Below are 72,089 nucleotides of genomic sequence, written 5' to 3' on the forward strand. Positions count from 1 at the left end.
GTTTTTAGTTATAGTTTAATTCTCAAAAAAATAGAGATCCCTAGAGAAATTGAAATAATGTGAATTAGGTCGGAAAAAAATCCTCTCATTTGAGAGTTTCCGAGGCAATGACACCTCAATGACACCACATTAGTATCTACATTGCACCCATGCGAAGCCGGGGCGGGTCGCTAGTTATATATATTTTGATGACCTCCGTGGCGCAATGGTAACCACTGTGGTCTTATGGTCTAGTGGAAGGTTTTGACAGTAGCTATATAATAGTAACCACTCTACCGGCAAATCTAGCGATTTCGTTCTAATAGGCATAATGTCGCTTAGATACTGATTATAGATATGGGTTTAATAAACCGCCATTCTCCCCTCTCCGCTCTGGCTCTGGCTAACCTATAACCAGCTTCCATTTTAGACTTCGTAATTACTATATTTTTTTATAATTTTTTAGTGGTTTACCTACACTTCAAGGAAATTACTAAATATTTTTTTATTTCGTAATCACTTACCACCAGATACTTACCAAAGATTAACTTCTCATTAAGAAAATTTTAACAGAAAAAATGAGCCTGAATATCGTTGGTATGATATTATTGATATGCTATAGAACCAACTTTACTGAAAGGCATGCCCCAAATAATTAGATGAATGACGAAAGTTTTAAGTCTAGGTACAAAAGTACGCTATAGCGTACCAGCAGAGCCTTGAAAAATAACCTCTTTTGTTGTTTTGCATTTTCCTACCCTAATTAAAAAGTTAACATACGACCACTGACCTTAATGCTTATAAAAAGTGCTTTCATATTATGAGATTCTTAGAGCTTATGCTTATTATAATATAAGTATACCTATAAATTAGGTAAGATCATTGACTTATATATTACTTCGTTTGGACAGGGTTATTGAACAAACAAAATGGCACCGACTCATTGGTGCTTATGCACCAATGCAATCTCAGTGACGTCTGGATTTCAAACGGGTCGTTCATTAGTATCTAAGAGGTGGCGCTGATTTATTTGGTCTATAAACCGTGAAAAATTTTGTTCGCTTGACCATATCTTGTCATTTATATAGATGGGTAAGATAATTTCCTTTGGAGTTTTAAAATGTTTCTCATCTGAAAATAGTCAACTACGCTAAAGATATTATACCTAGTGAACAAATGTGTGGGCAAAAACAATCCTTGCAATCTCTAATCCCTCGCTCTTAGAACGGCAATCCGTCACGACCACCGGAGAGGGATCAAGCAGTGCAGACGGCTTTACGTGCTTTCCGAGGCACGGGGGTGTATAATACCATACCGTCGAATTCCCAACTCCGAGCTGAGGATTTCTTGACAGAAAATATCAGTTTTTTCTTCAGTCCAGCCCATGACTTGAACCTGGGACTTCATAATCTGTAGCTGATTAAGCTAGCTTGACCAACGAGGTAGTGATACCCATTTACATGCTAAACTAGAGAATTACTTAAGAATTTCCTGAAAAATGTTATTATCTCACGCCTTTCATCGTCCTGCCTTTGTAACGTTAGTCTAGAAAAAAAAGTGTACAAGAAGTACCTACCTTACCACTACTTTACCTACTAATCAAGAACGACTGTGCTTTACATTGCTCCGTTTGCCGTTTAAAAATAATATGACCCAGAGTATAGCGTATCTAACCGTAATCTAAACCAGTAAAAGTATGAAAGAGTAACAGAAAATAGCATTTCCTTGGCAAGGCATGAAAAGGCGGTTGGTACTTATATATGAATGGGTCTTTTCTAGGAAGCATTAGTGAAAGAAAATTGCAGAGAAACGCATGCAAGCGCTTTTCTACATGTACCTACCCATTTTCGTGTGAACATGTTTGCGAATAACTTTTTTAACCACCGAATTCAAAATAGGTATAAAAGACGTAAAGAAATGTGAGTCTGATACCACCCAGATGTCTACTAAAACATCAGTGCATACATAGATCTATAGATCTGTGCATACAGTGCATATTATTAATAATTCTACCTACTTTACGTTTGATGATAGGACTATGTACATTTGAATTATTTCTGTATGAGTGTGGAACTAAAAATCGGCGTCTCGGTGTTAAAAAAATAAAAAAACAGTTAGGTACAATTTGTAGAACACTTTATATAGAATTCTGTGTTTTCAACATTAAATGAGCTAGTATATCTACCTACTCATAATAATCTAAGGGAAAATACTTATACTTACGTCCCTACTTAGAATTTCATCGTGATACCAAATTCTTTAGCCAGTAGAAAACCGATATTATACGAATAACGCGAATAACGTATACCTACCTATTTGGCAAATGTTTGCGTAAGGAAAATGTGTAATGAGGTGAAGAAGGGTAGGTAAGTAATGTACCCAGTAAACATATTAAAAGTAGGCGCATACATACCTATGATATACAAGCGTCAGCCTACAATCGGGTTTCCAAATATATGTAGGGACGTATTTTCTGAGACATCCAAAAGAACACAAGCTTTTAAAGATGAACAATGAACTACGATAAAGATGGAAATATGACAAGAGTTATGTTACATCTTGTTACACCAGTATGTAACAGTATATATTTGATTATATATAAATTAATAATTAAGTTTAAAAAAAAAATCTTCGTTAATTAGTTGGGGGCACTTTTTCGACGCTCCTGAGGCTCACAGAATACTAATAATAGTACAGCTCAGAGTAAGGCATATCTACATGTGCTCAGGCGTCATAAAAGCGCTCAATGGCGTTTACTCAAATAGTAGAAACATTAAAATGTGTCCCGTGACTTTATGTCGCCAAGCCCCGGATATCGAAAAAGGAAATCCCGGAAATGACTTTTTTCGTAAATGGCAAGCCTAGTTACGAATTCGGTTTTCATTTGGAACTTGGGGTTGTGATGTGAGCCCATAAATTTTTTTTCGTTACTTGATTGTGTGAGCCTTTAGGATAATATTTTTTACAGTAGATACCGTGGTTCTTTGAAATTTTTTATAAAAAATCTCGAAAAGTATACAACAACAGTTTTTCAAGAAAACCAATTATTATAATTTTTTTATTTTAAAACAAAGCAGAAAAATAATATGTAGGTACTTAGTTTTTTTTTTGTTAATTGGTTTTATTTATCTACCTATAGGACTCTACGTTACAAGTATAAAAAAGGCGTCGTGGTGTGTTTGGCTAGAACAATCGCAGCTATCTATTTACGATAAGCTTATTCGTGCGACTTCATGTGAATTTACTTTTTTCAAAGATCTTGTTGGAATTTCTCAAAATATTTTCTTAGTGCATTCCTAAGATACTCAAAGAATATTTCCTCCAAATAAACTGATTCACCGACTTAGGCTATGTGTTATCTGTCGACTGTCATCAGTCACAGTAATGTTAGAAAATGTTTTAGAATAGAATAGAATATTAATAGAATTCTTTACTATTCTAAAACGTTTTATATGTATTGATTTACATAATTATTCCATTTCTATAGTATCAAACTTTGCGATAAAGATTTCTTGTTTCAAAAAGGCTTCAAAACAACAGCCAAAAGTTTTTAAATCATAATAGAAAACACCATGAAAATATCATACAATACACATATTATACTTTATGAATAAGCATTCAAGACACGTTCGCGTTTGTTGTATTGTATTTTTTCATAAATACCTAATCCATGATTTATGCTGCACTCAACAAATCAGCTTGATAAATAGCCAGCAGAAAAAGGTCGTTTATGAAAAATTGATACAGAGAGCTAAGGAATGCCTGAGTAAGCGTGTCTTCTGAAGGTGGCTAATAAAAGTTTCACCGGTGCAAAGAGAATTAGAACGCATAATCGTTTAGTATTTTCATTTCATAAATAGAATTTAGAACAAGAACATTTTATAATAGAGTTACTTGGAATCAAAAAAGTGTATAAACTCAATTAAAAACTGTCACACGGTGTGATTTGAACGCGCTTTCCAAAAAAATCGTACTAAATGCGTCTCTAAATACTAAATAATAAAAAAGATGGAACATCTTTCTTTCTAATTTTAATTTTAGTGATAAGATTAATTCTTAAAACTAAGTTAATCAGATTATCTAATTAACAATTTTTTTTTCCTTGCACAACCAGAGCTTTCTGTTAATAAAATATGACATATTGGCCAGATCTATTTAGTTTTGATACCGATCTATGATTTTTAGATTTGTCAGTAAATTATACTTATGTACTTACTTGTCTTATAGCCTATAAGGATAAGTGCGTTACCATTTATCTCAGCCAGCCGCAAGGTAGATCCGGTAATATTTTGACCCGTCATATAATATTGTAGTCATACGTTATGGTAGCTTTAATTTTACTCAGTACCTCTAAACCTGAGAGTGTGGGACCTAGTTGCGTCGGCGTGGAAACGGAAAATATCGGTTGATATCGGATCATTCATTGTAAAGTTTGACAAGATTGTATAAAGAAGAAGAAAGAAATGTATGTAAGGAAATAGATGATAAAATAAAAATCCATACCTACAGATTCCGATCTTATCCATATAAAAGGATAGATCGTTTTTCATATTTCATAACGACAAATAACCAATTATTCTTTAACATTTGACCCATCAATAACCTAACTGACTGCCTAATCCTAGCTGAATAGATATCGTGTTTCGGGTCATCACAGCAATATTGTGCAATTTAATTCTAGTATAAATTATTCCCACTTTCCATATAGATTAACGTAAGTAATTTGCACCCAGTAAATCCATTTGATTCATCATCCATTGAATAAAGACCAAATACACTTTAGCTCAATGAATTCGACGGTTTCCTGGACAATGTGTAAACACTGCTTGCGAATTGTTACCTTTGATGTTAGTAGACCCACGAGAATCGGTAGACGGCTGTACAGTATACTCAGAAAAATATATTATTTTGTATACTAGAAAATAGAACTACAGCCTGATCGAAATAATATTTAGGGTAGCCATTGTGTACCTGCCTATTACGCTTTTTAGAATTTAGATTATGGAGACATCATCTATGATCATCTTCATCATCATCTATGATCAACGCATCGCTCATGAGCCGTTTACGTTAATTTACCAGATTCTTAATTCACCAGTTTCGCAACACAGCAGAAGTACAATTAAATACCGACAAGTAAAACAAACTTACGCATTTATAATATGAACACTTTCGCATTTATAATATCGGTAGTAACTATAGACTCTTTAGACCTAGGGCATTACGAATCCGATTGAGGCACCAAAAATTATTATTATTTTTTATTTTTTAATTCAGATACAAGTTAGCCCTTGACTGCAATCTCACCTGATGGTAAGTGACGATGCAGTCTAAGGTGGGAGCGGGCTAACCTGGAAGGAGTATGGCAGTTTTTATTAAACCCATACACCTTTGGTTTCTACACGGCATCGTACCGGAACGCTAAATCGCTTGGCGGCACGGCTTTGCCGGTAGGGTGGTAACTAGCCACGGCCGAGGCCTCCCACCAGACGAATCGACGAGACGAATTAGAATATCTGGCTAACGTTAACGTTATTGAAATTACCAATTTACCTTTTATCTTTTCTGGTTGATTTACTTATCGCTGAATACCTGTATCCATTGTATCCCGGTTCATTGACTCCCCTTATTGAGTTAACCAAATGACTTGGAAAACATGATAATGGTGCACCAAAGAGGATTTCTATTACCCGATATGGAATATAAATTATGAGTCCGATTCTTTACTAATAAGCAATATAAAAAGATCATAATTAATATTGTTTTGAAACAATATTACTTATTTTAACAGTTGAACATAAAAACCCCACAAGGTCGACGCTTCAAGAACTTAGATTTACGTAAAAGTGTAAAGCTTGTGCTATGTAAGTGTCCAATCACTCTACCTATTTTTATTATACCTACACCTCGTTTTAAAGTATTCGATACGCTATTATGTAGACCAAATTATCAAACTTTGAAACACAGAAACAAGTTTGCCAACAATTTAACTAAGTAGGTACTTACTATTAGTGTCAAATTAAACTACACCCGAGGGATCACAGTTATTACATACCTACGATTCTCATTGTTGGAAGTTTGACTTTATGTAATTTATGAACATTAATGCAGACCTCTAAGTCTAAAGTTACCAGCACAAGTAGGCACTCGTAATTATACGGCTGTCATAGTTTCTAGTTTCTACGTTGTCCCTTTACTCGTAACACGCTTGTATGCAACGAATAAGCTCATCAAACAAGTGCTTTTACTTTGATCAAGTAAAATTACTCTAACTTGAGTAAATAGGTATACTATTGGAAGCAGTTATTGTTTGTAATTGCGTTTGGCATATGGATTTTAAAATTGCAATGGATGAGTAAAATTGTAAAACAAAAAAAAAAATAGTGGAAAATACTAACAATAGACCTCGAAGCCTGGTTAACAAAGTTGAACCTAAATGAATTTCTGCTATAGGTTTGTAAAAATTCCGAATAGTAGAAAATCCCTGCAAGCGAAGCGCTCTCAAAAGCAGTGTGGAGTTCCAGCTGAGTTTGCTACTTCATTAAAACTGTTCCTCTTATCGGTAACCGCCAATCAAATTTAAACGGAACTCACTTTAAACTTTACCTACTATATTCCTTTAACCGAAGAATGGTGTGGGTCGGAACAATCGAATTTGTGAACAATTCTGTGAAACGCAATTTCATTTTACGATCAAAAATTCAGAATTAAAACTACCTATCGTAAGTGGTACTCCTTATAGTGATACTAGCTTATGCTCGCGACTTTGTCCGCGTTGACTACACAAATCTCAATGCTGTGTTTCACCCCCTTAGGGGTTGTATTTTCAAAAATCCTTTCTTAGCGGATGCCTACGTCATAATAGTTCTCCACATGCCAAATATCAGCCCGATCCGTCCAGTAGTTTGAGCTGTGCGTTGATAGATCAGTCAGTCAGTCAGTCGCCTTTTCTTTTTATATAAGTATTTAGATTATAAATTATAAAATAAATGTGAAAGTGTGTTTGTTTGTTGGTTTGTCCTTCAATCACGTCGCAACCGAGCAACAAATTTTTGTATGGGCATAGTTAAAGACACTGACATAGCCTACTTTTCTCCCGGAAAATAAAAGAGTTCTCATGGGAATTTTAAAACTCTACGCGGACGAAGTTGCGGGTATCAGCTAGTAAGTAATAATTGCAAAAAGGATTCAGAGCATCTTTGTAGGTATAAATCCAAGAAAAAAATCGTATCCACTTGAGACATGTTGACGTACAGGGTTGTACGTGTCATAGGCTTTTTAGAATAGTATACAATATATTTTTATTCAAATACACTTTTACAAGTGGTTTTGAATCGTCAAAATAATTTAACCTTTAGTTAGGACACTAGAATTCACTAGGACAACAAGTCGCGTTATCAACAAAACGTATTCAATTCTATGGAGGGTAGGAATCTCACCTAGCGTTCGCTTGGTTGCGCAACCGATTTGCTGTTAGCGGCTGGTATCCCCCGCTAGTAGCGCAACTACTAATATGTATAAAGCTATTTGGAGTCTCACTCGAACACCAGTTGCGCTACCATGCCGAGATGCTGTAAGTCGTACGTATAGCAAACGACGTCTATTTTGAAACTAACGATCCTGGTGTCTGCTCTGGTGTTTCTCGTCTTGTAGCTGAAGTAACGACAGTGGTGCGACCAATGGCACCACCATAGTGTCCTTGTGTGATATTGGCTTTAGATATCTATCCCTTTTTGTATTCGGACTGAGGTCCAAAGGAGCGCGAAAAATCTGAGATGAGGTACCTATAGTACGCGACAGGTTGAAATGGCATTCGGGGTAAGAGGCGGCGGGACGTCCCGCACTCCCGCACAGCCAGTGCGCTAACCCAGTGCAGGTTAGCGCGGCTGACGTGCGGGTGTGCAGGGCGTCCCCTCGCCTCTTACCCCTATTGCCATCTCAATCTGTCGCGTACTTGTATTATGACTCTCGACGAAAGTGGTCATATGACGCGGCGTGCCTCAGGTTGAGGCAGTTGAGCTGCTACGGGGTATTTTTATGACAACAGAGAGAAATTCAGCATCCCTTACTTGTCGTTGCAATTATCAAATTACTTGGGAGAGCTTCAGTACATACATTACAGTCATGTCATACTGAAACATAAGCGGTGTTTAATTTTAATAATAAGCACTCTAGAAATTGATCATTACGTTGATTGTTTGGATAAATTTTGTATAAGGACGGTAATATATTGCATTTAATAATAATAATGTAGCTTCAATATCCCGTATATTTAGCTGGTATTAATAAAATCGTCAAAAAAATATTAAACGCCGAAATCTGTCCTAATTTAAAGAAATAAAACAATATTATTAAAAAATAAGTGCCGTATTAAGAATCTCCTTTTTTTTTTAAGTCTGTTAAAAACAGTGTTTGTTTTGAAAATACTTTGACAAAATGTGTACCTTTGAGTCTTACGAAATATGTTGTTACTGAAGAAGTTGAATAGGAAAAAAGGAAAGATCTCTTTCAAAGAATAGTAATGACTTTCTTTGAAACCCTTACTTACTTCGAATAATGTAAAATAACAACTTTTTATTTTTTTAAAGGGTTGACTTTCACTCCTACGTACCTACCTACCACATACCTACCTACATAAATGAAAAAGAAGAATAAAACAAGTTTAATTTTTTTACTTCATATATTTAAATAAAACCTAACAAAAACCTACAAAATATATCTACATAAACAATTTTTATGTACCTACGGCCTAGAAAAATAAAGTTAAATAGGTACCTACTTGTTTACATATGTAAAGTTGATAATGTTCCCTATTGTAACTTATAAATGAAAAACATCATTACTTACTAACAAGCTTGGGCGTCTTCTGAATATAATATCCGTTTCGTAAAACAATTTACGTAAATTATAATCTCATCTCTGCTTACAGAGTGAAATTCGAGTGGCTCTCCTACAGGGAGAGTAGAAACTTAAGGATTTGGTATACGTTATTTTCCATAATCAACAACCCTTACGTTTTACACAAAATATAAATTTCGGCCGATACTTATACGCTATTTGGTTTAGTTAATTTTCTGCGATAACGGTCGGCATTATTGTCGATCATAATATGAAATTCTTGTTCATGGTTGCTGGTCTCAAGCACATTACCTACCTTTTTATAGGAGGAGGAAAATCTTCATAGATTATTTCGTCTAGCATTTCCTACACCACTGGAGGTGTTGCGCAGTGACCTACGGACTAAAAACCTCCTCCACTCTTCGATATCTCCGCTCACGGTTTCCCGGTATTGCACGAAGCATAAGCATTGCATCAGCAAAGCACATACCTAGCTAGTTACATCACTACCCTCAATGAAGAACATGACGCCAAGAGAGAGAGAACACATCTATCAGCTTCAGTGGAGCGGAACCCTTATACTCATATTAAATTAATTATTTTATTCGATGCTGTTTTTGGGCATCCTCCTGTCAGGTTTTCAGCATGTTTTCAACTTCCAAAAACGACGTTTAACGAAATGAAATAAAGGCAATTAAACCCCAATGAGTGCCCATGAAAAACAAATGTCTGCTCATTCGCTTTAAATTAAAATTGAACATTTCAGTTCAAATTTTGTAGTAATTTTCAGCCGTAAAGAAACGCTAAAGGGACCGTCAATAATATGACGAATCTCATTAAAATATTTATAATAACTACTATCCGTAGATTGCAACGTTAATTTTTGAAAGTAAAACCAGTTGCCACGTGTTTGCTAATGTAATGAGCGAAAAACTTATCCACACATAATTATTGCGTAGTGCTTACTCGTACACACACATAATTTTAATATAGCGTATATATAGGTACCTACCATTAAACTCACTGATTCAGAGCACCTTTTTCTTGTATAATGAGGACACGAAGTCTTAATACATTTATTTTGGTACCCACATTTCGTAGGGCTGTTCTAAAAAATAGCAAAGCAAAATTCTTGAATGCGATTTCACCTAGGTACTTAATGATTCGCTAACTCAGTATCTAACACCGAATGATAGCCACCGAGCACATTTGACGATTATTCCATTGAAGGTTTTCTACAAAAAAATATTTTAATATCAGTCAATGTAGCAGCAATGTAGAACCAACTAGTCAAATGAGCATTCAGTGTTAGACACTGAGTTTGCGAATAACGTCGCTGGCGGTATTAAATGATTATAAAGAACGATAAAAAAAACTCTTATTTTCCCTCCAACTAAACGCAAAACTTCTGCTAGAAGGTACGACAGTATGAAAAAGTAGATACAGCAAAATCCTTTGAAATTCACTTCGCCCTATTGTTGCGCATTATTATGTTGAGTACTATCATTATACCTAAAGTTGTAGATACACTACATGAAACTAACTTTCAGTTATAATTTGAGTCAACATTAGTAGAATTATTTTCATACCGGCAAAAATAACACAAACTGAATAATTTTCAAACAACAAACAGCAAATGAAAATCAGTTTTCATTTCGTTAATGGAATTAACATGTCTCTCATATCACTGATGTGAACAGTGTGCTGATTACGAAATGGGTGCCATTTTCCAAGCCATTTTGCGTTTGTATTAATTAATTATTATGAGCATCAGAGGGACGGACGAGTATGCCGTCAACTGTTGTGTTTGTTACTGAATACGTCAAATTAACGTGTCTGTTCTGTTATCATTATTGGTCATATTGTTGTATGTCGTGCGCCAAATGATGACTTGGACATCTCTGTATATTGCTTTTGTCGTAATATATATAAATTAATATTTACTCACGTAGGTACATAATGCGTATATACGAAGGCTCTTTTAAAAACTTTGAAAGGTCTACTTAGTCTGTTTTGTTTGTCTGTAGTCTACCCTTTCTTTAATTAACAGTTAAGAAAGCGAATTCTGACTGGGAAATTGACTTCTGACTCAGAAGTTGCTCTTTTCCAAAAGTAACATTTTTGTTGAAAGTTGTTTATTAATTATTATAGACCAACTGAACAAGATCCAAACTTCATATAGTCGCTGACCGTTCCTCTCTGTGTTGGGGACAATACGCAAAGAAACTTTCAGCTTTTAAAAAATAACGAAGGTCTGTCACTCGCTAGCTCTTACTCCATGTAACAGATGCCCTCCGAGATGCAAGATATACATACATATTATATGAGCTTCATTAATTAATATGTCAAGATCTGTTCGGTGGTTATGGTTAGGCTGTGAGTTATCAAACGGGCATACCTACTTTCGCATCTATAATATTAATAATGGATAACGTAATTTTATTTGAATTGGTGCTGGCGTAGCTGGGGGCAAAGTATATTTAAATGAACCCATATGGGAAGTGAATTTACAGCCGACTCCATTTGTATATTTGAACTGCATCGCATGCCGCCTTAATTACTGTTGCGGCTGCATTTACAGCAATTTCAGCGTTAATAGCATTTGCTTGCAGTCTCATTAACTACTCTTTTAAAGAGCAGAAATACGACACTGCAAGTTTATTCGCTTTATTTGAAATTGATCATTAGTCATTAATCTTCTATTATATAAAAGGAAAAGCTGACTGACTGACTGACTGATCTATCAATGCACAGCTCAAACCACTGGACGGATCGCTATTATGACGTAGACAAGATTGCAGTCAACGGCTAACTTGTATATTCAATTAAAAATCTAGAACCTATTAAGTAGGTACCTACTTGAAATTTGACAAAGAAAAATACGCGCTGTCGATTCACTGATCCCAAAAAAACGTATTGGTCGATCAGAAAACAATTTCCTCACGGTTTTACCGTTGGTAACGGAGAAAAACGACGTGTTTCTGGATCAAATCACGCATTGATTTCCTTTGGCCGCTAGATTGTTCAGACCGCGGTCGAAGGAACGAAATGAGATTTATTTAAGTAATATATTTTTGTTGGACGATTAAGCTTTTTAACTTTTTAAACTAAATAATACTTAAACTTTTTAAACTTTTAAACTTTTTAAAGTAAATAATAATAAGTACTTTACAATTCTGGCTATAAAAGTTCCAATCATGTTTTTAAATATAAAGTTTTTCTACGGCTTCCTCGGACTTACCCTATACGTAGGTAGGTACGTGTGATATGCAATCCTTTGGTCTTTACCTAGTTTTCTCTGATAATAATACCTAATTTGTGAATTTCTTAAAAGCACACGACGACATTATAAATAACCAAAATAATGGGATTAAATGAATAAAGTAATGGAAACTATCAGTCGTTAAGTACATGCTACTAGCTAAGCTAATTTATAGCTCCATGCATATAGGTACCTACTTCCTTTCATTGAAGACGAAATGAGGTGGATCGTATTTTGAGCCTTAGTTGGCAGTCTTTACTTTAGACGCGTGTGATGTGCATATGTAACATGTCTACCTCTTTTTATACTATAATTAATTATAATTATTATCATAGCTTAGTGTAGAGTTAATATTTTTATTATATTAATGCAGACAGAAACCGAACCCAAAACCATCAGGAAGAATGTTTCTATTGAAACGAAGCATTGCGTCAGGCTGTCAACTTGGTCATGTCGTCAAATCGTATAAAGCTTTTAAAGGTTAAGGAGTAATCCCCTAAAACTTCTCGCGCTTAAAAGCTTTTCACGACGTGTGAGGGAAAGCATAGCACCCACAGAAATCCAAATAAAGTACCTAATAGAAATCCGGGTGTTCATCCAAAAATAATTCAAAAGAACATACCTAACTCTAGCACCAAAGCAACTTAAATTGGGTATTTGACTACATCAAAAATAAATTATTATTAAATAGATCGTCCAAAATACGTAAATTCCTCGATGATGATGAAATAGTAGTAAAATTTTTGAAATGATATTTTGTTATCATAAAAACAAAACAGAACATTTCTAATTTTGATTTTAAAACTACTTTGCATAAAACCATTTCGCAAGATCACGATTTGCATCGATTGAATCTACTGTTCCGCAAAGTTGCATCCTCCCTCTCTATTAATTCCTCGTCGATCAAAACATCGAAGTCGCCTAAAGCCTCTTCGGTCGGAACTTTATTCCACCTCGCATCCGGTATACCGTCTGGAGGCACAACGACTGACACTATATTGTCGATCAATTTGTATTTTAGTATTCTATCGTTGTGTGTAGTCGACTGGAGCGACGGGGATGCGTTAACTTCAACCAACCATGGCTTTAAAACATCGTCGATGATAATATCATAACCATAGCATTCAAAACTATGTCGATCATTAGCCATTACCGGCGCAACAGCCTTCAAAGAGTGAACAATCAACCACTGCATATCACCAAACAGCTTCTCTGTCACCGAACGTCCTCTTGTCCCTTGCAAATACAATCTGAAGTTTTGTATACTCATTTTACCCCCATGCAAGCTATTGTAATCACCTCCGTGTTTCTGAACGCTAACATTAGTCAGATGGACATACATATTGTCTAATTCCGTAACGCTACTATCATATTTCACCGTACAAAATCTGCAAAAACCGTGCTGGAATAAATAAGCTTTAAGCGGTCTAAACGAAGTGACCAAAACGTACAATCTAAGATCGAACTTCTTGCCGCCAATCAGAAGCGGGTTGTCAATGTAGCGCGATATTACATAACTTTCCTTGCTGGTTAGTTGCGGGTGGAACGGGGTTTTAGCTTCGCGCGACCACTTTTTCAGTTTCGAAAGTTTGTTTATTAAGAAAATTCCAGCTCCCTGGGATTTTCCACACGGTTTCATAATCCAAGTGCTCTGCGGCGATTTTCTATATTCCTCCACAAACATGTTGTAATCGGCAGGCAGGACGTAAGTTACGGGTATGAAATCCAAATGTACGTAGCGTGTGACGGTTTGACCATTCGGTAGCGTGACGTCTGTTTTTTCGGCTAAAACATTACCATCGCGTTCCAGTTCCTTGCGATACCTTTTGATATTTTTCACCAATAAATCTTTGCGTGAAAGTTCGTAGTGGTTTGGGAAGTGGTTTATTATTTGGTTGTCGTTCATTCTGTATCCACTTTCAATACTGAAAATCGTGCGGCAGTTTTGTGTAAAGGACCAATAGAAATTCCATTCATCTTCGGGGCTCACTTGGATCCAGCCTCGTCGCTCAAAGTTGCTTATAATCACTGATTTTTCTAAGTCGGTACAATAAGTTACTTTGCCTCGCTCCATGGTTATTTTAATTTCCGTACTGTTACTGAATATAACCAAGCAAATGAAATTTACTAAATACGAATAGGTATTATAATTATTAAAAATAAAAAGCCAAAATAGATAAATTACTCAGAAATTGACGTTTAAATATCTTCAAAGAGAATGGGTTTTTTCATGAAAACTTTCCAAAATAGTTATCAATTAGCTTTTATGGTATGAAACTGGCACTGAACTCTACTAATACAAGTATGCTGGACTTGCTATTGCCAACTTGTTTTTGAAGCAACTTGATTGCATTTTGGTGCTGATAGTAGCAGTGAGCGTCATGTGAGCGTACTCGGAACTAAATGTTAGTGGTGAGACATCATTCTGTCAGCATAGCATTCCCGGTGTATACCTACCTACAATTTTAATTTCCGGTACGTTCGGAGTACTTTGAATCGACACAAAAATAACTGCCACTTTGTATAGCGCACCTTTTCCAGCATACCTACTTCTTAATTTTATGTCCATTGCAAAAGTACGGTTGACCTATACCTAAAATTCAAATCGTACTTTTGACATGGACAAAAAAGTTAAAATAGCGCATGAGGAGTTTTTATGCGTTATACAATAGGTATTACTTATTTATATAAAACAAACGTACATTTTAAATACTACATTACAAACTGCATTTCGATGCAGGTTTATCCGTGCACCGCGACCGGCAGACTGCACGGAAGGGATTATATTATTAGGCCAGAGTGAACTAGAATGAGGGAACTCTCGGTTTGATCATGAATCGGCGATATGTCAAATAGGTATAATTTGGTGAGGTGGTGTTGGTGGAGATGGTGGTGGTGGTGGCTATGGCCTATGGTGAAATAATAGAAAAAATGGGCTACCCTATGGCTACCTGCGTCAAATGTACTAACATTAATTGACGCTTTCCAGTGACATCGAAGCCTCAACTTATTAACGTTTTATTAGTAAGTTTCGTGAATTACTTTGAATTAAGCTCTTTACGCATTGCATCGAATCGGAATTTTTTTGCGTTTCGACTTCGAGATTCGGAATTCGAATTGGATTCCGATCGGAAGCAGTGCGTACAGAATTCAGAGCATTAGAGATTGCTGTGGTATTTAGTAATAGAAAAGTTGAAACTCTTACCCACATTTTCTTTTTAGATCTAAATCATACCTACCTTCATTATAATTTTATACTGATAAGCAAAGATCAAAAAGTTTGAACCCGTAACCCGAGCAAATGCCACGTAGAACTGTAAAACATCGTAACGCGGCATAAGTACGGATGTAACATTTTACGACTCTTTCCCAAAGTTGCGTTGAATATTAACAATTTTATGTCAGAAGCTAAGTATTTAGAGTTCAGGTGTAGGTAAAAGCTTTATATACAAACTTGGTTTTATTTATAACTAGCTGACTCGCCCCAGCTACACACGGGCGAACTTACCTTTTTTTAAACCAAGGCCCTCAGCCTTGCGAGGTAGTAGGTACGTATACGTAATAAAAAAAGCGGCCAAGTGTGAGTCAGACTCGCGCACCAATGGTTTTTTCGACATTTTGCCTTCGATATTTTGCATAAATCAAAAACTATTATGCATAAAAATAAATAAAAATCTGTTTTAGAATATACAGGTAAAGCCCTTTCATGTGATACTCCACTTGGCATAGTTACGAGTATCTTACCTTGAAAATTGAAAATACTAATAATTTGTTCATTAACACATTTTAATTTTATTGCATGATATAACCACAAATCCACGGTTTTCGGATTTATTCCTTAACTTGTAAGACCTACCTACCTGCCAAATTTCATAATTCTAGGTCAACGGGAAGTACCCTATAGGTTTTCTTGACAGACACGATAGACAGACGGACAGACGGGCAGACAGGCAACGAAGTGATCCTATAAAGGTTCCTTTTTTTCCTTTTTAGATACCTACGGAACCCTAAAAACACGCGACAGGTCAAGATGGCAATCAGGGTGGGTACGTCCCGCACACCCGCAAAGCCCCCGCGCTAATCCGGTGTGGGATAGCGCGGGTGACATGCAGGCGTGAGGGGTGTCCTCCCGCCTCATACCCCGATTACCATCTCGACCTGTCCATTTTTCGCCGAAACCAGCAAAATATGAAATAATTTCCCTCATCCCGGATTAACATTGTTGGCTTGGCCTCGTAATGGTGGTAACTGGTAGCAGCTGTAAATAATAGTGTTCATTTTCAGTAATATCACATTGTTTGGTAGTTAATTTCTAGATAACTTGGTTATAAAGCCTAGTTGTTAATTTAAACACCGTAAAATATGCTGTACTGTGCTCGCGACATCGTATGCGTGAACTTAGTTTTGTTTTATTCCCGTGGGTTTTTATTTTATTTTTCGAGATTAAATGTAGGGATTAATTAATGGACTAGCCTTTGCCTGACAATTCAGTTTAGAGAATGTGTACATCCGAATTAGCACTATTGACTCGATCAAGTGTGGCAAAGCAGTTGAATTATAATAAGAAGCAGGCACAAGCTACGCGTAATTATGATACAACGACTAGATACAAGCAATAAATTATGAAAAAAGTTGGAAGAGGTAGTTGGATTTTCCTTGAAAATTACCATTTTTCTTTCCGGGTTTTGCACAGGGCATAAATAAACACGGATTTCGCCTGATATTAATTACAAAAATAATTCATTTTTTGTTTCTCCTTTTATTTTTAGGACAAAAAGAGACAGTCATGATCTGGATGTTTTCCGCGAACATCTCGAAAGAACCATGATGGCATGTACTTAGGTAACTATGTCGATAGTTCTCTAAAAATACTGCGCGCTTTTGATTGCTTTAAGTACCTACTTAGTAAGTAATATACCTACGTACCTAATTAAGTATTTTTGAAAAATAATAACTAACTAGATTAGGTATTGGAATTCGTAGACTATTTTTTACGGGTCCGGAGGCCTACAACCAGTGAGGCGGAACATTACAGTAGGTACCTACCTACTCCAAGCATTTTCGATTTACGTATAAAAGAAAATACATATCTAGGAGAAAGCGGAAGGAATAGAGAAGCCGAACGAAATTGTGTCCGAGATTATCGGATATTCCGTTTGTGAGCAAAATGTACTAATGGTTTATAAGCTGTTGTGCTGCGACTGAACTATGCTAGATGTCCATTCTGTCCATAGCTACCTGCTAATATTATTAATGCAAAAGTGTGTCTGTCTGGTGTATGTCTGTCTGTCGGACTTGGGCGCGTTTGGAATTCTCTGGAGGTTTAGTTTATATACGTAATTAATTATCACCACTATATCATCTTACAAATTAACAATTTCGACCATCAGTACCCAAGCATAACATGTTACCTATTCTGAATAAATAGTTTGACTTGGACTTTGACTTTGACTCACCCATTCGTTTAACCGATTTTGACGATTGGTACACGGACGGATGGACATATAAATTCAAAAAGTCCCCACGGGAAATTTAAAATACTTAAAGCTGAAGATGTCGCCGACTATCTATTCGTAAAATAAAGTATAGAGGTACAGATACTATAGATACCTACGGTATTTTTTAAACCAAAGAAATTAAATAGGTAGGTACCTTAGTAGGTAGAAGGAAACAAAACATGACAGAATTAAGTAGTCTATGTACCCTGATCATTGCCACTTCAGCAGTATTTACTTTGTACTTCCTGTTCGTAACTCATTAAGCTACATCGGTTCGTGTACGAATCTCTTCATTTGTAATTTGATTAGATATGGAGGTAAAGTTACTTCGGGCATAGCTCTCTCCGTCGCGTCCCCTCTGAGTGACTTAGAGCTTTTTTAGCAGGCCCATAATTAAACGTTATAACTTTGAACTACAGTGCGTTATAATATAGAATTCTTATATTATAAACTAAAATCCCGTTCAAATCCCGCCCGTTGCACTATTGTCGTACCTACTCCTAGCACAAGCCTAACGCTTAATTGGAGACGAAAGGGGAATATTAGTCATTTAATATGGCTAATATTCTTTAAAAAAAGATAAATAACAAATAAGTAGGTAGACAATAATAATGTTTTGTAAAATCTTGCGAATTGCCATTTGCCATGTACCTACCTGATATTTGAGACCTCCCTGGCGCACTGGTAAGCGCTGTGGTATTATTAGTGGGATATCCCGGTTTCGATTTCTGGCTGGGTTTGGAATTTTATACTTAATTTCTAAATTTCTGATCTGGTCTGGTGGGAGGCTTCGGCCGTGGCTAGTTACCACCCTACCGGCAAAGCCGTGCCGCCAAGCGATTTTGCGTTCCGGTACGATGCCGTGTAGAAACCAAAGGGGTATGGGTTTAATAAAAACTGACATACCCCTTCCAGGTTAGCCCGCTACCATCTTAGATGCATCATCACTTAGGTACCACCAGATGAGATTGCAGTCAAGGGATAACGTGTATCTAAATAATAATAGAACCTATTTCCTCGAGTCTACTGGCTACCGGGTACCCAAAAACTGTTAGCTACTCTAGGAATCTTGGACAAAGAATCAGCCGGGTCATCTAAAAGGGCATAATCATAGAGACAGAAATATAGAAATATCTTATTTCTTAGGTATAATGCTGCCAGAATCTTGGGAAGGTACAATGCCTCGCTGTGGTGGTCTCGACTCTCGATGAGGTTTTAGATTTAATTTAATGTGTTTTAGTTATTATTATTTTTAGTTTTAGCTTTTAATTGAGATTTAAATTTCTTTTTAAAGTATACTTTATTTAAATATCTAATATTATATGAAATAACTCTACCTCATAATTTCACGACTAATCAGGAAATCGTTAAGGTAGACAATCGTTGTTACTTGTTACCGTCCCATCCCTACATTTTATCCAATTACATAAATTTAATTACCCCTACGCACGTATCGACTAAGCTGAATCGAATTTCCTATTGGAATTTAACGCACCGTTGGTTTTATACGTATCAGCACGAATGAATAAATTAGCTGGATTACATTTACTTTTACGGGTTTTAGAATGATTTAGGGCAAAGTTAATCGAATTTCCGTGCACATTTATTAGAAACGGATTATACTTTTCTTTACTGTGGCCAAAAAAGTCTTATCTACCTAGAAATTATTTAATAAGAAATCGATAGTCATTATACCAAAATAACTACCCATGTATAAATTCGAAATTGTGTTTGTTTGTTGGTTTGTTTTTCAATCACGTCGCTATGAAGCAACGCAACGAATAGGAGTGATTTTTTGAATGGTTATAGCTACTTAGTTAAAGACCCTGTAGGGCGATTGCCTAAAACCTGCATCAATCATTATAACAATCTCAATTATTCTGATTGGCTGAATTTGTGCGATTCTTGTTGCAACAATGCATTGTAGCCAATAGAGAGTGAGCATCAACCAATCAGAGGTGATTGCGATCGTGACATTGTAGCTGTCATTCTCCCGCAATCGCGCAGCTGGAGAGTGACGGTGGCTACTTTTTAGCCCGGTATAGGTATATATATCCCACGGAATGTTTAAAAACCTTACTCTTAAGTCTTACTTAAACTTACTCCACTAACAAAGTGAGGGCACCAGTACTTTATTATTGTTCTATTTGGTACGTACTTACTGTTATTTTCGACATAAGCAAGTTTAAGATTTTACTGATGTCAAGCTCAATGTCCAGGGAAAAGAAAAAAATTATGTAAGGGATTTCTGTTTTGTATTCCATTCTGGCAATATGCAAAACCAGTAACGAGGTAGACATGCAATTTCCCAGTAAACGGCAACGATGAAGCCGTATACGCAAACAGCAACTGGCGCAGCGATTCAATCCCGTGCAATAATGGTCGCAACGAATGGCAATACCACATTTGAACTGTGTTGGTAGCGAGCGTTTTATATGTAGCCTGATTGTTGTATATTTATTGACCGAGCGAAGCGAGGTCTCTGTAGGTACTTGAGTGAAATTGTACTTGTCTGTCTGCCCGTCTGTCAGAGCCTTACAACTTCTGCAATTACTGAACGTAATAGGAATAGGATGAACTGATGACGTTCAACCGAATATTGCATAAAAAAATGTAAAAAACTTTATTTCAGGAGGGCTCTCATACGAAATGGGGGGCTTTAAAACTCTTTCAGGGTAGGTATACGTCCGCGCTACACGCGATAGGTCGAGACGACAATCGGGGTATGAGGCGGAGGGACGCCCCGCATACCCGGGTGTGCGAGTGTGCGGGGCGTTCCCTCCCCGATTGCCATCTCAACCTGTCACGTATTATACCTACCTACTTCCAAAAAAATGAAAGGTGAGACTCGAAAAATATTTTTTTTGGCGTATCCCCTCAACTCAAGTAGGTACAACATCGTCGAAAATAGGTAATTTAAAAATAATCCGTAATGAGATTTCTAGAATAGTTTTGCAAAAAATGTGCCTTGAAGTTGTAGTTTAGGCCTTTACAAAGACTAAATTAAATCAGAGAAATTGTAGGAAGCGAAGACTAACAAAGGATCGCAGCGCCGACGGAAGTAAAGTATTCAATTAATCGGATTTTTCCCCGTACGAAGCTCGGTCTATCTAGGTTGTGGCAATATGCACAGCTAGTAATGACGTTGACATGCAATTTCCCAGTAAACGTTAACGACGACGCTGGATTAACAAACACCATCTGGCGACGCGTTTCAATTCCGTCCAATTGCTTTTATGGGGTATAACCGCTGTAAATTGCTACACAAAATCATATCTATACATACATACCAATATTTTAAAAGCGAAAGTGTGTCTTCTGTCTATCTATTTGTTACCTTTCTGTTTTCTTTCATACACGTGAATTTAACTTTTTATAAGTTCCGTGGGAACTCTTTGTTTTCCGGGATAAAATAATGTATGTCACGCTTAAGGTCTTTTTAACTACTTTCTTACCTAAATCATGCAAAACATCTCGTCGATCCATTGCTCCGTTTCAAGGGCAACCCAATTAACACACTTTTTCATTTAATTATAATGTTAATAGAGATAATTATTAATATTAGTAGAGATTAGCTTTATTACTTCACTGAAACAAAGAGTATGTGTGTTAACACATTCCTAATTAACATGGTATTATACCTACTGATCGTTAATAATTTTATATTTTATATTATGTTAGATTGAATTTTATATGTTTACAATCAATATTTATATTTATCATATTTAGAAGAAACTAATAAATAGAAAAGTAAAAAGTGGCAATAATTAAATAATAAATTTCACAGCAAATGGAAACCCCTAGGCTGCATTATCATTTGGATTTAATTTTGTCATTATTATAGCAGTTGAATGCCGTATGGGAATAATTCCTGAAGCTTAATAGAATACATTTATCCTACACGTATATAAGCTTTTGTTCTAAATCAAATCTAGAGAGCTAGCCTACGATAAACATAACGACGATGACGCATAACGGATAACATTCACCGCACTGCGACGTGGCCCAAGAGCTCGTAGGAAATTTTGAAGACTAAGACTGAGGCCACACGATGCGTTTCCGGTGCGTTGTGGTACCGCACCGCGGTAGATTTGAGTATTGGGTGCCACACGGGAACTGCGTTACCGCTCCGGCGAAATGTATGGCGTTGCAAAGCACCACCCCTCCCCACCTCGTCTCTCTAGTCCCAGTTCCGTTGTGCGTGCGGTGCAGCGTGGCGCCGCACGACGAGGCGGTCGTAACGTAAGCGTTTGCCTGTTATGAATAAAAAATAAAAAATCTGTGACATGGTACAGCAATTTCTATGTAGGATGACACAGCGGCACCACTCATGCGCCACACCACCAACGCAACGCATCGTGTGACTTCATTCTAATAAATGTTGGTACTACCACCCTGTTGGATAGAAATGCCGCAAAGAAATTACGCGTTCAGGTATGATACCGCGTAGAAACCGATTAGTGCTATCGGCAACCGACAGACGACCATTAAAGATCCGATTGTACTCATTTATTGATTCCTGGTCTACATTTCGAGTATTATCAGCATGACGTAACCTACTTACTGTTTTTCCACGCGAGTAACCTCGTAACTTCTTCATCCATCCATCCATCCATCAGCCTGTTTGCGTCCACTGCTGGACATAGGCCTTTCCAAGAGCGCGCCACCAAACACGGTCCTCCGCCTTCCTCATCCAACCGCTCCCCACCACCTTCTTCAGGTCATCGGTCCAGCGGGCGGGGGGTCGTCCTACACTGCGCTTACCGGTACGCGGTCTCCACTCCAGAACACGTCTGCCCCATCGGCCATCGGTTCTGCGACAGACATGGCCTGCCCATTGCCACTTCAGCGCGCTAATCCTTTGAGCTATGTCGGTCGCTTTTGTTCTTCTGCGAATTTCCTCGTTCCGGATTTTATCCCTGAGAGTGATACCCAACATAGCTCGCTCCATAGCACGCTGAGCGACTTTTAGTTTGTGGACGAGGCCAACTGTCAGTGTGATAAATTCTAACTGTGATAAATTCTAATTGGTTATACCCACTTTTGTGTACTTATTTATTGTAGCTGTAAGTTTTTATGAACCATCTTACAAAATTGTACATAGCATTTACAAGCTCCTCCTCTAAATTTCCTGCGAGCACTGAGGCTATTCGTTGGGTCACGTTGCCATCACTTCACGAAATAGTAGGCTACACTTTAGGTTCGGCTTTCTTTGTAGAAGGCAAAATTCTATAATACACTCGAATCCTAAATATTAGACATGTTTTATTCAAAAAGCTTTTTACAAGTTCCTTTGAATCCTCAAAGGCATGTTTCCTTTTGAGTGTCTAAGCTACTTTAGTGTTACATTAAGTTGATAATAGGTACGTACTTATGTATTATTTATTAAACATGAATTTTAGTATTGCTTCTCTATTTTTTTACATCATACCTACTATTCCTTTCAGATACCTTTTATAGTAGGTATCTGATGACTGATCTAATATAATATTCTATTTTAGTGTTTAAAGTATCGTGAGTGATTTCCATTATAAGTATAGAATATTCCGGCTCATCGATGATAAAATTACCAATTATTGTAATAAGTGTACTAAAATACGATACTCATTATAGAGATAAATACATTAAATTTGTTAAAGTCGTAATTACCCGAAAATATCGTTAATTATATGAAAGCACGACAAGTAAAGCCTACAGCCTGATAAGCTACACGTAAAACATTTAAATTCAAAATTATAAATTCCGCATTGTGTGCTGTTGATAAAGAATATAATCCTCGTTAGAGGCCAGAATTCAACGTAGGTACCTTTGAAGTTTGAATAAGCCCATTTAGGGAGCATACAGACGTCAATCTTATCCAGATTTTATTCATGTCTGGTTTATTATTATTGAGCATAAAAATAATTCTTAACACAACTCATGCCTCGTAAATTATGAATGAATTTTATCTAACACCAAAATATAATACATGCATAATAAATTTAGTACAGACTAAGTACTATATTTTTACTAAAATCAAAGATCAATAAAATAGGTAAAATCAAGTTTAGCAATGTTTTAGGAGTTATGTGCGTTTGGTGCGAATGGTGAATGAAAACAACATGAGGAAACCTGCATATCTGAGTTATATCCATAATGTTCTTAAAGGTGTGTGAAGTCTCATGCCAATCCGTACTGAGCCAGCGTGCCAGACTACAGCTCCCCTTCTCATTCTGAGAGGAGACCCGTGCTCTGTAGTGAGCCAACCGTGGTTTGATCATGACTATATTTTTACGAAAATCAAGAAAATCAAAGATCAATAAAATACTAAGGCAAAATCAAGTTCAGCAATATTTTAGAAGTTATGTGCGTTTGAAGCAATTAAAAATCACAGCGTGGCAGACTATGGCCTATATTCTGAGATGAAAACCGTGTTCAGTAGCGGGACGGCGATAGGCTGATCATGATGATGATGATAAAGTTCAGCAAAAACATACAAAACAAAACATTGTATAGGTACAATAATTTCTGACTGACTGAATTTCACTACTTACCTACTACTTACTACCTTCTTATTTGGTTTTTGACTTGACCGTAAACTTTGTCAAACCGCATTAAATATTGACACGAGATACTGGTACAAGAAGGGATTCGACATGACTATTTGCTTAACCTAAGCTTGAATAAAAAATTCCATTGTTCCTTTAGTTTGCCGTCCAATTTTAGGAAGGTGACTTCAATACTCCGGGGAAATCTCTTTACATATTTTCTCACCTTTTTTTGCTTTGTTATCTTTCCAAGCAATTCCAAGATTACGTTTGAATGGACAAAGTAACTTATCAACATTTTTACACCTCATTTTTGTCATGCGAAACTGTAGATAGGTATTTTTATTTAAGAACTAGATATCCTTTGGCGGTGATTTCTTTAGTTTTTCTTTATATAGGGAATTTTACACAAATTGCAGTAAATTGGAAACCTCGGAGGTTTATTAGGGTTCCGTACCTCAAAAGGAAAAACGGAACCCTTATAGAATCACTTTGTTGTCTGTCTGTCTGTCTGTCACGAAACCTACAGGGTACTTCCCGTTGACCTAGAATCATGAAATTTGGCATGTAGGTAGGCCTTATAGCAGACATTCGGGGAAAAATCTGAAAACCGTGAATTGGGGGTTACATCACACACAAAAAAATTGTGGTCATGAACTAATAATTAGGACTTTCAATTTTCAAAGTAAGATAACTATATCAAGTGGGGTATCATATTATGAAAGGTCTTCACCTGTGCATTCTAAAACGGATTTTTATTTATTTTTATGCATAATGGTTTTTGAATTTTAAAAAGTATCACTTTAGTACGGAACCCTCGTTGCGCGAGCCTGACTCGCACTTGGCCGGTTTTTTTTAAATTCTAATTGATTTTTTTCTAACCGGCTACCTAAGTAGGTAACCTTATAAGGGTCATCATGATCGTACCATATCACCATATCAGCCTGTGGTCATGTCCACTGTTGAGCATAGACCTAGTGAGCGCCAACATACCCTGTCTTCAGCCATCCTTATCCAGCTGCTTCCCGCCACATTATTTTTGTGTCTTTAATTGTTTACTCGTCAGGTCATTGTGCCGGAGGGAGCCCCACACTATGCTTACTAGTACGCGGTCTCCAGACTCCACTCTAGGACTTTTCGGCTCCAACGGACATCGCCTCTATGAGAAGCATGGCCTGCCCAGTGCCAATTTAGCTTGCTGATGGTTTGAAAAGCTTGGGCTATATCATGATCTTGGTTCTCCTGCGAATTTTCTTGTTTCGGATTTAATCTATCAGGGAAACACCTAGTATAGCATCCATAGCTCACTAGGCTATTTTGAATTTACGGCTCAGGCCGGTTATTTAAGTGTCCACGTTTCACTAGAGGAGGTCATATAAAATACAAACCATTGAATTATTGACAAAGTTCGCTGATTTCGACGGCAAATAACGGGCTAAATTAAGCGGAAATTGCCACAGATTGGGGATTGCCCGACGAATACCGATGAACTCGCAAATAGCTGATAGCCTTCTATAGACAGACATCTACAAATAAATAATTAATAATAGATGTGGTCTAAATAATAGGCAATAGATAAATAGTTACAAAATATAATAATGTCCATTAGTTTTAATTAGTTGAATATTCGAAACGTTAAAAAGTTTAGTACGGCGGGAAAACCCGATGTTTTGAACTGCTGCGTCTTTCTTCATTTTTATTTTACATCCCTATTCTATAAACAATATAAAGGATCGATAAACTGAACAATATTTCGGAAATAACTCTTCCGTTTTGGTTCCTAGCTTCCTATCAAAGTAATTTTATAAAGGAACCTTTGAACTTCAAGTCATTTTTCAAATAACAAAAGGTTTGCAAAACTTGTTCTTTGAGGCATAATTTTCGCAAATTCTTCGACATCATCGTTTAATGTGAAAGGAAATTTGCTGTCATAACTTTAAGGACCTTCCATCATCCTTTTCGCGTTCTAAATTTGTATAAAACAACTCTGTAACAATAAGACATTTCTTGAAAGAGTAGCTTAAAATCTAAGCTCAAATTTCGGCTTAATTTCAATTTTTTTATTTTGCAGAAACTTTTTACCACTAGGTATACCTAGCGTTAAATAGGTAAATTTTATTAATTACACTTAGCGCTTTCAAGATGACGATTTTGGATGATTGATACAGTACGAATTATGAATAAAATAATATGTTATCGAGCTCTCACTATGTTCCTATTCCTACAGTGTAGGCATTTCACCAATAAAGTATCATTAGGTTATATAGGTATTGTATTTATAACAATGAACAATTGTCTCGGGTGACTTCATTTATCACGATCGTTTAAAGTACCTCCTGTGATGCGAAACTTTCACCTAAAAGAAACTGGTGTACGCTTTCTTCATGAAGACAAATGATTTATCAAGAGAATATACCTACGTTTTTTCCGATTTGAGAAAAATTGTTGCGTGTCCTATCCGTTGCGTACCTACCTATAGTCCGCGATATGTTGAGATAGATAGATGGCAGTCGGGGACACCTCGCACATACGCACGTCCTCGCGCGTGCCCGCACGTCCTCGCGCTTGCCCGCACCGGGTTAGCGCGAGGGCTGTGCGGGTGTGCGGGGCGTTGCCTCCCCGATTGCCACTGTCGCGTAACCTACTTGCGGAACAAGTAAAACTTCTTTGACAAACCAGACAATACCCGCGACTTTTTATCGCTTAAATATTATAAGTTTTATAAAAATCCTAAGCCTGGCGAAGTCCTGTTGGGTTAACTATCAACACTATAAAACAATTACTATGCAGATCAAAAACATTTTTTTAGAATTCGCTGAAGTAATCAATATCACTATTTCATATGCATTAAAAAGCCAATACACGAACTGTCCCGAATGTGTGATATGGTCTCCTATCAGCTGCATGGAACGTTTGTTATTTTTTTAAAGTGCCTTTCAACAGATTTCGATTGAAATGTGATTACATTGAGCCACTCAATAAAAACGAAGGGCTATTAGTGCAATTCGAATTATCTGCTGAATTACTAGCAGATAATTGGAATTGCACTAATAGCCCTTCGTTTTTATTGATATATATATATAAAAAGAAAAACTGACTGACTGATCTATCAACGCACAGCTGAAACTACTGGACGGATTGGGCTGAAATTTGCAATGCAAGTAGCTACTATGACGTAGACAACCGGTAAGAAAGGATTTTTGAAAATTCAACCCCTAACGGGGTAAAATAGGGGTTTAAAATTTGCGTAGTCCACGTGGACGAAATCGCGGGCATAATCTAGTTAAACTATAAAATACTTAACTATTTTTTATATAGGTAGGTAGCAGATGTAGTCTGCCAGTATCTAAGCTAAAGGTATCATTTATCGTTTTCGTTGTTACCAACTACGGAGTAGAGATCTCGTCCGTGTAACCAACCACACCAACCGATAGATAGATAGACGTCTACTGCTGGACATAGATATTCTCATGTAGGGACTTCTTCGGGACTAATTCGGATACGTCAAAATAATCAAATGTGGATCCCAATGAGGATCCCATATAGTCTCTACTACCTATAATACGACCGTAGAGCTCTTACTTGAGGGTTGTTATCCGAGTTATCCGATTAGTGTGCGATGCATGCTATTTGCTAATTCTAACATGAACTCAATGTTCTTTTTTTCAAGCAATGAAATTTAGAATAGACGTTCCATGCTCTTTTTGGGGCCAGCGTAACCTTATTTTAACCGCGTGATACCTAAGTATATCCTGACCCCAATTCCGAGAAAAAGGTGTCTCTTATATAGATATATAGCTAATAATTATTGAGCTAACTATTGTATATTTCTATAGCACGCTGTGTAAATTGAAGCAAAAGAAATATTTGAAGTTTGTAGACTAACCTAGCTATCAGTGTCCTTACTACGCGTGCATGTGTTCCATCATAGCTCCTAAACTAATCTTACAATATTACTTACATGAAAGGTAAAGGTGTAGTTGCCATCTTGCATTCGGCGTGCCGTAGTGGCTATAGTATTATGACGTCATCACAAATCTAACATGACGTCAGACATGAGAAACAAAATTAAAAACAAAAAATTGTTTCACTTCGATCTCATTATAGAGTAGGTAGGAGGTAGGTATATTTCGTTCACGATTCTGGAAACGTCACGTTCTGAATTAAGCATCCGTATCGAGCTGTTCTTTGCAAAAGAGCTTTAATCTGATACAAAATTCCATTACCAACAAACGAATGCGAAAAGTACTAACTCGCGTAGAGGCTTACGAATGCAAAATGGAATTGAGTTTACAGCTGTAAGTAAACAGTTGAAAAAAAAACTAGTTGACTCGCTTATTTTATAGGTAGGTAGATAGATACAATAGTGTGGTAGGTACCACACGAGTAGATATATCTCATATATATACTTCTTCTTCTTCTTCGATTGATTGATTGAAAAAGCCGCAACTGCGATAGCTCGGTCAAAGGTAGCCATCGTGGTGAAAAAATTAGTCAGCCTACTTATCTGTTTGTACCTCCGGCTGCTTCCAGGGACGCCGGGTGCTTGTGATCGGTATAAAACTTAGCACCACGCAGGGAGGCTCTTTTCATCTACTTATGCGGTGGTACCTTAGTCCTTAATCACTAATGTGGTACATACAAAGTATAACCACAGACACAGAGTCATTATCTATATCAACCCATTGCTGGCTCATTACTGGAAACGGGTCTCCTCTCAGAATGAAAAGGTTTTGGCTATGGTCCACCACACTAGCCAAGCGGATTGGCAGACTCACACACCATTAAGAACATTATGGAGAAACTCTCATGCATGCAGGTTTCCTCACGATGTTTAATGTCTATAGTCCGCGACAGGTCGAGATCGCAAACGGGGAGGGAACGTCCCGCACACCCGCACTAACATAGTGCGAGCGAGCGCGGGTGACGTGCAGGTTTGCGGGGCGTCCCCCCGTCTCATACCCCGATCGCTATCTCAACCTGTCGCGTACCTACTATAGATAGGTAGCTAGGTACCTACCTACCTACTTAGATTAGCTTATATAAATTAGGCCGTACGAACTAACCAGTAGTCCAACAACTCCCATCCCAACGTCATCATAAGCCGTGGTCCGAGTCTCACATTGGGCATGGGTATAATATATGGTCTCCTAAACCTGGAGAGTGACATAGGCTACTTTTTATCCCGGAAAATTAAAGAGTTCCCGAGGGATTATTAAAACCTTAATCCACGCGAACGAAATCGCGGGCATCAGCTAGTAACTCATAAAGTCACTACTTATTTTTAAAAAAACACCAAGTAGGTACCTAAGTAGGTAATTTACAATCGTAAACAATAATACAATTTCTGAAGTCAGAAATTCTTCAAAGTAAAAGGAACGCTTCAAAGGAATTTTAATATGTGATGTTTACTTTCTCGATCATAAGTACAAGCAACTGGAATGAAAATGTTTATTTTCAAAGCGAATCCTTGCGACTATTTTCTTTGAGAAGAAACCGCGGTGTAGTGGAAATGTTTGCAAAATATTGGTGATCGCACACACTACGAGACAGTCTTCAATAATTTTTCAAGTTAGGTACCTACATACTTACTTAGTGTGTTTTACTTTTAGCGTTTAAACTACCGTGAGTGATTTCCATTATAAATAAATAATATCTGTTCAACAGTTCAAGTCAGTCAAGGGTGTCACAACCGCGGCGCGTGCGCGAACTGACTCCCTTGAAAAAGAACCCCGGATGGGTTCGAAACTAGTCGGGCAAACGTCTTCTAAACACGTGAGTACAGCCGGGACAGATATTACTTAGTGTGCATAAAACAAGTAGGCCAATCTGAAAATCTCAGGCGGGGTTGTGGAATCTCCATGTTGCAACTTCAGATTGATCTAGGTATTGTACGCGGCAGGTCGAGATGGCAATCAGGGAGGAAACGCCCGCACACCCGCACAGCCCCCGGGCTAACCATGTGCGGGCGTGCTGTACGTAAATCTCTCCCCCCCCCCCCCCCCCGCCCCATACCCCGATTGCTATCTCAACCTGTCGCGGGGCTTATACTTGTTTCGCGATCACTGTTAGCAGAATCCCGTCTTCAGAGACTTAGGCCGAGATCTAGAAAAAGAACTTTGACTTAGCTCTAAAACGAGACCGATTAAAGTCTCGTTTTATCTGTGAACAATGTCGAATTACGCTCCGTAGATCTCCGCTTAAGGGCGTTTGTGCACTCATCCGTATTCGGTTCATTTCCGTGATTTTTAGAAGTGGCCGTCATACAAATACGTACCTACTCATTCGATTCGTATTTTGACGGAATCCGCGATTTCACGAATGAGTGCACAAACGCCGTAGGGCTGAGATCTATAGAGCGCAATTTAACGATATTATATCGCTAGCATAAATTTTGTGCTAGCGAACCCTAGTACGGAAATACGTTTGTAGTACGGAACCCTGGCCTGCCTCGGTGCGCGAGTTTGACTCACACTTGGCCGGTTTTTAACTGTATCAAGTCTGAGCAAACTCAAAATTAACTTAATAGATCTCAGCCCTACACCCCACCTAGACTGCAATTGACTCGGGCTGCAGCTATACAGCGTGTTCCGCACCTGTTTCGTATAGTTCCCGCGCGTCTGAATTCTGACCTACGATGCAAGAGCAAGCTAGCGCACGTATTGTTCCACGCGCTCGTGTACTGTGTACGAATGTAGCACTCACATTAATGAAGATGGCAAACGCTGGGAGTGTGGCACGGCGCGTGGGCTGGTGCTCCGCTCGCCCGCGTCGCGCGCCCCACTGACACCTAAAAATGCTATTGCGACGCGTCTTGCGGTTAACTTCAAGAACGACTTTTACATTGGCGCAACTATACCTACCCGTACGTAAATCTGTAATTTAGAATGTCCTTGTAAAATAAAATAAAACAAATTTTAAATCAACATTTCCTTTATTTCATTAGCGATTTTATCATAAACAATATAATTCCATATTATATCAACTTAATTAAGTAACAGGTATCCTTACAAAAGGGCAATATAAAATTATAATATATGCACTTACAAAATAAATATGCAAGACTTGCTCATACGTACAATCAAACCCGATTCAAGGTAAAAGGACTTGATGTAGCAAGCGCCCTGAGCGCGAGGACGGGATGCTGCTGTAACGAGAAATGTCAGAAAGAGATAATAATATTATATAAGAGATAAGAATTTACGTGATAGAAAGAGAGACGTTAGTTAAGCTCTAGCTAGACCAAAGTGCAATGCGAGCTGAATTGCATTTTATTACGTCGTAATAAGAGTCGCTATTTATTTAAACGTCTTCGCGGAGGTACCTGCAAGATACTTTTTTTTTTTTTTTTGCAAGATACTTAAGACGTATTCTGTGGTACAGCGCTCTATGAAACGAACAACAAGCACCCGTCTTGCGTCCATTTTCATTCCATAGAACGCCATACATTTTGTCTTCACAGCGCATCCCATCCGCACACCCGGAGCGCTTGTTATATCAAGTCGCTAAGGTGCGAACATGCTTGAATAGAATATGTCTATTCACCCTTGTTTTGGTGACTATGGTAATAATTATTATGCTTTTTTTAAAACCAAAGGCCATCCTCGGCTTCTTCTTCGCTGTCAGTGACTTGCAAATCGTCTTGTATAGCAGGATCCGGCTGAAAGGTACAATCGAATTTTACACATTAATTTCCTCGTGTAATTTTCAGAAAACATGCCAGGTAAGTAAATGGATGCGTAGAGTAAAAAAAACAAGTGTCTAAATAAAAATATAGTTTCTTTAGCAATAAATATGTTTCAAAATCTCTACATAGTATAAAATAAAGTCGTTTCCCGCGTCTGTATGTATGTATGTATGTATGAACGCGTAGATCTTTTAAACTACGCAACGGATTTTAATGCGGTTTTTACCAATATATAGAGTGATTCAAGAGGAAGGTTTATAGCTATAGGTTAATTCTGAAAAAATTAGAGATCCCTAGAGAAATTGAAATAATGTGAATTAGGTCGGAAAAAAATCCTCTCATTTGAGAGTTTCCGAGGCAATGACACCTCAATGACACCACATTAGTATCTACATTGCACCCATGCGAAGCCGGGGCGGGTCGCTAGTAATTAATAAATAAATAAAGAAAACACTTTTAAAGTTAAATTAGTAATTACTTTAGACGCGGCATAAGAGTGACTTGAGAGTTAGATCTTTTTTCGAACCGAAGCAACGCGAGCGAGCATTACTTCCAACCATATTTAAAATGGCCGCCAAACAGAACAGCGGTTTTGAAGCCATCTTCATCAAGGTGTTTTGAAGTACCAAGAGGTACTGAAAGGCTATATTTTTACTTAATGAATTTATTACTTTTTATCTAAATATATAAAAGGAAAAGGTGACTGACTGACTGACTGACTGATCTATCAACACACAGCTCAAACTACTAAACGGATCGGGCTGAAATTTGGCAGATAGCTATTATGACGTAGGCATCCGCTAAGAAAGGATTTTTGAAAATTAAACCCATAAGGGGGTGAATAGGGGTTTGAAATCTGTGTAGACCACGCGGACGAAGTCGCGAACATAAGCTAGTTTAACATTAGTATAGAACTCTGGATAATTGAAAGGAACTAACCTGCCAGTTCTCAAGCGGTTCTTCTTTGAACTGCGGAAGTTCCACAGGCGCACTGTCCAACATTGGCGGATCCATATTCATATCCGGCTCTATTGGTTCCTCCTGGCGAACAAAAAAATTCTTTGAAATTCTTGTGGAAATTCTTATGGAGTCATAATGAAACAATCAACAAACATCATATAGGAAATTAAACCCTACCCCCCTGAACATAGAGCATAAATTACCTTAACAACAATATCAGGGTTAGTTCAAGTCTACCAAATCATCATACATTGGTGGAGACTCCTCTGATACTTACGAAAGTTAATCACAAATCATAGTATATGGTAAACTAAACTCTATTCCCTTAAGATAATGTATAAATTAGCTTAACAACAGCAGTATAGGTATAGTCTCGGCTATATTCATCAGACATTTGTGAAGATTCGTCCAGTACTTGAATCTTTACTAAAGTTATCACCAAATCCTATATTGTAAAGTGTAAACTAAACTCTATCCCCTTGAGATAATGTATAAATTACCTTAACAACAGCAGGATATGTATAGTCTCGGCTGTGTTGATCCAAATCGACCAGTTCATCAGAGATTTGTGGAGGCTCGTCTTGCACTTCGCGCTTGATGAGGAACTCGGAAGTATCGAAACTTGGCTCGCCTGTCAAGTCTTCTGTTAAGAGAGTCAATTATTGATGAGAATTAAGAGTGAGTGAGTGATATGGAACGATCAAGCCATTGAATTAAAGCCTGACAAGAAAAATAAAATGCCTCGCCATATTGCGGAAAACCCGTTTAACTAATTTAAACAAGACCATATACTTAGTGACCAACACTACCCCAATTATAAATGTGAAAGTGTGTTTGTTTGTTGGTTTGTCCTTCAATCACGTCGCAACGGAGCAACGGATCGACGTGATTTTTTGCATGGGTATAGTTTAAAACCTGGAGAATGACATAGGTTACTTTTTATCCCGGAAAATCAAAGAATACCATGGGATTTTAAAACCAATAAATCCAAGCGGACGAAGTCGCGGGCATCATAAAGTTCTACATAAGTATAATAGTAGCTTCATTAATAGTTCTAAGAAAGTACTTAAACTTACCAGGACGAACAGACAGCTGTACCATTGCTTCCGCCACGTCTTTCTGTTCCACTTCTTCAAGTCCTGAACTTCCGCTATCAGAGTATTGCAGATCTGCACACAAACAAATTCAAAATTCATAATATTATATTCCACGTACTCAAAAATTTAGCAGTATTGTGGCTAATTCCGTCGTACAGAATCTCTTAAACTAAACTAAAATAACACGTCTAATTCTATTGCTATCCCTTTCATAATGTTGCTTGCGGAAAAGGATAGCACTAGATTTAGACCTGTTAATTTAGTTTAGTTTAGAGATTGTGTACAAGGGAATCGGCCCCATTGTCTTCCTAAAGCTGAAACAATTCATCATGAACTTACCGTCAACAAGACTGTTCTGGTCTTTCTTCGGTCTACCACGTTTCCTTGGCGTACCTTCTGTGTAATTAAAAGACAGCAATTAATAAAAAAGCAGGAATACTCAATTAATGCATCCGCATTCCGCCATGTTGAATTTGTCATGACGTCATAAAGCTCTCTCACGCGGAATGCTAAAATTAAGCCAAATAGATGATTTATCAAATATTTGAGGGTTTGTGAATGAATATCTTGTTATTGGGGTTGGATTTAATTTATTAATTTGTACGGCTCTGAAATTGGTCTGATGTGGACATAAAGAGCTTTCTCTGTTTGATTATTCTGCCTTTTCTATCGTATCCTATCGCTCAATAATGTTTACCAGGCTCAAAAGGACTAGAAGCTAGAGCCGTAAAGCCTGTTACAAAAAATACACTTACCATCAGCCGCAGATGTAGAAGTGGCAGGTTTATGTTTCCTGGGCCGTCCCCTGCCGCGTTTCTCGTCAGACTGCGGCTGCGGCAGCGGCTCGTCCTCTATGTCCGATTGTTCGGCCTCTTCTAACATCTTCTGTTGCACTTTGGCAATGTTTGCTTCCAATTGGCTTACGTGTTCATCGAACTAATAGTACAAAAATATAGTATTTGAAGTCGAACAAAAAGTACCTATTTTTAGTTTTTAAATTAAAGCCTTGACATAGGTAATTAATTTACAAAACTTGTCGTAGGCAAAACTTGTGATGCACGTCGCATTATTAAATTACTATTTTTAGTCGATTAAAAATTAAAATATAAACTCTGATCACTATACAGACCAGTATATTATATATTTTACATATTTTGGTCTAAATATAAAATAGTCAAGACACGGGAGTTCCTAGTGCGTATACAAAGCATATACCTAGGCAAAAGTCGAATATTATTTAAAAAGGGTATGCCGGGTTCTTTAGTGCAGAAACGTAATACTAACACTGCGTTTAGTAATATTGCAATATGCAAATAATGCAGTGTATGCGTTACTTTTATACGCTGAATAAGCCAGTGTTATTTTTGTTTCCTAGTTCCAAGGTGCAATAAAACATATTAATTAAATACACAAAAGTTTCGCTTTTTATTCCATACCTTTTCTAAAGCTTCCTGCGTTACTTTGAGCACCGCTTCGGCTTGTCGTGTGAACTGGGAATTAGGTCCGTTGTATGCGCGACAGTTATCCACTAATAGCTCTATGTCCCGCAAGAATTCTGCGCGGCTGTGGTATTTGTGAGCTAAAACAATACAATTCAGATATCAAGATTATAATACCAACCCCCAGAGCTCAAAACATAAATAATAAGGGAGGTATAATATTGGTACTGATTCTGAGCACAACTAAATTTTTGAGTATTCGCATCCTCTTCTTATGAATGTAATATGAAAAGGACAGACATGGTTTGACAGTTTTAATTTTAATTTAGAGCTGTCAAACCTCGTGACTTTAGCTGCCATCGCGAGCCTATTGTTTAAATTTGTAGAGGCTCACTAAAATTCAGAACCTTAAAATTCATGTTCTGTCCTTTTTAGCAATATTAAAAAGAAAAAGATGCAGACACTCTAAATTCAGTTTAGAGAAAGACAACAAAATCGGCGTCATCATTAAGATAAAAAGCCAACGCAACTGTTAAGATTTTCACGCTTTTCCATTAAAATATTATTAAAGATTCGCTCCGAATTAACTACTCACGTCCTATGAGTTCGAGCCACCTGTGTTGTAAATTGTTAACGGTCCAAGACGTCACAATACAGATTAATTTCAAATTGTCAGTCCTAGCGTTTTTTTCAACACAATTGGCAAGTCTTGACAAAAATTACAGGGGAATAATCTAACTCCCTCTCTCTTTCAAACACACACAACCACACGCACGCACGTACGCGGATGCATGCACGCACACAGAAAAGCGTAATAATTTTATTTTTTCTATTCGATACTCGACTTATGTATGTTTGATTTGTGGTACTGATTTAGATATTATTTGTCAATTTCAAGTGCAATAATTCAGAAGTTATAAAGCTCTGACAGACGGATTGACGAACATTACAAAGTAAAATAGTTAATAGATATTAAAGTAAATTCTTACCTTGTATTTTCTTGCCAATAGACTCCATGTCAATAGGTTTCTTGATAACGTTGTAGTAATCTTTCACCTGCTTCTTATTGACAGGCTTCAGGAAGGGCCACGCCTCCGGCATGATCTTCAACTTGGTTGTCAACAGATTCTCGAAGATAAACGATAGTGCAACCTACAAATAAAAACTCAACATCATCATCATCATGATCAACCCATCGCTAGCTCACTACTGAGCACGGGTCTCCTCTCAGAATAAGAAGAGTTTTTATTTATTTATTTATTATTCATTATAGGTATACGCTTGACCACAATCACACCTGATGGTAAGTGATGATGTGGCCTTAGATGGGACGCGTTTACCTAGAAGATGCATAGTCACTCTTGTTTTAAAGATACCCGGGTTGTAATTGGTAGGAAACACATATCGTGGAAAAGTATTCCGAACCTTAGCCATACGTATGAGGAATGACGCAAAACGTTTGGCCAGTCTACCACACTGGCCAAGTGCGGATTGGCCGATTCCACACACTTTTGAGAACATTATGGATAACTCTGAGATGCAGGTTTCCCGCAATGATTTCTTCATATTTAAAGCAACTGATATTTAATTTCTTGAACACCTAATTCTGAAAAGTAATGAGCTGCATGCCTAGCATCGAACCCCGGACCCCGACTAGGAGGCCGACCTCTTAACCACTCCCACTTTTCAAAGACTACTTCACTGACTTGTTCTATACAAATAAATCTCTAAATGCGAATATGCATTTGTCTGTGTATTCACTTTAAAATTTAAAAAAAATAGTTGATTTCAGGCGCTTTTCACCTGTCTGTAAAGTAAATGGGTAAGCCCATATAATGTGCGAAGCCATGGCGAGTTAACTAGTTAGTCTGTGACTTAGAAATTACTGCCATTTCTCAAACATTTCTATTTGCACATAATAAAATTGAAATAAGAACCTTTTTTTCACAGCTAGAGACTGAATTTTTTTAACGTACTCAAGTATGCGTATAAGTTTAAGAAAGGATTCGCCATATTTGCTCTACGTGTCAACTGTCATGTCAAAAAGTGGCATAATAGTTGACACGTCATATTAGAGCAAATATGGCGAGTCGTTTCTCAAATTTTACGCATTTTCCCATTTACCTGGTCATTGTCATCTAGTAGTGGATTAATTTGTTTCTCGAGCTTCATAAACTGTTCCTCCTTTTCGGCCAATTTCTCGAAACAGCGTTGCATCATACGCTGCGCAGCAACGGTCAAACTACTTGTAGGACCTAAAATTACATATACTTTTATTATCACCACCATTATGGATAAAGACAGACAGATAGATGATAATAATTTATTATCTGCAAATCTTTGCAACCTACAGATCAACCAAATTATTATTTTTTTAATTCCCTTAATTCCCTTAATTCCTATATTCATGTAGCACATTACCTAGATTGATTGTTTAGTAGTTTAAGAAAATACAGATTGAGTGCTTCTAATTTGTATCTCAAGGAAAAATAGGGGGTAATCCACTAGAGAGCCCTTACCCGAAGTTAAGACTTTAGACTGTTTGGTATTTGGTTGCATCAAAGACTTTTTAATGTAAAATAATTTTTTTCATAGCTTAACTAACATTCAATGATATTGTGAAAAAGGCTTTACTGATTTTCGGCTTTGTCGGTGAGTGCTCGACTAGTTTCGCAGCCATTCGGAGGTCAACCGATCTAAAACGCGCTTAAATGGCACAGGCCGACACCCTTATCGGGACATATCATCATACAAATGAGTCCAATAGAATGATAAGAACGTCGCTTGCGTACGAAACTAATCAGGCATATCTGACAAAACCGGAAGTAAATACAGCCTTTTAGTGTTTGAAATCTTCCTTACCATTGTAAAGGTTGGAGTTCTCAACAATTTGGTTGACATCGGCCAGGAATTCCTCACGACTTTGATAGTGCTTCTGCCGCAGATTGTCCCTAATGGTCTGCAGGTCCATAGGCCGGGATACGATGCGGTAGTAGTCTGCCACCAGCTGTCACATGGGAGGAAAGATTGATCTTTTCGCACCTTATTGTTGAAAAGTAGTTCGCTTTCTTAGGATAGGCTATAAGGTTTGCAACTTTTGTCACAAGATACGTAACCACGTTGAAAAGTGTCGCTTCGACTTTATTTTGCTTACAGCAGAATCAAAAAATACGTGAGTGCTTCACCATTGCATTGCATTGTATAACTAAATTTATTCAAAATGTATATCACCTAAATCAAAGTCAAAGTCACTGTCCAAAATCACAAGTCAAAGTCAATTTTGGGTTGCTTCAGGTTGTCTCTGATGGTCTGCAGCAGGGTTGGCATTGTAAGATTTATTTTTAAGAAATGTTTAAAATAAGTGTTTTAAACATGTTTTAACCCTGTTTTAAACAAAAATTATTTTTTCCAACCCTGGTATGCAGGTCCATCCATCGGCCGCAACGCAATACGGTATTTTTACACCAAGCGAGAAAAAATCTAAAGATGTAAATGTTAGTTTCAGTTTATAAAATTACATACTGAATTTTATAATTCATTTTAAAGATTTCACTTTTTTTTATCTGTTCTACAAATATCCAAAACACATGATACCGTAGCCGCCATGATAATTCCGACTGTGACGTAACATGGATTAAAAATGTGTATTTCACTAAGAAAACACCGTTCCTTAACTATCCGTCTGACGTCATGACAGCTCATGAACCTAAAAATATGGCGGGTAACGTTTTAGCAGCGAAATTTGAAATGCAAAATTTAAATGCATTTTTATTGCACTTATCGATCGAATAAAAGTTTTGTAAATTTTTTGGTAGTTTATTATCACTTTAGGATTAAATTAAGACAAAAACGGGTAAAATACCCTATTTCTTGTGGTCGGTCTACGTTTTTTCATTTAACGGTATATGAAACTTACCTTGGGATTAACCGGGAACAAGAACGGCTGCACGTCTGGCAAATGTCGCATAGTATTCAACACGTCCTCCAGCAGTGACGAGAGAGTCACTAACGGATCAGTCCTGCGTCTCTCCGCAGGTCTCTTGACGAGATAGTCACAGGACTCGCTCGCGGTACCGCGGCGTCTGTTGCGGCCGGCCGCTCGGAACTCTCCGCGATGGCTTCCTCTACGACGTTTAAAGTCTTCTGCTGATTGCTGTCGAAAATTGGTGAGTTAGTTACACGATAGAAAATTAAAGTCTATCAAAAAACAAACAAAATGGATTGCACAGGGTTAAATGTCTTCTTCAATTGAATTTAAACTTTATTTCTCAATAGTAAAGATTAATTTTCCACAGCCAATAAACTAACCAATGAAATCACTAGTAACCATATCACTACCTCACTACCCATATTATAAATGCGAAAGTGTGTTTGTTTGTTGGTTTGTCCATCAATCACGTCGGAACGGATCGACGTGATTTTTTGCATGGGTATAGTTTAAGACCTGGAGAGTGACATAGGCTACTTTGTATCCTGGAAAATCAAAGAATTCCTACGAGATTTTTAAAAAACTAGATCCACGCGGACGAAATCGCGGGCATCAGTTAGTTGCAATATAATTCAATTTATATTGTAATTGTTTGAGAGTATAATTTTTGACGCATCCCAAAATCGCCCAACGGGCAAGATGTTATCACATTTGACATGCCGTCGTCGCGAGTTTTGATTCACTTACCTTGATAATCTTGGACGGTAGCTTGAGTTTGGTCCCCTCAACATATCCCAGGTCGAGGTCGTCTGGTTCGGGCGGCGGTTCGTCGTATTCAGGTGCCACGGCACCTCTACGCGTGTATAGCGGACACGCTTTATTTGTCCTCAAGTGGCCGACTTGACAGCATGCTCCACACTGTGAGTTAGGTGGTTTTAGTTTGACAAACTTACTTTGATAATCTTGGACGGTAGAGTAAGTTTGGTTCCCTCAACATATCCCAAGTCGAGGTCATCCGGTTCGGGCGGCGGTTCATCGTGTTCAGGTGACACGGCTCCTCCACCCGTGTATAGCGGACACGCTTTGTTTGTCCTCATGTGGCCGACTTGACCGCATGCGCCACACTGTGAGTTAGGTGGTTTTAGTTTGGCATCCAAAATTCAGTGAAACTTCGCTAAGACACTTTCCAACCGGCTATTCTAGTCGGCTAGCCCGCCAATTACTCGTTTTTGCCACCAACTTGTTGTTATATTATGTTGGGGGTATACTTCAAATATTACTGGTTTTTACGCACGCAGATACCGCAAAAGTTGCTCTAGTCTTAATTCTATCTATAGTACGCGATAGGTCGAGATAACAATCGGGGAGGGAACGCCCAGCACAGCCCCCGTGCTAACCCGGTGCGGGATAGCACTTGTGTCGTGCGGATATGCGAGGCATCCCCCCGCCTCATACCCCGATTGCCATCTCAACTCGTCGCGGACCTCCATTCATTATAACTAGACGAATAAACTTTGTATTCAATTAAACAATGTTGTATAGACGCAGGCGTTATATATAAACCAAAAGCTTGTAATCCGTAATGTATAATTTGTTTCAGCGGATTATAGCAAGTTAAGCTTTTGGTTCATTAAATATAAATTATGCCAGATTTTTCATTGAATATAAATTATTTAGGTAATTTGGTTTATTTTAGATTACATTTACAGCAGCTAAGATGTATTTCCAAATAAAACGTTGTGTATCATTAAATAATAGTTTCTTTCGTTTTTTGTAATACATAAAACTTATTTACGCGAAATGTAGAAAATACATTAATACTATACGTACTTTCAATTTCAAATCGGTCTTCAGCTTAGCGCGTCTCTTTGAAGGTGTGTGGAGATCCGGTTCCTGTTTGATTTGGCCCAAAGGTATCAGGCCGGGCGACGGAGACCCTAGATCTGACATCGTTGAAGTAACCATACCTAAAAAGGAAATCAAACATTGTTTTACAACGACAATGATCGAGGTACGAATGGCATAGATTTGACAGCGCATATCAGTCGATTGGGATCATTACGCAACGTTGAACCAAGTCTATACAGCACTACCAACTATAGTACGCAACAAGTCAAGATGGAAATCGGGGAGGGAACTCCCCGCACACCCGCACAGCCCCCGCGCTATCTCGGTGCGGGCGGGCGCGGGTGTGCGGGCGTCCCTCCGCCTCATACCTCGATTGCCATCTCGACCTGTCGCAGACTAAAGTATGCGCAGATCTAAGGCCTACTAAAACTAAATATACACCAATGAAATAAAGGCCTTATTGCTTGGCGTTAAGATTTTAAACAGAAGAACAGACTCATGCTATCTCGCTCTTTTAATTCGCGCGTAGGCAACAACCAATAGCGGACGAACGCGTGTGATTGGCCGAGATATTTTCGCGCCATTCAAAAATAGTATTTCTGCGCAGGTACATCGGTGTAACTGGATGAGTGACTATCTTAGGTTTAAGGTTAATTAAAGGTAATTGATCTAAGGTCATAAATACAGTACCACCGATTTTAATTTTACAAGGTTTCCGCCTGGAGCGCTGGCTTGTATGGACCAACTTGATCTTTAAAACAAGAATGTCAAGATCTGTTTTACTTTAACGCGGATACTTACTATCCCCCAAAGGAGTAGTACTAACTCCCATAACACCAACATTTCCAGCCAGTCTCTCTCTTTCCTGATTCCTCTTGATACGCCGCAACTGCTCCTGGATTCTTCTCTTTTCTCTCTTCATCTCTTCCTTTTGCGTCTCGTCCATGGTAGCGAACTGTCTTATGAACGCGTCGTCTTTTGTCGAGCGTATCTTTGTGTAGGCCTCTATGACTGCCGCTTTCCTTACTAACTCCACGCGAGTGTAACGTTGGCCTGACGCGTTTTTAAACGTACGGACTATACGTAGGACTCGACCTGCTAAAATAGAAGTAAACGTTTAATATAGACTTTCATATCAATATAGATTCATTAAATTAAAAAGGAAGTTTTCCTTTTCACATCTATAATTTCACATCACATTTTTGGACGATCCCAGTGCTACCAGATTTTTATGAAAAATAAAAAGTGCAGGGGGAGGGGGAGACAAAGTTAGCTACGGGTAACTTTAGAAACGTGTCAACATTGTGAGTCGATAGTTCAACAGAATTAATGGTATAACCTGCTGTAAATTGTTTAGTAACATCTAAAAAACATATTTACGTAAATCAACTTCTAAAACCCTTTTTTAAAGCACTATTATCCCAATCTTACCTATCTCTACGTACTTATTTACTAGTTTTATAATGCTTCATTTTTACTCTACTCGTGTGAGCTGAATCTAAAATAGAGAAGCAGGAACTGGTTCAATGACTCATCCACGTGACACAACTGAACCACATAACATCACTATTAATTTGAATATGGCATCATTATTTTACGATTTGCCATTATCTAATGTCAAAAAGTGTTGTTTAATTAAAAATCCAACTGTATATGTTAGCTTGACTCTCTGAACAAGGTACAAGTTAGAAATCATTCAGTCCTTATAATACCTTGATTTGATGATTGTTGTGAGTCTGATTGGTTGATTTGCGGTTTCTTCTCAGACTGCCCCAAAATCATTTTCCTTAATTCAGCTCTTTCTGCTTCCTCCCGTTCCATGGATAGCTTTAAACACGAAAAAATATGGTAAAACAACTTTAGTTATTAGTTATAAAAAAAGCTTGAGATTCGAGTTACTTCGTTGCTATAATGCCCGCGACTTCATCCGCGTGGATTTTGGTTTTTAAAAATCCCGTGGGAACTCGACTTCCTAGATAAAAAGTAGACTATGTCACTCTCCAGGTATTTGACTATAGGTACCCATGCAAAAAATCACGTCGATCCGTTGCTCTGTTGCGACGTGATTGATAGACAAACCAACAAACAAACACATTTTCGCATTTATAATATGGGTAGTGATAGCAAACACACAAGCTAAAAATACCACCTAAAAATATTTATTGTTTTTAGTATTTACAACTGGCTACTATTATTTCTAAACTTAATAACCTTCGACATTATACGCGGCCCCTAACACGTTATAACTTTTTAAATATCATAAACTAAGCATATACACAATACAGCTCAACCCGTCGTGACTGCTCCAAGCAGTCGAACAGTTTCAAGACTTGCACTGACTGCACTTTGAATGGAGATCCAGACTGCCAATTTATACCAACAGGTGGCGCGTAAGCGAACCGACCATAGAAGTAGTATCATCTGTGGAACCGGCTATACTGAGCTGTCAAACGCCATAATTAAAAGTACTATTGTCATGTAAACATACGAAACCTCCTTATTCTAAGTTAAAAAAACCGGCCAAGTGCGAGTCAGGCTCGCGCAATGAGGGTTCCGTACTACAGTCATTTTTTTTCGACATTTTGCACGATAATTCAAAAACTATGATGCATAAAAATAAGTAAAAATCTGTTTTAGAATGTACAGGTAAAGACCTTTCACATGATACCCCACTTGATATAGTCACTCACTTCGAAAGTTGAAAATACTAATTATTAGTTCATGTACACAATTTTTTTTTGTGTGATCTAACCCTAAATTCACGGTTTTCAGATTTTCCCCCAAATTTCAGATATAAGATCTACCTACCTGCCAAATTTCATGATTCTAGGTCAACGGGAAGTACCCTGTAGGTTTCTTGACAGACAGACAGACAGACAGACAGACAGACAGACAGACAGACAGACGGACAGACAGACAGACAGACAGACAGACAGACAGACAGACAACAAAGTGATCCTATAAGGGTTCCGTTTTTCCTCTTGAGGTACGGAACCCTAAAAACTATGAAGGTGACAGCTTGCATTGGCCGGACCCCTTGTGGCGCCCTCTTAGATCAGTTTTGCATGTGGATCCCCATTGTCAACTAAGCAAGCAGTTAAAGATGGCAGCACAAGCTGTCCAATTATGGGTACTCTTACCTGTTCAGTAGTCTTCTTATTAGCAAGCATGTTCTCAATGTTTTTGCCCATTTCCTCCAAATCAGACTCCTCACTGACTGAACTCTCCGCCTCGTCTGTACTCAGTACTTCTGTGCTTGTCAATACGCGGTTTTGTAACTCGAATATGCGCTGGCATTCTTCTTTGTACCTAAACACAGAATTAAAAGTCAAAGCTACTATTACCATTCATCGTCGTCATCATCATCAACCGATAGCCGTCCACTGCTGGATGTGGATCTCTTGTAGGGACTTTCACACGCCACGGTCTTCCGCCGCCTGAATTCAGCAGCTCCCTGCGACTCGTTTGGTGTCGAATGTCCACCTAGGCGGAGGTCTTCTAAAGCTGCGGTTTCCGGCGGTCAACATCTATCGGTTTTCGGAACTATGTGTCCCGCCCATTTCGGCCATTTCGGCTTCACAATACGCTGAGCTGTGTCAGTCACTCTGGTTCTCCAACGGATCTCGTCATTAGCATTTACCAATGCAACGTTCAAATTATTTACAAATTGAATAGTAATGCTGCTCGTTCAGCCCGAGCCTTCTACATGCAGCGAATTTTTCATGATGAAATTAAAATGAACACCTTAGAATTGCGTTGGACTTGGACTCAGAATATTGTGAACTATAACTTAATAGCTTAAAAGAGCCAGTAGATGGTATTTACCTTTCTTGATGTTCAGCTATGGAGAATCTGTTCCCTCTGGAGAATTTAGTCATTCCCTCTTCACCAGCCTTCGCTTTTTCCGTAGACAATGTTCGCACCACGTCGATAACTTCCCATCGAGATAACTTTTTAATCTGTATGAAAAAATGTTACATTGGGGCCGATTCTCTAGTACACAATCTCTAAACTAAACTAAATTAACAGGTCTAAATCTAGTGCTTTCCTTTACTGCGGTAAAGCAACATTATGAAAGAGATAGCAATAGATTTAGACGTGATATTTTAGTTTAGTTTAGAGATTGTGTACAAAGGAATTAGCCACAATATTAGCAAGTATTGGACGTCTAACAATTGTGAGATGAAATGAGAATTAAATTGGAAGGTTGTGGACTTTTCGACGCAAATTTGTGTTCGCAATGCGTGGGGACATGTTTAATTGATTGCTTAAGATATTATAATCATTATTATTTTAGAATGTTTATCTCTCACCAACCACCATTGCTGGAAACTCAGGGCTGGACCACATTACAGCGGGCGTGCACGGCGCGTCGCTTCGCGTCACAATATTCTCTACAGACCGTTCACTATAAGTTGACCCCCTGATGTTATGTTGGCATCATTGCAAATCACACAATAATAAACCCTAAATTCTAAGGAATAAAGCAAACAAAGCAATGGTGTCAACATGACGGCAGGGGATAAGTTATAGTGAACGGTCTGCATGCCGCGACGCGCTGTGCAACACCGCTTTAGTGCGACATGCACCATACGAAATGTTTGAAATAATATTTTGACGCTTTGTGCCGCGCTGTGCAGCGCCCCTGTAATGCGGTACGGCCTTTAACTAATCATTCCATTTAGAGACTATGTGCTTAAATCCTACAATTAGCCATTATAATTGTATTTTACCTCTTCCTCAGGCACGCCAAACTTCCTCAACAAAGCTTTAGCATTATTCAAGCTCAATCTCCTCAAATCCGCGTCAGTTCCCGTCACCGTTCTCTTAGGTTGCTGTTCCTCGTTGGGTTGTTGCGTGGGCTTGTTGGGAACCCGCACATAGGAGAACCCTTCACCGCAACCCGTGGGGTCGGCGGGACCAGTTAATTGAAGAAGACATTTGCCGCGCATTGCTTGGATGTAGGCACGGGTTGTGTTCCATGGGGCGACTTTGACCTGGGAATTATACCATCAGCTTTAAACTGTCGTTGTGACTCGAATAAGTAAAAGTTTTATTCTGAACAAATCGCAAAGCTAAAATATTTTGGGAACAAGGAATATTAACTCCCTTGTTCCAAGGAATACTAAGTACAGTACGCGGCAGAAAATAATGTATTTTATTTATTTATTTATTTATTGACACTTTATTGCACACAACACAAAGTAAACATTGAAAAAACACAATACAGGAAATAAAATAAATGTATATTGATCTTTAGAAAGAAATAGCGGTTTTGTAGAGCAGTGTCTGTCATTGAGACTGACAAAATGTCACATAGGTATGAGTGATAGAGACAACGCTCTACAAAGCCGCAATCTCATTCTAAAGGTTATTATATGTATAGCCTATATTTTTTAATCCTTCGGAATAACCTGTAGTACGCATCAGGTCGAGATGGCAATTGGGGAGGGAACGCCCCACACACCCGCACAGCCCCCGCGCTAAGCCAGTGCGGGTACCGTGCGGGGGCGTCCCCCCGCCTCATACCCCGATTACCATCTCGAACTGTCGCGGACGATGTCGATACATCCACGCGGACGTATCATAAATACCTCATCATCCATCTTGAGTTGTAATTCCTCGTCGTCATCCTCCTGTGGAGTAAAGATGAACTTTTCCCCATAGCCCGCGTCCTTCAACCGCTGCTCGGCCGAGGCCATGCTGAAGTACGCGCAGCATTGCTCGGGTGACACCATCGCGCGAATTTCCTCTTCCGATGGCAAGCGGAAGTCAGGTTTTATTACCCACCTAGTTATAATAATTGGTCTAAATTAGGGGTTTTTCTACCGTTCATCATCATGATCAACCCATTGCCGGCTCTCTACAGAACACGGGTCTCCTCTCAGAGTGAAAAGGGTTTTGACCATAGTCTACCACGCTGGCCATGTACAACATTATGGAGAAGTCTCAGGCATGCAGGCTTCCTCACGATGTTTTCCTTACGCACATTTTCAATATTCAATCTATCTGTAACCTGCAGATATGTTACATAGCAACGTTGTTGAATTTATGACAAATCTACAGATTACAGATAGATTAAAATCAGCTGTAAATCTAGTGCTAACCGCTACTTTTAGACCTATAATTTTAGTTTAGCTTACATATAAGTATAACAGAGCTAACCACAATGTCTTAGATTCAGAAAATATTTCGGTCTATTTTCTTACTGTTTTACTTTCGTACCTACTACCTATTGAAATCATAAACACATTTTTTAAACTGTTTTTTATCAGTTTTACTTGTGGTTAGTGAGACTGGCATTAGAGTTTTCTTTAGCTGAAAAATTAAATACCCCAAAAGCTGTGGATGGTTTCCAGTAGTTTCATTAACTTTGGTTTTAACTTGCCATTTTCTTAAGAGATACATACCAATTTGAATCTTCTCCGGTACGCTTGAAATCAGCGCACAATTTCAGACGTTTACGAATGGAACTTTCAGAGTGAGACGGGAATGCTCTCTTAATGTCGTCCATCTTTATTCGCCGAGGGTTTCCGCGAGATTTCCAGAAAAGCCTGTATATGAATACCTAGAAAACAACAAGAAAGAATATTAGATATATAAAAGTACTAGCTTATGCTCGTGACTTCGTCCGCGTGGACTACACAAATTTCAAACGCCTATTTTACCCCCTTAGGGGTTGCATTTTCAAAAATCCTTTCTTAGCGGATGCCTACGTCAAATTAGCTATCTGCGTGCCAAATTAAAGCCCGATCCGTCCAGTAGTTTGAGCTGTGCGTTGATAGATCAGTCAGTTAGTCAGTCAGTCAGTCACCTTTTCCTTTTATATATTTAAGAATAATAAACATTGGCAGACAAAAGTACTACAAAACTATATTGATTTTTGCTTGAGGGTTGCCAGAAACTTCCGGCTTCAGTCCACTCCACCCCCTCCACTTTTGACAACTGAATAGGCATCTTCTGAGCAAGCACAAAATCCACTTTTGTTTTGTCAGTGTTCCGTTGTCCTCAGTTTGAGAAAGAAAGAAGGAATGTCGTGGCCGAGCTGGGAGGAGAGTTTGGAGTGGAGAGCCTCATAAGCACAATGCTGAAAGAGAAAAGGAAGTGGCTGATTAGTTCAGAAATACATGGAAGTTATAATGGAAAGTAAGGAGAAAAACGAAAGAGCAGGAAGTTAAGTTAAGACTGCGGCAGTAATGGTAGGCCAACAAGGCGGGGACATTATTGCTCAGAGAAAGGAGGGGTTTAGTCGGTAGGATGTTCATGAGGATTTTCCCCTTCTAAGCGAAAAAAAAGGTATGACAGGCAAGCTCTAAAAATTAAAAAAAAAAGTTTTTAAAAATTTCTACACACTTGCAAAAAGTCTCGAACAAAATTGTTAGCCCTCTTTGAATTTGGTCCTGGCACCTCATACAGGGGGCACTGCTGGCCGGCCACGAATACGGCATCTACCTCGCGGATATAATATGCTTGTCTAAAAATAAAATAATTATCAATTATTATTCACACTATTCATTATCGCTGATATACTAGTTAGCTAGATTTTACAAATAACCCTCTTTTGGGCTTCGCCGCAGTCGGGTAAAAAACCGGCCAAGTGCGAGTCAGACTCACGCATTTTGCCGACATTTTGCACGGTAAATCAAAAATTATTATGCATAAAATTAAATAAAAATCAGTTTTAGAATGAACACGTAAAGTCATATGATAACGCACTTGACATAGTAATCGTACTTTGAAAGTTGAAAATACTAATTATTTGTTAATGATCATATTTCAATTATTTTTTTGTGATGTAATCACTAATTCATGGTTTTCGGATTTGTTCCCTGATGTGTGCTATAAGACTTACCTACTTATTAGATACTTACATATACATTACTTAGATAATTCAAAAACTATGATGCATAAAAATAAATAAAAATCTGTTTTAGAATGTGCAGGTGAAGACCTTTCATATGATACCCCACTTGATATAGTTATCCTTACTTCGAATATTGAAAATACTAATTAGTAGTTCATGACCACAATTTTTTTTTGTGTGATCTAACCCTATATTCACGGTTTTTCCCCTAAAGCCAGCTATAAGACCCAACTACCTGCCAAATTTCATGATTCTAGGTCAACGGGAAGTACCCTGTAGGTTTCTTGACAGATAGACAGACAGACAGACAGACAACAAAGTGATCCTATAAGGGTTCCGTTTTTCCTTTTGAGGTACGGAACCCTAAAAACTATTAAAATTGAATGGTGCTTACCTAGTCCGTATAACAAGAAAGTCGGTCTGAGATAACGTATGCTCGTAGATAGGCGCCCGGTACATGTTGTTTTCAACGACAGACTGTGTCGCCCCCGGTGGTAAAATTCCAAGGAACGGTGACGTATGTGCGTACGCTATTTCTCCATACTTCAGCGGTTTGGGTCCATTATCCTACAAAAAAAACATTAATAGCTCAATTCAATAGATTCAATCTTAGACTCATGGAGTTTTCCCGCTGGGGAAGTTGTCTCCAATCACGCCAACCTATCCTCCAACCAATCTGCTCATAGTCCATCGACTGATCGCATGATAAGGCACAACAACAAAAAAAAATCTTAGATTCTAGAGTACGCTTCTTGGTAGTTCTAAGGTTGAGATCTACTGAGCGCACTCTGACTTAGTTTAGACATAAGACAGTTAAAACGAGACAGAGCTATATCTCTCACATAAATCTGTTTCGTTTTAACTCAATCTTAAGTCTGAGCGAAGTCAAAGTGCACTCTATAGATCTCAGCCAAAGTCGTGTGTTCTCACACACTCTTGTATGCTATTTCAATCCACATTTACGGGTGGGACATACTCAAGAGCGAGATGCGCAATATTTTGACAACGTAAATAAAGGTAAGGTAAGCCGTGATAGCCTAGTGGTTAGGACGTCCAGCTTCTGATCGGAGGTCGAAGGATCGATCCCGGGCACACACCTCTAACTGTTCGGAGTTATGTGCGTTTTAAGTATGTAATTAAATATCATTTGCTTTAACGGTGAAGGAAAACATCGTGAGGAAACCGGCATGCCTGAGAGTTCTCCATAATGTTCTCAAAGGTATGTGAAGTCTACCAATCCGCACATGGTCAGCGTGGTAGACTATGACCAAAACCCTTTTCACTCTGAGAGGACACCCGTCCTCTGTAGTGAGCCGGCGATGGGTTGATTATGATGATGACGATTACGTTATTTTTGAAAAACTTATCAATATTTTAAATAAGTTAAGTAATTGATATCATTATTAGACTTACATCTCCATATTTCATCAAGTAAAGTAGCTTACCTTGGTAGCGGTTCTCTTGTAATAGTTCTTGATCTTGCTACACATGCCAACTTGGCTGATGAGGGGTGGATGTTCTTCACAGAACTCCACAAAGATTAGTTCCCCATCCCTACCGCTTAGATCTTCAGGAGTCCGCATGAAGAATACGTCTCCACCACCAGACGCCAGACGTTCAGATTCACGTTGCTGTTGACCAATAAATACAGTTAAAAAAAACCGGCGAACGAGGGTTCCGTACTACAGTCGTATTTTATCGACATTTTGGACGATAATTCAAAAACTATTATGCATAAAAATAAATAAAAATCTGTTTTAGAATCCACTGGTGAAGACCTTTCATATGATACCCCACTTGATATAGTTATCATACTTCGAAAATTGAAAATACTAATTATTAGTTCATGACCACAATTTAATTTTTTTGTGTGATGTAACCACAAATTCACGGTTTTCAGATTTTTCCCCAAATGTCAGCTATAAGATCTACCTACCTGCCAAGTTTCATGATTCTAGGTCAACGGGAAGTACCCTGTAGGTTTCTTGATAGACCGACAGACAGACAGACAGACAACAAAGTGATCCTATAAGGATTCCGTTTTTCCTTTTGAGGTACGGAACCCTAAAAAAACTCTCAGAGTCTAAGAGGTAAACTCTAGACTCTAGAGTCACTACGCACGGTCGACTTGTCGCCCGGCAACTCAGTCGAAGGCGACCGTAAGAATCCGTAATTTGTATGGAAGTCGCCGTGTCTATACGCACACACTCGCTGCAACTCCGTGCACATAGGCACGGCGACTTCTATATTTACAGATTCTAACGGTCTACCGTGCGTAACGGATCGTAAATACATATTGACCGCTGTAAATCAGAACCAAACAATTTGTGTAGGTATACCTATATTTTTGGCAGAGAATGGTTGCGCCACAGTTGATACTGTACGACCACTGAGGTCTGTAATCCATCCTGCTGTATGAGGAGAGAGTTTTTTGCAACCGTAGAATGAGGAAATATTAATTTGATTGCAACCATTATTATCGTTCTTATAAATACCAATACGAAAGGGCAAGGGATCTACCAAAAGCATTATACATTAAATATGAGCATATTATCTGGAGAAACAATTATAGTACGACTTTGATGTACGCTGGTTGGGATTTGGGATACCTATATAACATGAGTGAACAGCATGCTATATGACAAACGCATATTTGGGATGACCAATAGAAAAACTCCGTTGGACATCATAGGTATTGCTGGATCTTCGAAGCTTGTAAAGAATTAAAAACCTTTTGAAGAGCTCCAATTCAGTATAAATATACAAACCTTAGCCTTCTTCTTAATATGCTTCAATAAAGGTTGAACCGGATGTGGTCCTGGGGCAGCCAACGGCCCATACGACAGTTTCCTCATAGCTGGTCGATGGAAGGCGCGCAGTCGAGCCGGTCCCATGTGGGTTTGTATGAAAGGAGCGCGAAGCTCCACTACTGGAGTACTGTGCTGTATGAGTTGACCCCCACCCACTTTTAAGCGCGGGTTTTGGGATTTTGGTTGATAGAACCTGAAGGGTAAAAAAAATCTAGTTACAGTACGCGGCAGAAAATATTGCATAACGACCTTTAGAAAGAGATAGCGGTTTTGTGTTGCGTTGTGTTGCCAAATACTCACGTACAAATACATTTTGGCAAACAAAAAACAGTGGCCACGGTGATAAGGACAAAACATAATCATTTTGTCACGTTCTAATTAGAGCTTAAATGCATTTAGCTATCTCACTCTAACAGTAAGTGTCACAATAGGGCTACTTCTAATAGTCCTTGTTCTGAGGGTCCAGCCAATGCAAGCTGTCATCTTCACAGTTTCTTGCTCAGCTCAGTATAGCCAGTTCCACAGATGATACTACCTCTATGACCGGTTCGCTTATGCGCCACCTGTCAGGATAAATTGGCAGTGTGGATCCGAATTGGAGGATGCAAAATATGAATGTTGCCACTAATAGGAACAAACCTACCAATAGGATCGCTTCATTTCACTAATTTAAATCATTAGATCTCACATCATTTTGACTTGATAATCATTGGTAAAACTCTGGATTAAATAAGAAATATGTCTATACATTACTCACACGTCATTGGAAATATTAAATGGATCCCGATCAGGAGATTTAGGCGGAGGCGGCGGCGCGTCTTCCTGTAAAACGTTGATCACACCCGCTTTGCCCAGCAAGATTTTTGATTTCTTTACGTGTGGATGTGGGATCTTTACTTTTGGTGCTGGACCTCGTTCTAAATTACAATATTATTATTGTAAAATGTGCTATTTAAATTTTTCTTGACAGACAATTTTATAGCCCAGAAATGGGAAAATAATGAGCTTTTCTTCACTGGATTTCATCGTAGAAAAGCGTCTGTAGAATACGTCGAACTCTATCCACAGAAAGTATTTGTATAGGGCTCTCTCTGTAACGTCATCATCATCATGATCAACCCATCGCTGGCTCACTACAGAGCACGGGTCTCCTCTCAGACTGAGAAGAGTTTTGGTCATAGTCTACCATGCTGGCCATGTGTATATGGTAGACTTCACACACCTTTGTGAACATTATGGAGAACTCTTAGGCATGCAGGTTTCCTCACGATGTTTTCGTTCACCGCTAAAGGAAGTGATGTTTGATTACTTAAAACCCACATAACTCCGAAAAGTTAGAGGTACGTGCCCGGGATCGAACCCCCGACCTCCGATTACTTTTTATTCCGGGAAATCAAAGGATTCCCACGGGATTTTTAAAAATCTAAATCCACGCGTACGGAGTCGCGGACATCAGCTAGTAAAAAATATATAGGAGTAGTTGCAAGTAATGTAAGTGTACGAACTTTACCTCTGGTTATCTTCGACGGATCGACGTCATCAGGAATACCCAAGATAATATTCTCATCATTGGGATCCAGCGTAAGTATTTTGGGTTTGGGTATTTTGGGCATGTTCTCAGCATCCCATATGACTTCGTCCTCCCAAGTTCCATAGACAAGCTCCTCGTTTTCTACAGGAAAAATGCTGTACCAAGTATTGTCCTCCCCTTCTGCAGAAGTTGTGCCCGTGTTGTTGGTTGCTGAGGTTGTTGTTCTAAAAGAAGTGATTTTGTGACCTTAATGACTTCCATTACATAGCAAATAAACACTTTTGTCATATGGTCTGTTGAGTTTCGTCAGTATTCGATCGGAATCGTACATTTTCACGAAAATAGCAAAGTGGGTTATTTTTTATCCATACTAAAATTATAAATGCAAACGTGTTTCTGTCTGTGTGACTGTCTGTCTGTTTGTCTTTCACGGCCCATCCGTTCAACCGATTTTGACGAAATTTGGTACAGCGATAAATTGCATCCCGGGGAAGGACATAGGCTGCTTTTTATCCCGGAAAAATTGAAGAGTTCCCACAGGATTTTTAAAACCCTAAATTCACGGGGACGAAGTCGCGGGCATCTAAATATACCTATAAAAGGAAAAGATGACTGACTGATCTATAAACGCACATCTCAAACTACTGGATGGATCGAGCTGTAATTTGGCATGCAGATAGCTATTATGACGTAGGCATCTGCAAAAAAAGGATTTTTGAAAATTCAATCCCTAAGGGGGTGAAATATTAGTTTGAAATTTGTGTAGTCCACGCGGACAAATTTTTTGTATGGCAAAAAAGATGATAATGTGGTTCACTGTGGGCGTTCAATTTCCCCGGCGATTACTTACGTAGCAGGTTTGGTGGTCAAAGGCGTGGGTTGCTGCGGTCTTGGATGAGAGAACTGTTGAGCAGTTCTACTGACTGACGTCGGCACCCAGCCTGCGGCGTTGCTTTTACTGTTTAGGCGGGCTAGAACCTGCAATACGTAAAAAGGTTTCATTATTAATAAATTTTTATATGATCTTATCAGTATAATGAAGTTATAGAACATAGGATTTACCTAAGATTTGATATTCGGTCACCTTCCCGACTTTTCACTACCAAGAGATAACATTGAGGACCAATATCAACGAAATATTTAAAAAAAACTACCTAGTTACCGCCCGCCGCTAAATATCCTAATCCACCCTTTTAATCTCTATCCCGTGGGTATTACGGAAAATCCGGTCTAATTCCTTCTCTAAAATTTTAATCTAGGAATAACGCCAGATGCAGAGGTCCCCTTTATAATTTAGACTCTAAAGGTTCCCTGCAAAACTTCAGCTTTCTAGGTCCAAGTTTTTGGGCTATTCAATCAGTGAGTGAGTGACGACTTTTCTACATTAGATTACATACATTACATACACGATACATTTAGATTTAAAAAATCCATACTAATATTAAAAATGCGAAAGTGTGTCTGTCTGTCTGTCTACTGGCTTTTCACTGTTAATCCATTCAATCTATTTCCCATGGTTTATAGAGAGTAAGTAGAGGTCCCGGAAAATCAAAAAGTTCTCACGGGATTTTTAAAAACCTAATTCTACGCGGACGAAGTCGCGGGCATCATCCAGTCTTATATAAATTAGCTTTTTACCTTCTGTTTAATCTCGCTTCCATCCCATATAACGTCATCTTCCCATTGCAGTTGAGACACCATAAGAAATGCGTCATCGGGAAAGCCACTGTCGGGACTGTCTCTATTTTCATTATCAGAGCTGGGATCTCCTTCATTAGACTTTTCCTTTGACTTGTCTTCCTTTTCTGGAGATGGTGCCTATGATAACATTTAGGAAGGTCATTTAAGGTTTAACAATTTCAAAGGGGCAAAAATTAAAGAAAGAGAAAAAAAATAATCTCTTTTGCATTCCGTACAGTTAGTCAGGGTCGATTTCAGTATACTTTTTAATTTTATGGTATTCTTCATCATGATCAACCCATCGCCGGCTCACTACAAAGCACAGTCTCCTCTCAGAGTGAGAAGGGTTTTGACCATAGTCTACCACGCTGGTCATGTGTGGAATGTAGATGGTATTCTTAAATCCTACTTATTTAACTAACTTTTACAATTCATCAATCCTGCTTTTAACAGACTTCAAAAATCTAAATCAAAGTCGAAAAGGCTAAATCAGTTGTAAAGAATCTTAATCTAGTACTATCCTTTTTCACAGGGAGCATTATGAAACGGATAGCTATCGTGTAAACTCTTTTCTCTATCTCTCTGAAAGCGCCCCACCATAGATATATTTCTCAGATCACCTGAACAAGTGAGTCCGGCCTACAAATACTTACCTTTGCTTTAAATCCATAGTCAAATCCTTCGCCGGTCTCTGGCACATTGAGCATATCATACCAAGCCTGTGCGGGTCCGAAGCGCCAATGTGCCGGCGTTGGCCTTTGCGATTTGTCCCCTGAATTTTGTGAATTAGAATCGCCTTGTGATACTTGAGTGTTCTCTTCCATAGGCCTAAAAACATCGTTTTCATGAATAATCCTAGCTGATTCTTAGTTCCATGGTTTTTCATTATCTAGTAAATAATGAAAATCATGATCCTTAAAATAATATGTATGTTGATGTTTGTTTTCTTTGTTATCTTATACTAGCTTATGCTCGCGACTTCGTCCGCGCGGGCTACACAAATTTCAAACCCCTTAGTGACTGAATTTTCAAAAATCCTTTCTTAGCAGATGTCTACGTCATATAAGCTATCTACATGACAAATTTCAGCCTGATCCGTCCAGTTGTTTGAACTGTGCGTTGATACTATTATGTGGTGATACTATTTAAGTTTACTGTAAAAAATCTTTCTTAACCTACATTTACAGCAAATAAAAGATTGATTGAGATCAGTCAGTCGGTCGGTCGGTCGGTCACCTTTTTATTTTATATATTTAGATTGCACAAGTGGGAAAGAGACTGACCTCCATGTCACAGGCTATCCTAGTTTGGGTTCGAGGGTAATTATTTTATTATTTTAAGCAAAATTTTATGTTTCATTTTGTAACACATAAGGATTTATTTATTTATTTATGTATTTGCAAATCGATATAGTTTCTATGTTAAATTATTACTAATCTAAATAGTTCTAGTCTGTCAGTTCTGAAAAATATAACATGCTATCAACATTAAAGATCAGAAGATTTGTGATTAACTAGCTAGCTGGCCAGGTCCTAAAGTTACTTACTTAAGAAATTTCTCTTCATCGTCACTAGCATATTGAACTTCTTGCAGGTCAGAAGCCTGTGGTGTGTCGCTCCCCGTACTACCACTGCGCTTGCGGCGTCTGCGCCTCCTTACACCGCGCCAGATTTGTGGTAAACTAGACAGCTTGCCGGGTCCGAATAAACGGGAGAATAACAATACCTGTCAAAATGAAAATGTATGATTTTGATTAAAAGAATTTTCAGAACTTTCAGCAATCAAAGCCAGTGCGAATCAGCTAGTTTAAAGAGGCAACATAATAGTTTCTTAAATCAACATGGAAAAATAAGATATTTGGCAACATTGTCCCAAGATTTTTTAATAGGTGTGAAAATTTTAAAACTGAAAATCGAAAACCTACTCTGGTAGACTTTGAGCTACACGACAGCGACACGCGACACTTGCGCACTTCTGTATACAAATGAGGTAAGCGACAACGACGCGCGACATTTTGCAACACAACACTAAACATTAGTGTTATCGCCTGTCGCACTTGATGATCGCGTACCAGTCTTTAGCCTTCTTTATTAAAAAACCTTTTTTTGTACAATACTATAATTTTTTTTTTATATTAATTAAGTATGTATTTAGTTCCTATTAACTAATATAATATACTAAAAGTGTCATACTTACTTTATCAGGCCTAAAGTCTGGGAACAACTCGGTAACATCAATATTAGCATATTTAGAGGGTAGCATAGCCGCCAGTGGAGTGTCCAATTTCTTAGGCCTATCAGTTTTAGGTTTTCTAAAAGGCAAAAAAATATATATATATATATAATCTGCATGCACAGGTATAGTACGCGACAGGTCTAGTTGGCAATCGGGGTGGAGACGCCCCGCACAAACCCGGTGTGGACTAGCGCGGGAAACGCGCGGGTGTAAGTTGCATCGCCCCGCCTAATAGCTTGACTGCCATCTCGACCTGTCGCGTACTACGTTTATGATTGTTTTGCTGACCAACAAGAAACCAATGCAACTTTCAATTTACAGGTACTTACTACTACTATTTTACATTAGGTCTTATAACAAGAAAACACTACTAACACGACTTAAGCGCTATTGGCAACAATTATTGCATGTCAGATAAAAAGTCATATTATTTGGACATCTATAACTAATAATATTGTACAGTCTTATGCTTCGGCTAGTATGTACAGCTATTATCTCCTGATTATAATCACTGACATTAATAAAGTAGAATTTTATTTTAAACCTGAGCTAGTCTATTATCCTACTCTTTAGGATAATAGACTAGCTCAGGTGAATGGTTCATGGTCAACCCATCACTGGCTCACTACCGAGCACGGGTCTCCTCTCCGAGAAGGGTTTTGGCCGTAGTCTACCACGCTGGGCATGTGCAGATTGGTAGAGTTTACAAACCTTTGAGAACATTATGGAAAACTCTCAGGCATGCAGGTTTCCTCACGATGTTTTCCTTCACCGTTGAAGCAAGTGATATTTAATTAAAACTATGGTTCAGTTAGGAATAATCTGTGGCTACATTAATTTTAACTGACTTCAACATTAATCAAATAAACACTGAATAACGATGTTACTCTCTTACTTACTCGGCTTCTGGAGCGAGCTCGGATGGCTGAAGTGAAGACTTCAGCAGGGAGGGGCAATACACGACAACAGACGGAAACGTTTAAGTGTGGAAACCAGCCCAGAGCGAAGAAGAAGAAGAACGACGTTACTTACGGCACTGTAGACGGTGGTGGCATAAGTTCTCCGTCACCTTCCATGTCACCCTCATAACCTTCATCATTGTTCCGTTGTTCAGATTCATTCTCATAATCCTCTTTCCATTTTTCATCAGTCTGTGGACAATCGCTTTTAATATCTACATCCACAGCATTATTTTCTTGGATACTTGTCTCATTTTTTGAATCAGACTCAGTTTCCCATTTATTGTTAGATTCTATATTGCACTCTATCTCCTTTTGGTGTTAACACAAAAACAATAACGTTAGTCATAAAAATAATGTGCTAGGTGCTTATGTCAGTCAAATGCCCATTACCCAAACTAAACAAAATATTCATAATCCAATCTAAAATGTACTTGTGTCCGCAAATTTGTCTGTGTGGTATCGTGTTTTAAAAATCCTGTGGGAACTCTTTAATTTTGCGGGATCAAAAGTAGCCTATGTCATTTCCATGGATCCAAGCTATCTCTGTACCAAATTTCATTGAAATCTGTTGAACGGACGGGCCGTGAAAGGCTGGCAGATAGACAGACAGACACACTTTCACATTTATAATATTAGTATGAATTTTCAGTAAGTCACATTATTATTGTTCTTTAAGTCTTCGGTTATTTGCAGACTATCTAGATACCTAACACCTTTTGCTGCTGACCTATTTACATCATAAACTCTTGTGAGGCTGACTAATATCTTTTGTTATAGACAAGTGTATGTATATTTCCACTTTTTTATTTTAGAGTTACACTTATAGATTAGATTTGAATATAACGTCCTAGCATGACTATTCTTTACTCCATGTTCTTCAGGTATTTTTTACTTCACATAAATGTAAGTATGCACTCCCAAAATGACAATTTTCCAGTTTAGTTCATATTTTGATATTGTAATATACTAAGTTAGCATGTATATTTCTAAAGTCAATGTGCTTTCCTCAGTGGAATTTAAGCTTTTAGAATGTAGCATCCAGGTTGGTACAATTTAAGTCCAAACTACAACTAACATGCTGCTTTGTAAAATTGAAGTATATTCACATTAAATTAAATGATCTAATATCAATACTAGGTTTTAAACTATCATAGAATAAAAAAAACATAAACATTGATATTAATTTATTCAAAAAAAACATACATATGAGTTAAAATATATTTGTAAATAACGTGATGTGTACCTCTGTGTATATTACCTTTTCATCTTCTGCTGCATCATCAATATCAAAGAAATCAACAGCGGACGGACTCTTTTGGGCATAATCTGAAAATTAAAAAATATTTCTATGACAATGTATAGGTATAGTATAATTTACTCTGACATGTGTATGGATTGATTTATAATAAACTAGGCACAGGCTGGGCTGTGCTGGGTTCGGAGAACCGTCACTAGTATAGCCACAGGCTCAGAACAGTATAGCATAAATTTATTTTATAAAAACCCTCACATACACTACAAAGTATTTAGTAGTACACCAATTTGTGATCCTTTCGTATGTTACCTATTTTCCAAGCTATAAATGGCCAAAATATAAATAAAATAAAAATAAATAAATAAAATCATTTTATTTCAAGTCTGGGACCCATATAAAAACATGTTGATAATTAAAAATTTAAATGTGTATAAAATATTTAGTTAAAATCATTTAAAAAAGGAATAGTCATTTTGCGTTCGGGATCTGGTGTACCCTAAGCCAATGGCCAAAATATGACAGATATGATCATAGTTTTACCTTTCTCTTCATCGTCCTGAATCGGTTCTTCTTCTTCCAATACCTCCGATAACATAGAACCAAGGCCCAAGCGGGTCAGTGAAGACAACATTCGCTTGGAATCGCCATCCAATAGCCCATCGTCTTCAAGCTGACCGCTTTCATCAATATTACCAAACAAGAACCCAGTCAGGTCCATGCCGGACCGACTGTGGTCGTTCGGATCATCACTGTCGCACATCTTGAACAACTAATACGAGTTTATTGTATAGGATTTGAAAATATTACACAACAATCAATTTATTCTCCATATTTAACAAAAAAAATCAGGAAAATAACTCCAAACTACAAACTTGCAGAAGTGCGTCCAGCATTTTGTTTTCACAATTCACAATTTGACATTAGATTTTGATGATTTGACAAGAAACAAGATACCAGTGTTTCCACTTACAATTTTGATTTTATCCTAATTGTGTTAGGATATTCACCCTAAATTACAATAAAAATACCCTGATTTAGGGCGCATTAAACCAATTATTATTATTGTAAAGAATGATAATATAATTTCACGTTTTTAATATCATTAACTCACAATCCAAAATCTTGGAAGCAAAAAACTATTTGTTCATAATAATTTTCTTCTATTTTAAAATCATAATAAATCTCAGACTCATATTAAGCTTAACTACCTAAAACCTAGCTAATTAGTTATTATAAATTAAAAATTATTAGCAAGCTGAAGTGGCAGTGGGCAGGTCATGCCTGTCGTAGAGGCGATGGTCGTTGGAGCCGAAACGTCCTTGAGTGGATCTGCGTATAAGTATGGCCGCAAATCATTAAACTATCTGCAAAATTGTTGGCTGGATCACGCGCATGCGCCGCGATATGCCGTGATTTTAAAAGACTTATTCTCAAATGTTTGTAAGGAAGCTCTAAACAAAGTTTATATTGGTAGAAATGCGTCACGAAATCAGCTAACAGCTGATCATATACCTACCTACGCATTAGTACCACTATCTAAGTCTTTGAAAATAGTCAATGAGTGATTAAAAAAAATGATAAATGCAAATAAAACAATTAACAGCTAGTTTGTTAGTTAGTTATTTATGTCTCCAAGTAAGACTTGAATATTTTACATTAAAAAGAAAGTTTGGATACAAGAATTGAACAAGAAACAACTGATCACTTGAAAATAAGCCCACAAAAAAGTAAAATATGGCCTCTCAAACAACGGACTACAGAGATTGTTTGTTTACACCTACACTGACTGTAAATTTGTTTTTTTTTTGGTGTAAGTAGGTACTCTTTGTTAAAGTAAAAACCATATTATTAGTACAATTTAAAATGACTTATAAAATTCATTATATAATTTTATAAACTGAAATTAACATTTTTCGATTGCTTATTGCTAATACTATCTTGTTTATACATTTTTAGATTTTTGCTCACTTGGCTCAAAGCGGTACCTAATATTAGCCATTTACCTCTAAAATAGTGCAAAATTCCTGAAAGTGGAAACACTTTAAGACAATCTAGTGTCACTGTCAATTTCTATCAAGTGTCAATGTGGGATCTGTGGGAACTGCCAATCTGACAATAATAAATAAATAAAAAAATAAAAAAGCCTTTTATTTCTTCACTTATTTTACAATAGTTATGGGATTATTAAATAAAACTTAAAATACTAGACATTAAAATAAAATAATATTTTTATGTATAATCTGACAATAAAGCACAGATAATATTATAAAAATGCTATTGTTTTGGTGTTTTGGTTTCAATGTTTGATCCTTGTGTGGCCTCATTCTAATGTGTACAGAAGAGACGGGTAAGATTGGTATAACAGCGAGGTTGCTTCGTAGTAAAGTACCATACCGAGTTTAAAAAAATATTTTTAGTGACTAGACTACTACACTTTATATATTATATGCTTCTTATAAACGGAGATCGTGCTCCTTACCTATACACTCCATAGGTAAAGCAGAACTCCACACTGAAAAGCAGTCAGTTTGATCCTTTGCATAAAAAATGAACCAGCTATGCTGGTGTTATGTTGGACTTTGTTCTCTCAGTAAAGCGGGCAGCTTCCCAATAATAAATATTATTACTTAACATCATCCTCAACCCATCGCTAGCCCACTAGGTACCTACTGAGCGCGGGTCTCCTCTCAGAATGAGAAGGGTTTTGGCCATAGTTCACCACGCTCGCGCTGGCCAGTGTGGATTGGCAGACTTCAAAGACTTTGAGAACATTATGGAGAACTCTCCTGCATGTTTCCTAGTAATGTTTTCCTTCACCAAGTACAAGTGATATTTATTTCTTATTAACTCCTTAAAATTAAAGTGCGTGCCCGGTATCGACCCCCTGACGGCCGACCTCTCAGATGGGAGGTGGACTTCTTATCACTAGGCCATCACGGCGGTACATAATAGGTATGTACCTGATAATGTTATTACTTACTTATTAGTAATAGTATAAGTAAGTAGAACCTAAACTAGAAAGTTTACATAATCTAAATACCTATATAAAAGGAAAAGGTGATTGACTGACTGACTTACTGACTGATTGATCTATCAACGCACAGTTCAAACTACCGGACGGATCGGGCTGAAATTTGGTATGTAGATACAGATAGATATTGTGACGTAGGCATCCGTTAATAAATGATTTTTGAAAATTCAACCCCTAAGGTGGTGAAATAGAGTTTGAAATTTGCGTAGTCCACGCGGACGAAGTCGCGATCATAAACTGGTTACCTAGTTACTTATATACTAAAAATATTGTTTTAATTTTTTTGATGGAATATTATTCTCGATAGGAAGGCTGCGGTTCCTTTATACCTTAAAGTGTAACTTGAGTGAGTTTTTGAGGGAAGGACAAGTGGAGAGTACAAAAGAACAAAAGCCTTGAAACGCATCCGGCAGGTAGGAACAAGTCACAGGAAAATAACACTAGGTAGGTAAAATATTTCATCTAAGTAGATGATGCCGTCGACCTCGATCGTGTGGATTAGATTTAAAAATCCCGTGGGAACTCTTTGATTTTCCGGGATAAAAAGTAGGCTATGTTAATCTCTGTCTTCTCGAAAAAAAATCAGGGAAGACCTGAACATGAAAAGTGAGAGTTGAAAAATTGGGTTACCCTCTCGAGCGAATGATAGCTCGTTATAAGTATAGGTAAGTATTTCTGTTTAAAAAAACTACCGTTTAAGGAATGAAGACTCGACCGTCAAAATTTTTAGCAATTAGCACCTACCTGGTTACTTAGCTGCGGAACACTCTACCCACTTGATCGGTTTTTTAAAGCTAGGTATGGCAGCTTATCTAACCAGTTTGACGCTCATGTGTGTCTATACGCGAATTGGACTTAGTTCGAGACTTTGAGAGTAATAACCAGTAATTATGTCATCTAGCTTAACCGCTGCTAATAGAGTTCTACATAAATTAGATCTTAATCAATTTATAGCTCGACATTTCAGTAGGCTGTGAATTATAGCTATCAAGTAGAAACCCATTAATTTATTTATTGTACTTAGATACCTAAACTGCATAACTCTCTTATTCAAGGAGTCCGGGACTAAGTACGAAGTTTGGATCATGATGGTGGCTTTGGTGGAAACTTGGTGGTGGTTTGAGCTGTGCGTTTATAGGTCAGCTTGTCCTTTTATATTATACCTATAGAAGATAACATACCTAGACTATGAATTAAATATGTAGGTACTAGGAAGGTACCTAACGCGGACAAAGTCACGGGTAAAACCTGGTATTCTATACAGAGCAAGTACAAGAACCTACCTCAATAGATTTCCCCGTGATCTTTCTGAATGTAAAATTCTTGAGGCGTGATGAAAAACCATAAATACATAGTAGGTAGCAGCAGGTTTTATAATCCTCACTGAGCCAACTCCCAGTTAACGACTGCCGCGGACTAATTAGAACGCTAACTTTACATAAATAAACCTTAAAATCGGAACTTTTCCTCCTTGACTTTAAATCCTGCTCCAGTTGTTAACAAGTCTGTGTAACTTTCAAATGTAGGCAAGTATTGTAATTTACGAAAAATTTGAAAATGATCTACCATGTCCTCCGGAAACTACTCAACAATGTTTCAACAATATCGTAGAACAGTCTGTTTCGTAATGTAAGTATTGTCCCTATTTAAAGTTTATACTAACTTCATAAATCATGTCAAACCGTCCAAAACATCAGTTACATTTCAAAACGTATCTAAACAAGGAACTATCTAATTATTTATAGAGTAACATCTTGTAGCCGACTCGGGTAAAATAAGAAAACCATACAGTGACCCTACAATTTTTCATCTATTTCACTGATATGACCAAGTGGGTAAAAGTTTTTTTTTTAATTTATAGACTAGCGCTTGGCTGCAATCAGACTTGGTGGCAAGTGATTTTGCAACCTACGATTGGGCGCGCTTGCCTAGAAGATGCCTACTCACTCTCGACTTGAAGGTACCCATATTATAATTGGGGTAAGCATTGACGTATTATAGGGGGTAAGTAATAAATAACTAGTTTATTTAAAGATATTTTGAAACATTCCTTTAATTTAAATTTTAAAACATTTCATTTGCTGAATGCTCAGGTATATTCTTCTTTACGCCTTGTTGAGCCCAAGCTACGTAACACGGCTTAGCTGTTACGAGGTTGTTTCTGTTATTTTATTCAAAGTGTTTTTGTAGAAGCTCATGTTGAAAATCCGCTTAATAGAATAAAATTGTTACTTAGTCCTGAAAAGATCCAGCTAACCATGTATTTTTCTGAAATAATTTTGCAAATGCGGGAATTTATAATTTAATTTCAGTAAAGTAGGTACCTAAGTATACCTTCTTACTCATGTGCCAGCTGCATTAAAACCTCGTGGTTTAGCGCGTAGCGATAGCAAGTCAGAAGATGAGAAAGTAAAATTAAGATGTCGTTACGCCGCGCGTTCGTTTTTCCCACGGACTAGTATATTCACTCCTCCGTGGTTTTTCCAGAAGGGCCCAAACTAGATCAGAATTCAGAATCTGAAGCTTTTAAATTAGTCTCAAACTTATAAACAGGTAGGGAGACTTATTAAGTATTCACAAAAAGTTGACAAATAACCGAAAGTTTTTTAATTAAACTCTCACTTAATTTGACGCCTACGCTGTCTTAACTTTCTTTATTTGTGAATAATTAAGAACTTTGTATCACAAATAATTAATTGATAATTTTATTTTCCGTTAATTAATTCAAATAGAATTATTATGTAGATGTAACTGGAAATATTAGATGTAACTTGAAACTGGCTGACGTATAGGGCTGACGGAAGAGGGATCGTGCAAAATATCGATAAAATACGATAGTAGTACGGAACCCTCAGTGCGCGAGTCTAATTCGCACTTGGCCGGTTTTTTCCATTTGATGTACCGATCAATAATAATATTGCTTTAAAAGCATGGTCTTCTTGTGCGAAATGTGTCCAGTAGGTACCTAAGTTGAAGTAATTACGCTCCATTCGTACGTAAATGAGTAAAATTTCTAGTTCAACATTAGAGCAAATGTGAAGGGTTCAAGATGTTGTTGTGTTACGATGCCTCCGAGGCTCTTTGTGCCCTTTGTTTGGTATCTAGTGTTTTCGTAAACGAGCAATTCGCTCTGTTACACTCTACTAGAATACCTACTTATTAAGAGACTGACTTTTGGCTGACTGATTTTTAGACGACCATATAAAAAGTTCAGTACTCATTTAAATACTTAAGTAAGTAAGTATATCGAAAATAATATTATGGTAGAGTTTAGACATTGGATTATTTGAAGTGTAGGTACATCGATAACTATCAAGTAGGTACGTATAATATTTTATTTACTGACTGATCTATCAACGCACAGGTCAAACTACTGGACGGATAGGGCTAAAATTTGGCATAATAAGTAGGTGGGTATTATTGTCATCCAAACGTTCCGAAACGCCCTAGATATATTTGTCAGCATTATCCACCGCAGTATACGGAGCGTAACGCCCGGAATAGCTGTGTGACGGTAATTACATTAATTCCTACCGCGCGTATCACGTAAATATTGCAACGTCGGCAATTTATTACAACTAGTGCAAATACCAGCGTAATAACCGTTAAACTGCTGCGATTTGTACTATTATATCATCATAACCATGTTATTTTAAAATGTCCTACGTACTTCTTAGAGGGCAGATACCTGCAAAATTGGAAAGAGAACGTTACAACGCGGCTTCTAAAGTGGTAGTTAAGTTACCCAATATAAAAATCTGTATGAACTACATATGAAGCATGTGACTGACTGACTGATCTATCAACGCACAGCTCAAACTACTGGATGGATCGGGCTGAAATTATGCATGCAAATACTTAATTATTAAGACGCAGACATCCGGTAAGAATGGATTTTTGAAAATCAAAACCTAAGAGGGTAAAACAGGGGTTTGAAATTTTTGTACTTAGGTGTTGTCTACGCGGGTGTCTTCTTGTCCAAAATTCCTCAGTGCTTGAAGGCAAAAGTCTTCGAACTGTGCGCGTTGCCAGTGATGAAATATGGAGCCAAGCATAAAAAAGCTCAGCGGGTGATGAAGAGAGCTATGCTTGGAGTTACTCTGCGTGATCAAATCAAAAATGAGGAGATCCGCATGGACGACATCGGACGGGTGACAGGGAGCTGCTGGATTCAGGCGGCGCATGACCGTGGCGTGTGTAAGTCCCTTTGTCCAGCTATGGACGTCTATTGATTGATGATGACGATGATGATGATGATGATGATGATGATGATGACGCGGACGAAGTCACGGGCATACCTAATCTAGTAGTAAAATATAAAGATTTAAGTCCAACATATTGCAGAGTTTTGTAACCGGAACGTACTGGCATACTCAAACCCACAAAGGATGTACCTGAAGCTTTTATAGCTGGAGTCACAAGCAAATTTCAATTTCTAGTTTACCAGGCACATAATACATTATAGTGTGGCCTGTGTAGGTACTATATCGTATTGCAAATTGCATTTATTTGCGTTTTAAATACTTACAATAAATATTAATCATACTTAACTTTATTATGATTCAGTACCTACCTACTTAATACGAAAATGCAGAATCTGAAATAACACAGTTAATTGGTCCAATTAACGATTTTCGGTAATTAAAGCAATTAGTTTAATAAGTTCTGTACGTAATAATTATATTGAGCTAGTGACTCGCCCCGGCTTCGCACGGGAAGCACAAAGTATTAGGTACGTATAATTCAAAAAGCATACACGGGTTGCATTCAGTAAAAGTAGCTAATATAATAAAAATGATTTTTTGGGTTTATTTTTCAAAATATTTTCGTTATTTATTATCTAGTTGCAGGCATACTGGTAGATAATTATCACCACTGGGAAGCTTTGCATCATGCATAAGTAAATAAGCCTTTTTACTTAGAGTATTTTAATGATGATTGAGCTTACTTAAATTTTACATTTGTATGCTATTTTAAGTTCATCTGATCAAATCGCCTAGACTGTAGACAAAATAAATTGCAATGAAAGATTTTCACTACGAAATCAAGACCCAAGGCATAAATAATATTGCGGTCAATTCGAATATGTTGGAAAAAGTGAGACGTAAGTATACTGAATTTTATCGCCACAAAGTAATGTATCGACTGGAGTTCACCACGTAAAGAAGATGTTACTTACGCTACGTGGTGAAGTTAAAGTTTAGTCTTTTTAGGGTTCCGTACCTCCAAAGGAAAAACGGAACCCTTATAGGATCACTTTGTTGTCTGTCTGTCTGTCTGTCCGTCTGTCTGTCAAGAAACCTACAGGGTAGGTACTTCCCGTTGTCCTAGAATCATGAAATTTGGCAGGTAGGTAGATCTTATGTAGTGGAGTATCATATAAAAGGTCTTCACCTGTGCATTCTAAAACAGATTTTTATTTATTTTTATGTATCATAGTTTTTTAATTATCCTGCAAAATGTCGAAAAAATACGACTGTAGTACGGAACCCTCATTGCGCGAGCCTGACTCGCACTTGGCCGGTTTTTTTGAGTCATTTTAGCCTTACTAAACGTTACGCTTCTCACGCTACGCTTTGACTTTACGCCTATTTTATGTTTAGAACCTCAGGCTTCGATTCCGATGTACCATCTTCAAAATTCTGCACTCCGGCGCTTCACCCTTTTTTATTCCATTCAAGTTACCTTAAAAAACCTCTTGACTGCGATCTCACCTTGCCATAAGTGATGATGCAGTCTAAGCTGGTAGCAGGCTAACTTGGTAGGGGTTTGGCAGTTTTTATTACACCATGGTTTCTATATGGCATCGTCTTGGAACGCTAAATCGCTTGGCGGCCGTGTTTTGCCGGTTTTAACTAACGACGGCCGTAGCCTCCCACCAGACCGACCAGAGACAATTTAGAAATTATAAATTCCCAAATTGCTCCTACCGGGAATCGAACCCAGGACCTCCCATTTATAAGACCACTGCGCTTTGTCAAGCATTTTTTGATGCTCCTGATTCGTCCAACTTTGGCTGCAAACGTCACACGTATTTTCAGTATTAAAAAATATGTGCGCTTCTTGAGTTCCGTCTCGCAGTATACATCACCCTTATACAACCATAACAATATTAAGTAATATTGTTATGGTTGTATATGTTGGTATCTGCGGAGTGAAGTTGCTCCCACATAGGCCATTAGCACTAACTTCACTCTCAATTTTCCCACAGGGGCAAAGTGAACTGCTCGGAGGTCTAAATAGCTCCTAAATATTACACAAATGGGAGGACCTTGCTCGGCGTTTTACATTATTAAACATAACCAGTGGCCAACTTTCGTATTTCAACGAACATATCACGAGAAAATTCAAAATGGCGGCCTTATCTAAATATATAAAAGGAAAAGGTGACTGACTGACTGACTGACTGACTGACTGACTGATCTATCAACGCACAGCTTAAACTACTGGACGGATCGGGCTGAAATTTGGCATGCAGATAGCTATTATGACGTAGGCATCCGCTAAGAAAGGATTTATGATAATTCAACCCCTAAGGGGGTGAAATAGGGGTTCGAAATTTGTGTAGTCCACGTGGACGAAGTCGCGAGCATAAGCTAGTTTTAATACTAAAAGACAAAGTCTGAAAATGTCTGTCTGAAAGTATGAAAATAAAAATATTTTGATCTTTCTGCGTCATAAACGTTATTGAGGAGGGTCGCGATGCCTTCTATCAATCAATCACTTAAAAGATAGGGGTTTTCTTGCGATAATAATTCCCTAGCTCCAGAAGTCTACAACATTTACCTATATTTTCAAACTAGCTTTATGCCCGCGACTTCATCCACGTGGACCACACAAATTTCAAACACCTGTGTTACCCCTTTAGCGATTACATTTTTGAAAATCCTTTCTTAGCGGATGTCTACACTCTACGTCATAATAGCTTTTTTGCATGCCAAACAGCCCGATTCGTCTAGTAGTTTGAGCTGTGTGTTGAGAGATTAGTCAGATCAGTTTTTCTTATATTTATATCTACTATAGTTCCTTATAGTTTCTTATAGTTATATATATATATACTCGTATATACACATATTTATTACCAGGACCCGTGGCATGAAGGTATAATATTGTACCTACCTACCAGTGGTGAATGCATTTGATGGTTCAAAAGTACCTACTTGTCCAAAGTTGCTCATCAATCCAGAGAATGACTTAAGTCAATGTTGCTTACAAGCACGATTGATATAAAAGCTAGAGACCACGTACCACCCTCTTTACAAAAAGGCCGACATGAGAAGTATTACGCGAAATATTAAGTAGTATCTGATTTTAGTACCAGGTTTAGCCCTTGTAACTTTAAAACTACACAGTTTTCAGGAATGTTGAAAACCACATTAGGTACATTAATAATTTCTAGAACGTGTCTAGAAAAAATCATTGATAATGTTCATTCAAATGAGAACTAAACTACGTTTGTTTACGATTACGTTACGATCAAACTCCTCTTAAATCCCGACTAAAAGTAAAAAAATAGCCTTTACGTAAGTTTCATTAAACTCTTAAACGATACGTTAAGTTTTAGATGGGCTTAGAAAGCGCTGAAATAGCGAGGAATTTATATCAGCGTGCATTTAAAGAGAAAAACAAGATACTTACTTTTAAGTAATTAAAGCCCAAAGTTCTAACTAGTGTGCAATTCTAAATCAGCTTACAGGAAAGCTTTCGACGATTCTGGGAAAGTTAGGTTAAAAAGAAAATAAAAGTAAACATTGAATGGAAAACTTTGACCATGAATTATTTTTCTTCGCAAGCAAGAGCACTTTCCCCACAGAAGTAAGTAGAAGAAAAAATAAAATGTGAAAATTCAGGAATTTATACAAGAGCAAACTCATGCAAGGGCGGCTTTATTGCTACAAGCAATAACTATCATTATTATTCTGGGTCACTAAACCTAATCATTTACCGACTTGACTTTATCAAAGCGAACCTGTTAACTGTGACTTCAATAGGTATTTTCAGGCTCGGCTGTCCCAAGAGGAAAACCTGGGCAGTGAGATATCGATAAGAGAACTCTTGCGTACTTTTTTAAATAGTTTTGATATTGTAAAATCAAAGTAATAATCTGTAAGAATTTTCAATCGACTCATTGACTACAAACCGATTACTCGATTGCGATAATATAATTGAATTAGCCTACCTACGAAGGGGTACTATTATAATAACACTAGCTGACGCCTATGATTTCGTCTATGTCGATTTAGTTTTCAAAAAATGCCCTGGGAACTCTTTTTTCGGGATTTTCTGAAGCGCAAATCTGTTACATAAAAAAATAACGAGTAAATGTCTAACAGAAAATAGTATACCGTGTGCAATGGATAGGTACACGTTCCTGTATCTGTTTGTTAGTACCAGTGATTTACGTATCTACGTTGAAGGAGGAGCAAAACAAACGACACCGGTAATTTATTTCACTGTAAGTGTGAAATATTTGGATAGCTGTTTCGTAGCACACTCTCGTACGATGTGCAAAGCGAGCCTTACTTTTTTCTGCCTAAAACAATACATAGTCATAGTTTTTATAGTTTAATAACATTAGTTCAGTATGCAAGCATTTGAAAACAACATTTGGAAACGCTTACACCATAAGACATATACCTATCATAATGTGTGCTAATGCTGCAAGTGTATACTATCCCTTAGTTTAGACATCTTTCGTTGATTTTTTTGAAATTGTATTTCTCTATCTACAATAATATTTGGGTATGTCAGATTCTACTGATCGAAGAGCTACGAGTGTAGAGTTTCGCTACGAAGCTACGTATGTAACAACTTGACGAATACAATACTGAAAATAATATCTTGAAAATTTCAGCTTTCTAGCGTCATCCAGAGTGAAGCTATGAACGAACCGAACCGCTTCCAGAAATGTTACGTAGTGCCCCCTCCTTTAGTTTGGCTCGTCTTATCGAGGGCACTGCTGAGCCTCCTGACAATACAGTAGGTAAATAAAATTAGCATGTACCTATTTGTTTTTGAAAAATATTCAAAAGTAAAACTTTCGAAACAAAAAGAAAACATTCATTCAAAAGCAGATTTGGGCGTAAAATACAATTAATGTAAAAAAAAAAAGCTTTTAATTACTTAAATTTTTAGGGTTCCGTACCTCAAAAGGAAAAACTGGAACCCTTATAGGATCACTTTGTTGTCTGTCTGTCTGTCAAGAAACCTACAGGGTACTTCCCTTTGACCTAGAATAGGTAGATCTTATAGCTGACATTTGGGGAAAATTCTGAAAACCGCGAATTTAGGGTTAGGTCACACAAAAAAAAATGTGGTCATGAACTAATCATTAGTATTTTCAACTTTCGAAGTGAGTGACTATATCAAGTGGGGTATCATATGAAAGGTCTTCACCTGTACATTCTAAAACAGATTTTTATTTATTTTTATGCATCATAGTTTTTGAATTATCGTGCAAAATGTCGAAAAAATACGACTGTAGTACGGAACCCTCATTGCGCGAGCCTGACTCGCACTTGGCCGGTTTTTTCTAATTATTCATCTACACTGAAAATGCAGTCTACTAAACCGTTAAACACAGTTTCAAAATGGTACCTATCTATTTAGGATATTTCGAAATCGAATTCCCACTTCAGCCTACACAGTATCACAATTT

The 72,089-nt window shown here is 37.8% G+C and overlaps 2 protein-coding genes across 5 annotated transcripts; both read right to left on the reverse strand.

Annotated features, from left to right (window-relative positions):
- Positions 1-12,845: 12,845 nt before the first annotated feature.
- LOC117987393 (polyglutamylase complex subunit TTLL1-like) lies at positions 12,846-14,211 on the reverse strand. The gene has a single exon (XM_034974400.2). It carries the CDS (start codon positions 14,151-14,153, stop codon positions 12,912-12,914), a length of 1,242 nt encoding a protein of 413 aa, XP_034830291.1. The 5' UTR covers positions 14,154-14,211; the 3' UTR covers positions 12,846-12,911.
- Positions 14,212-31,025: 16,814 nt separating this feature from the next.
- On the reverse strand, positions 31,026-60,320 carry Taf1 (TATA-box binding protein associated factor 1). Of its 4 annotated transcripts, none has more exons than XM_034974397.2 (34): positions 59,941-60,320; positions 59,404-59,471; positions 58,216-58,334; positions 57,145-57,259; positions 56,495-56,673; positions 55,602-55,776; positions 54,907-55,086; positions 54,119-54,246; positions 53,248-53,492; positions 52,495-52,654; positions 51,696-51,930; positions 50,373-50,558; positions 49,322-49,494; positions 48,417-48,537; positions 47,474-47,631; positions 46,658-46,853; positions 45,797-46,060; positions 44,889-45,022; positions 44,204-44,372; positions 42,776-42,890; positions 41,865-42,161; positions 41,046-41,182; positions 40,169-40,339; positions 39,204-39,440; positions 38,150-38,294; positions 37,412-37,542; positions 36,277-36,439; positions 35,285-35,427; positions 34,604-34,784; positions 34,188-34,244; positions 33,828-33,920; positions 33,252-33,394; positions 32,731-32,832; positions 31,026-31,764 (listed from the first exon to the last, which is right to left on the reverse strand). In XM_034974397.2, exons 1-34 carry the CDS (start codon positions 60,158-60,160, stop codon positions 31,690-31,692), a joined length of 5,415 nt encoding a protein of 1,804 aa, XP_034830288.1. In that variant the 5' UTR covers positions 60,161-60,320; the 3' UTR covers positions 31,026-31,689. The 4 variants fall into 4 exon arrangements, with proteins under 4 accessions (XP_034830288.1, XP_069358747.1, XP_069358746.1 ...); XM_069502646.1 differs by having other exon boundaries at positions 41,865-42,158; positions 58,216-58,454; XM_069502645.1 differs by lacking the exon at positions 40,169-40,339 and adding an exon at positions 39,963-40,133 and having other exon boundaries at positions 58,216-58,454.
- Between the last annotated feature and the right edge of the window lie 11,769 nt (positions 60,321-72,089).

This window comes from Maniola hyperantus, chromosome 13 (assembly GCF_902806685.2).
Source record: "Maniola hyperantus chromosome 13, iAphHyp1.2, whole genome shotgun sequence".
Taxonomy (NCBI): Eukaryota; Metazoa; Arthropoda; class Insecta; order Lepidoptera; family Nymphalidae; genus Maniola; species Maniola hyperantus.

Excerpts from the sequence above, each read along its gene's own strand:
- LOC117987393 (XM_034974400.2), bottom strand. The coding sequence starts at position 14,153 with ATGGAGCGAGGCAAAGTAACTTATTGTACCGACTTAGAAAAATCAGTG.
- Taf1 (XM_069502645.1), bottom strand. The coding sequence starts at position 60,160 with ATGTGCGACAGTGATGATCCGAACGACCACAGTCGGTCCGGCATGGAC. Across the intron at positions 45,023-45,796 it reads TTGGCGTGCCTGAGGAAGAG|ATTAAAAAGTTATCTCGATG; the intron begins GTAAAATACAAT and ends TTTTTCATACAG. Across the intron at positions 39,441-39,962 it reads TACCGTCCAAGATTATCAAG|CAATCAGCAGAAGACTTTAA; the intron begins GTAAGTGAATCA and ends AATTTTCGACAG.